At 42.1% G+C, this 72,089-nt stretch overlaps 1 protein-coding gene across 4 annotated transcripts; it reads right to left on the bottom strand.

Moving 5' to 3' along the window:
• Window positions 1-37,657: 37,657 nt before the first annotated feature.
• Window positions 37,658-70,263, bottom strand: LOC148013286 (V-type proton ATPase subunit E-like). 4 transcript variants are annotated; one of them, XM_087668572.1, is made up of 7 exons: window positions 69,879-69,893; window positions 69,602-69,702; window positions 69,178-69,418; window positions 68,906-69,049; window positions 38,812-39,008; window positions 38,369-38,492; window positions 37,658-38,104 (listed from the first exon to the last, which is right to left on the bottom strand). In XM_087668572.1, exons 3-7 carry the CDS (start codon window positions 69,268-69,270, stop codon window positions 38,054-38,056), a joined length of 609 nt encoding a protein of 202 aa, XP_087524698.1. In that variant the 5' UTR covers window positions 69,271-69,418; window positions 69,602-69,702; window positions 69,879-69,893; the 3' UTR covers window positions 37,658-38,053. The 4 variants fall into 4 exon arrangements, 3 of the variants coding, with proteins under 3 accessions (XP_087524698.1, XP_087524696.1, XP_087524697.1); XM_087668570.1 differs by lacking the exon at window positions 69,178-69,418 and having other exon boundaries at window positions 37,660-38,104; window positions 68,906-69,065; window positions 69,879-70,263; XM_087668571.1 differs by lacking the exon at window positions 69,178-69,418 and having other exon boundaries at window positions 37,662-38,104; window positions 38,393-38,492; window positions 68,906-69,065; window positions 69,879-70,263.
• Window positions 70,264-72,089: the final 1,826 nt, after the last annotated feature.

Here is a 72,089-nt window from a genome sequence, read left to right as displayed (position 1 = left end):
CTCCTTGGGTCACTCTATGCTTAGCTCCCTCCTTTTTACACACCTAAGTATGGAAATTTTGAAAGACTAATTTGTTACAAGGAAATATCTGATGACCCCCGCCTATAAGAGTCCTAGCCTAGTAGGAGTTCCTGGTCCAGTTATCCTAAGTTTTAAGGGAAAATATACGATTTTTGGGTTTTTGGTGTGCATTTGCCATTCCCATGGAATGAAACATGCTAAGAAAATCATTTTTCATATGAGCAATAAGTCTAAATCAAAAAAATATTGATTATCATTAAATTAATACAAATAAATGGGAAAAATAAAAAAATAAGAAAAAATAAGTTTTTCACATTATTAAGAAAAGGAAAAATAAGATTTATGTTTGTGGGCGTATGATAGAGCTGAAGCTTGAGGTTTAGCCTTAGTTCAGCTCTATCTCTTTGTTAGAGTGGCTTAATAAAGCAAAATACATAAAAAACCATGCCTTACATCTATCAAGGCATGCAAAATTTTAAACGGTAGGGAGTAGGGGGTTGTTACGTGGATGAAGTATGTTAAACTCTGATGTTTCATGTTGAATATTATAGAGTTCGCAGTTGTTTAAAATTAAAAAGGGACTAGTAGCACGAGGAAGCTTGGTGCTAGCCCTAAGCAACAAAGCACTATTGTAGAAAAAGAAAAGCATGAAAAGTATTGTCTTCGCACTTTCACGTTGCTGATTTTCAAAGAATAGATTTGTCTAAGCACAATGGTCATATATACACTTGCATTGATGCACCATATGGTATCATATCCTAGATTCATAGCACTTATTTGTATGAGTGATGACCAACGCTGAGAGTGTGAGGTATCCCAAGCCGTAGGGTTAGATATTCGGTTCCTTAGGAGTTATTTGGTGAGGTTTATCTATCATCTCCTAGATTTTTAAATTGAAAGAGTAGAGTTTGTTTTGAATATGTTTTATGTTCACTGCGCATTTTGGGGCCAATCCCTGAGGTGTAGAAGAGTCGTAGTGGATCCATAATGATCAACTAAGGGGTGCTCCTTGTATGTGTACTACATGGTGTATAACACCAACATATATAGGGACCCCCTTTGAGCAGTGCGGAAAGAATTATTCATTGGACTACAAATTCAGACAAATGCAGCGTTCATAGATGCTCCTATAGCCACGAGGCCATGTGGGGTGGATTTAGGTGAGTAGTAGAGGCCTGGCTAGTGCCTTAGAGCCAGTGTCGGGCCCATTTTAGGTCACGGAAATTGGAGAGGATATTTCAAATTATTAAGAAGTTTTAGAGATTGGAGAGAAGGAGAAGGTAGGAGAAATCCTTGCAAAACCTTCAGATCTTGACATTAGGAGAACATTTGTGTTGAGAAGAATTTAGTGCAAGGCATGAGTACCCAATAGAGAAGATGTTATCTTTCCTTTACAAAGATGGACATATTATAATTTCACAAAAGTAGTATTAGTTCAACACCTTTAAGGACTTGGTGGAGTCAGAAGAAATTATTGAAGATTCCAAGGTCTTCAAGCGCTACCCATATTGAGGAAGGAAGTACAATCAAAAGAGAGTTGTAAAGAAAAGGCTCCAACAACTTCTTGAAGATTGTAGGAAACATTGGATCGTCCATTCCACAAAAAGAGCTATGAGATATTTGAATTTTGTTCTAAGTTTGTGAGCCTCTTAGTTTATTAAGAATAGACAACAAACCCACAAAACTTTTACTAGACTTTTCCACCTACAATAGAATAATCAATATTGAGGATACTAACATGGACATGGAGGAGGTCCTACCCATTGAGAAAGAGGAGGCTATATCAAAGGATCTCAATATAGTCAACTTGAAAATTGGTAGTTTGTTAGAAGAGAAGGAGCATATAGACATACCAATGCCTATTGAGTCCCTTGCTTTGGCAAATCTCCCCTCCTTTCCCATACTAGGGAAGCAGTTCCTGTTCCAAAAAGTCAAAAGGCGCAAGGAGGACTTCTATATTGGAGTCAATACAGAATGTTATCATGATGAGAAAGGACATTGTGGATGATACTAACGACCACCCTAGAAATCAATACCACAAATTTTATAAAGGCCAATGAGGCTCTTGGTATTGCCTAGTATAGAAAGCTTTGGATTACTCAACGAAATTTCCCACTGAAGAGGAGTTTCTAGAGACTCAAATGAGAGTTGGTATTGAACATATAGGAAAGGAGATTGAGCTCACTATGGAGGAACCTCAATTAGGCTCCATTAATCTATGGGTCATAGACAAGGTTATAGAGGAAAAGAATCCTGAAAATTTGAGCTCTTCTTTTGTTTGTTTTCCTATTATTTCATTAGTGGCTTGAATAGACCATGCTCAATTACTTTTTTGTTTGTTTTCTACTATTTCTTTAATGGCTTGAATAGATCATTCTCAATTACTTTTTTTTCATGTATCACTATATGAAGATGATGGCTTTCTAGCTCATTTTGGTGGCAAAAGGACTACATTTGGACAAGATTCCACCCTTTCACATTACCTTTCCAAGCTTAACCTAACATTGTGTAGATTTACCACATAAAGTAGTTTGACAAACCAACAATGCCGATATATTTTCTCAAGACTTTGTCCAAATATTTAGGGTATTCCCATATAGCTATAAATAGATACATAACCATACTGATTGAAAAGTATGTTGCAAGTAAGTTTTCGGGCTATGCTCTAGGATCCAAATCTCTAAGAAAATGATACTTCTTATGCTACAATGCTTATTCCTTGGTAGCTAATCCTCAAAAGAGCCCCCCATTGCAAGGCTAGATGAGACAAAAATACCTCCTACAAAACAAGAGGAGCTGATTCTATCTTGAAGACAGAGAAAGATGCGAAAGAAAATTCTAGAGAGCAATAAAAGAAGAAGTCATTTTGATTTTCTTCTAAGAAATGAAAAATAATAAACTCATCTATATTACACTACCTTGATTATCAATACAAAAGGCTACTTGAGTGACTATTCTACAAAATAATGTGATCAAAATCCATGTCTTGTACAAACTCATCATACTAATGAGAAGCTTTATATTGAGTTAGATTAGATCCTATGTGGTTTCTTCAATTTGTTATATAATGCCAGTTGACTTTATATGCCAAAGTTGTTGTTTTTAGAGCAATTTTGATTTTCCTTTCTCGCTATCAAATCTGGTGGTTCTAAAGTAGTATGATCTTGCTTGGTAATGAAACTTCTCCATGCTTCATGTATTCCATATTGACAATGGTGCATAATTGTCAACAAAGTATATTGTGTGCCTAAATAAAATGTGATACATAGCAAAAACTAGTGAGGACCATGCAAGATGTTCTTATCAAATAAAGAGGTTAGAAAGTATACTTACCAAAGTAGAATGTGATGTGATCAAAAAGCCATTTGGGGTCTCATGGCTCTCACTAGTAACTTGCGTTGCACCTATCTACCATAAAACATTGTTGGAGTGAATGCTTGTAGCCTTGCCTTGTGTGAAGACAAATCCTTGTGTGTTGTAAAGTCTTGTTCATGAGTGCAATACTTATATGCTTCATTTCTTGGTATTTTAATATGATTTTCTCATCTAGTTTCTTTCTTCTTTGCATTCCAATTACCTCGGCAAGTTTCTTGCATCAATTGACACAAGAAGCCTCTTCCAATAGATCATGCAAATGAATATGTAAAAAGAGCAAGAGCAATAGTTAGAAAGAAAGAAAGAAAAGAGAAAGGCCTATAGCAAATGACTTCTAAAAAATCCTTAAAATCTTAAGATTACAATACCTTATAGACTTTTTTTCTTCTGATGATAAAATTGCATGTTAAGCTTTTTCCAATACAACATACAAATACATAAAAAGAATAAGTCTTTTAAAACCCTTAACAATGCATTTAAATGGAGATACCTTAAGATTCCTCTAATGGCATGAGAGTGGATTCTAAAGCTAGAATTCAAGTGCAAAAGTGGCCCAAGAGCCATGAAAGAGGCATTTTGGTGAAAAATAAAATGGTCATAGATCAACATCAAGCAGCTAGAGTTTTTCTAGATGTATTTCAACATTGGGAATCCAATGCAAGTTTTCATTTGTCAATCAGAGTCCATTTGACCCCCCATTTAATGGCTACAAGGTTTGCCATTATGAAGTAGCTACTAGATCCGAAAGCCAAAAAGCATGTGATAGAGGCTATACTAATAGATTTCGATGCCAGGAAGTTGCACGTCTAGTCGGATCACTATTCTGAGGTTGTTTGCCCCTCTGTCCAAGTTGGAACCACTTGTAGAAAAGTGTGAACATGCACATGTGAACTAGATAATTTAGAGGTTAATGGTTAATCATGGTCACATGAGAGGGGGTGGGGGGGAGGGAAGGGGGACGTGTTTTTTTCAGTGTCCCTCCTCATTAAAAAATGATATTTGATGACTATTACCATCTTCTTCCTGCTCAAGAGCATGAGATCTCTCAATTCTTTGCTGTTGAACACTTCAGTCCTCAAGAAAACTGATGTAGGGAATGAAAAGATCCAATTTCAATCTTTCTTTCTCCTATTTCTATCTCCTCTTTGTTCCTTGTTCATATAGTTGTGTCTATGAGATAGAGAGGAAGGGCTAATTCGATGAATCGAGGATGGATGATAGTTTGGAAGCATAATGTCACATAGATCGGGTAATTTGGATGCATCAGTGGTGGCTGAAAAATAGCATCAATGGATCCACTTTTTTGAAATACTAGATGTACATATGTGGATTTTAGAGTGTGACTCTTATTTAATGTTTATGATGAAAATTTAGTGCATATGATAGAAAGATAATTGAAAATAGTTGAAATACGTTTATTGATGTTTGAGATTTCAAAAATACAATCATTTTTCTATATGCATATTAAAAAAATAAAATCATAAATTCAAAATACAAGATTTAATGAAAAATTGTATTATTCTTGGGTTTTAGGGATTGAATGATGTTCATATGATGGCATGAAAATGAGTATGTTGATGAATCACTTTTTGCATAAGTTACACAAATTAGAAAACTCTAAAAAATCAATAATTTATGTTGAAATAAATTTAAAAATTATAAAAAATAGGTCAATAAAGAACAAAATTATTAAAAAATAGATTTTGTATACTAAAAATTATCGAAAATTAGGATAATGTTTTTGAGTATGTAATGAAGGTAAAGCATGAGGGTTTCCCTCTATTTGTATGTTAAAGTGTATGTTTAGAGCTTGTTTCTCTAGAAAATTATCATGAAATCTCCCTACATTTATGCAAGCAAACAAAATGTAAATGGTAGGGGGTGTGGGGTTGAAATGGAAAGATATTTGATTAAGTTGTTGATTTCTTTGCATATTTTAGCATATAGACCATGGTTTATATAAGTTTTAAAGGGTTCAATAGCATGAGTTAGCTCAATGTTTTTTCTTAGCAACACAACACGACGGTGGTAGAAAGAAATCATGAAAAGATTGTTTGTGCACTTCACATTGGTTGGTTTTTAGTTAAGCTCTTTGAGCACAAAGTGTCATACACTTTGCATATGCAATCTACATATGGTATCAGAAGATAAATTCCTAGATACATTGCAATTGTATGTCTAGGTGAGGACCAACATTAAGAGTGTAAGATTCCCCTTTGCTATAGGGTAGGGCAATATCTTGGGAAACGGATTAAGTGAGAAATATATACAATCTCTTGGATCGTTATGTTTATATTATGAGAGGATTCTATTACACTTGTGTTCTACGTTTAAGATGATGCATCTTGGGGCCAATCCCTGATGTGTAGGAGAGCCATAGGATCCATAGAACTTTGCTAGGGGGAGCTCTTTGTGTATGTGATATGAGGTGCTAGCTACTTGATGCCTGAATACTCTCTCTGTTGGAGTCAGAAAGGAAAAAAATCATTGGACTATAAATCGATACAAATGGGTGATCTATTTTGAGTATTGTATAGCCTCTAGACGCTCTAGTGGCAAGACCATGAGGGTGGTTTTGTGAGTATAGGAGGCTCTATTAGAGCCCTAGAGCCAATGTTGTTGAGATATTTGCAATCACACCTACTTTAGTCCCTTTGTGAGAAGCAGTGAGGGCTCAGGACCAGAATCCCATATGCACAGTAGGAGAAAGTACCACCACTCAATTCCTATAAAGCATTATACTTGCACTCTTTTTCTAATGCAATGATAGTACTCTTTTCTTTCTAGTAAAGTGTCAATGTCACTGTCCATACACAAGATTGTGTTTATGAGTCCAAGTCTCAATCTTGGAATGTAATTCACTTGTGTGACAATTTGTCTTTGTCAAGGTCAATGTATTCATGAGTTTCTTCTTCCTCTTTCAACCTCCATAGCTTTCGCATCTACCATGCTCTAGATCCCGCACATTTCTATCATGGTATCAGAGCCCAGTCAGGCATGGCATAGCTCCCTTCTCTGCTCTCTCAAACCCTCTTAACCTTAGGTCAGCTCAAGTCCAGCTCATGGTTCTCATTTTCCACCTCCATCTTCACTTGATCTTCTTGGCAGCCATAGCCAGCCTGTACCTACCTTGCTTGGAGCCTTCATATCTCTCAAAGCAAGCCATATCTCAGTGAGATTCCTTCTAGACATATATTCCTCTACTCAAGGCGCTTCTTTCTGGCACTTCAAACCAAGACATTGATGATCATCCAGCTCAGCATTGCGTGAATACAAGCTCGTTGTCTAGATTGTGCCTTCTGCTATTCGTATGTTGAATTCCGCTTGTACACGTCGTGATGCTGACGAGCATCATAGGGCTTAGATAGCCTACTTCCTAAGCTACATTTCCATAAAAAAACTTTTGAAAATGATCCACTATAGCTCCCAGAATCAGGAAAAAACCAGGCTGCCCCCAGAAACCCTAATGTAGAATCCATAGCCAAAGCTTCAACATTCTGACATTTTTCAATGTTTCTCTCACTGAAGTTATCAACAGTGATTTTAATCACTGAGCAATACTCTTTGAAGTTCATTAAAGTCTTGTCACTCAGATTTGAAGGTATCCGCATATCAAATCAAGAAGGGGAAGATTAGACTTGGATTTAAAAAGAGTAAAGGATTTTGCAGATTTTTAGCACTTGTGCCTCTCAACCAACACTTCTGCTGCTCAAATCTCATAATTCTAAAGTTGATTTGCTATTGTTCCTATAAGTCTAACATGGGCAAAGACTCTCCAACTGCTCACTTCAAAGGAGTCGGTTTTCACACCTGGCAAACCCACATCAAACTCATCCTGATGAAGAAGGGCCTCTGGGCCATCACCACTAGAAAAGAAAAGAAGCCTCATGATGCAAATCTTGCTGTCACTTGGCAAAAGAACGAGGATAAGGCTCAGGACATTATCAAACTAGAGCTAGATGACAGCTATATCCATCATGTGGATAACTGTGAGACCTCACAGGATATATGGAAGAGACTTGACACCTTGTTCAGTGCACAGTCTAAATCATCAAAGTATGGTCTCCTGATTGAGTTTTTCAGGCTTGAAATGAAGTCCAACACATCATTTGCCACACATCTAAATTGCATGGAAGGACTTCTAACCCAACTTGCAGGAATCAACATTAAAATGGAAAAAGATGTTTGCATCAGTGTTCTACTTAAGAGTTTGCCTCCTGAATATAATAATGTATCAACAACTCTAATTAATATGTCAAACCCTGAACTTGTTGATATCCAGGCATTACTGTTAGAGGAGGAAAAGAAGCTAAAAACTAAGGAAGAACCAAGTACCTCTAGAGATGAGCATGCATTATATGTTAGCAACAAGTACAAAGGCAAGAAGGATCAAGTCTTCTGTGATTTTTGCAGAAGGACCGGACACACCGAGAAGTTTTTCCACGCCAGAAAGAGGTCCCAAAAGGCCTATCTAGTTCCAGTCAAAGAAGAAGATGAAAATGGAGCAAAGGAAGAAGAAGAAGAAGAAGACCACTAGGAGAAGGACAAACCTCATCAGTCCTTCTATTCAGATAGACTTTTTTAGTTTTGTATTTCCTAGCCCTAATGCCTCAAACATAAACTTGTAAACTCCTCAATTATCCTTGTACTACAACCTCTGTACACTTTGTGAGGTCCCTGCTACAGCCTCTAGATGTCCATCATGTTTGTGGCACCCACACTTAGCCTTTTCTACGACAGCCTCTGGTATTTTTGGCATGTTTATGGCATGCCCACACTTTGCAAGTGTTGCTTTCACTAAAGCCTCTACACACTTTGTACTTTTGGTTGTGATTGAGGAGGGGTATTGAGATATTTGCAATCACACCTACTTTAGTCCCTTTGTGAGAAGCAGTGAGGGCTCAGGACCAGAATCCCATATGCACAGTAGGAGAAAGTACCACCACTCAATTCCTATAAAGCATTGTGCGTGCACTCTTTTTCTAATGCAATGATAGTACTCTTTTCTTTCTAGTAAAGTGTCAATGTCACTGTCCATACACAAGATTGTCCAAGTCTCAATCTTGGAACCTAATTCACTTGTGTGACAATTTGTCTTTGTCAAGGTCAATGTATTCATGAGTTTCTTCTTCCTCTTTCAACCTCCATAGCTTCCGCATCTGCCATGCTCTAGATCCCGCACATTTCTATCAAATGTTGGGCTCTTTTTAGTTCCCGATAGGTGGTGTATTTGCCAAGAGACACTAATAAGTAGCAATTTTTTAATCTTGGTTAATTAGGGGATTGGTTAGTCAATGTTTCCCAAAATGCATTGAAATAGATCCGTTATTTCCTAATATATGCCATCAACCCGAGATTCCATGACAAGAAAGAGACAAAAGTGCTAGACATCAAGCTAAAATTATTAAGAGGTATTCTCCTAAGCATAGTAGTCGAATATCCTTAAGAGAGAGATCTTGTTGACCTAGTTAATATCACACTCAATCTGTTCGGGGGGGAGGAGAAAGCTCTAGCCTTCCCCTTTTTCCAAAAAGTCAATCTACTTCAAGTGGGAGTTTAACCCCACCAATACAAACCCTAGAGAAAACCATGATGGTGCAACCTATTGCAATACCTATAGGAATGCTGGATTTTCTAGCCCTAGGTTTTCCTCTACCCATTTTTAATGGGTTAGCAGAGGAGGATGTTAAGCCTCACATCAGTGAGTTTCAGAAATTAATGTTCAATTTTCGAATTTAGGAAGAAGTTCATCTCATGATGTTTTTCAACATGACTCTGAAAGGGAGAGCTACAATGTAGTCTCATGGCTTGGAAGCCAACACCATAACCATGATCAATTTATTCTTTGCAACCTTCCAAATGGAATTTGCCCCTAAGAGAGGTGGTCAATATTGGCTACATATTTGAATGAGACACATCAAGAGTGCCATGAGAATGCTCAAGCATACGCCAAGTAATTGAAAGAGATGTTTTGTGAATTGAAAACCTCTATTCCTATTCACCTACTGCCCAACTATAATACTTTTTACATGGATTGCTTCAATATCGAAGTGCAAAGTTGAGTAGTGTTGACTTGGTATAGGCACTGATATTACACAAGCAGAGGAGATAGAATCGCCCTTACAAGCAGTTTATGCATCTATGGAAAACTTAAATTCAAGTCTAGGTCCTAGAAATAATTTGGCATTGATCAGTGAAATTCAAGGTGCGACTAGTACACCTATGACCAATTTGAATGGAAGAGGAAGCACAATGCAGAATATGCCCATGCTGCTAGCTTCTCTTAATGCTGTTATGTCAATGGCTAGCCAAATGGTCCCACTAAATAATGGAAGCCAATTGACGAGCCCTAATGTTATGCCAACTAATCAGCATTCCCTAATCAAGTGGTTAGACCAGAGCTAAAAGGCGAGCAGATGATCGCGATTATGAGTCTAGTGCGTCAAACGTTCTTGGCAAAGTCAAGAACATGATAAAGCATTATACCAATATAATAACATAATAGTATAGATAAATAGCTATAGATATTAATTTCCTAAAGAAGCAGCAAAACTTCATAGAAAGTTAATATCATGAAGAGGGTGGTCCATCAAGGTTTAGTTGTAAGTGGTGTGTGGTGATCAATACTTTCTGAGAAATTGCCCTAATGTCAAATATGAAATATGTGGGAAGTTTAACTATCTAGCTAGTACTTGTTGACCACACCTTATGACCCCCAAGTTAATGGGCAAGTAGAGAGTACTAATAAGCAACTTGTGGGATTTTATCCAAGATTGTATCTAAAGGAAAGTGTGATTAGGATAGGAAGTTGTATGTGGATGTCTGGGCTTATAATACAACATTCAAAAGAGCTATAGGCTATGTCCCTTTTAAATTAGTATATGGGAAAGAGTGTATTTTTCTTTTGGAGACTAAGATGCCTAAAATAAGATTCGCTCTAAACCATTCTTTGGGTGAAAAGAAAACATTGCAAGAAAGGTTGACTTCCCTTGCACATCTTGACAAGATTTGGTTGCAAGACTTATTACATAAGGAAGTAGGGAAGAAGTGAATGAAAATGCTTCATGACCTTTAGGCTAAGAAGTATAAATTACCAAGGGTCAATTGGTTTTATATTCTGATGCCCATCGTGAGCTTTTCATAATTAAATTGGAACCCAAATGGGATTATCCTTATAAGATTGATCCTATAGGAAAGAATGGCTCTACATCCCTTTTAGAAGATTTGCAAGGGGTAGAGTTTAAAACTAACATAAACTTCAATAAATTGAAGCCCTATTATGTATAGGGACTGATGTCAAACTTGGTGCCTTTGCAAGTCCTTTAGGATCCAGCTTAAACTTGTAGAGAGTACCAAGACTATTGGATGGGAAAAATCGTTCCTTATCTTGAGCATCCATATTTAGAGCAGCATTACCACCAAGGTAGAGTGATCTGGTGGAGTAAGGGTTATCATATTACTGAGTGGCAAGATGAATCTTTCACATGGGATAGCCATATTAGCATTGGGTTCTTACTAGTGTCCCTATTGAGTTCTGTGATATGAGGAAGGAGATATTGTACCTATTTTGCACTCTCTCTCTTGTGTAGACTTTGACTATCATAAGTATGAGTTGGTTGATTGCCAAGGTAGGTTACATCAATGAAGCCTTGGTTTACACATTATATTTTGATGGAGCTTCTTGAGAACCTGCAAAGCATGTGAGTGTTGGGGTTGTCATTAAAGATCCCCATCATCGAGTGGTTTTAAAAATGGAGTGTAGGCACTGCTTTTATGAATAACATCATAGAATACAATGCCTTTACTGATGGGACTGAATCTGGCCAAACATGGTGGTATACACCAATTATTGGTGAAAGGTGACTCACAGTTAGTGATCAACCAATTGAATGGGACCTATAGTATGAGGGAGCCCATTCTAAGGATGTACCATTATACAACCTTGGACACCCTTGAGATCTTTGAGGTAGTGACTTGCCAATTGATTCCCCAATAGTGGAACCACTTTGCAAACTCCCTGGCTAATTATATCTTTATTGAATATGTCTTTCTTAACTATGGTCCTAAGGGACTTTTACAATTTTCTTGTGATACTAGTTCTGTGAGAAATGCGGGATCTAGAGCATGGCAAAACCGGAAGCTATGGAGGATGGAAAAAGAAGTGTAGACTCATGATGGAAAGGACACTGTTTGTTACACAAGTGAATTAGGTTCCAAGATTGAGACTTGGACTCATAAACACAATCTTGTGTATGTGGACAATGACATTGACACTTTACTGAAATGAAAAGAGTACTATCATTGCATTAAGAAAGGAAGCAAGTACAATGCTTTATAGGAAAGTAGGAAACTGCAGTAGGCACCATTGTGCATATGGGATAAGTTAGCCTGCATATCCTTGACCCTGAGACTCCATACAAAGAGGCTGTTTGAGTGTGATTGCTGATTCTCAACACCCCTCCTCAATCACAACTAGAAAAGGCACAAAGTGTGTAGAGGCTGTAATGAGAACCACCTGCAAAGTGTGGGCATACCACAGACATGGCAAAACACCAGAGGCTGTCGCAGAAAAAGCTAAGTGTGGGTACCATAAACATGGTGGACATCCAGAGGCTGTAACAGGGGCCTCACAAAGTGTACAGGGACTGTAATGCCAAGTTACATAAGGAGTTTACAAAGCTTATGGCAGGAAGCATTAGGGCAAGGAAAATACAAGGCTATTAAAACAGTCTATCAGAATTATGAGAGTACAAGGACTGATGAGTCTTGTCCTTCCGATCCTGGTGGTCTTCATCTTCATCTTCTTCTTCCTTTGCTCCATTTTCTTCTTCTTCTTTGACTGCGACTAGATAGGCCTTTTGGGATCTCTTTCTTGCGTGGCAGAACTTCTCGGTGTGTCCGGTCCTTTTGCAGAAGTCACAAAAGAGCTGATCCTTCTTGCCTTTGTACCTGTTGCCAACATATAATGCATGCTCATCTCTAGAGGTACTTGGTTCTTCTTTAGTTTTTAGCTTCTTTTCTTCTTCTAACAGTGATGCCTAGATATCAACAAGTTCAGGATTTGGCATGTTGATTAAAGTTGTTGATACATTATTATATTCAGGAGGCAAGCTCTTAAGTAGAACACCGATGCAAACATCTTCATCCATTTTAATGTTGATTCCTGCAAGTTGGGTTAGGAGTCCTTCCATGTAATTGAGATGTGTGGCAAGTGATGTGCTGGACTTCATTTCAAGCCTGAAGAACTCAATCAGGAGACCATACTTTGATGATTTAGATTGTGCACCGAACAGGGTGTCAAGTCTTTTCCATGTATCCTGTGAGGTCTCACAGTTATCCACATGATGGATATAACTATCGTCTAGCTCCAGTTTGATAATGGCCTGAGCTCTGTCATCATTCTTTTGCCAAGTAGTTGCAAGGTCCGCGTCCCGAGGTTTCTTCTCTTTGCCATTTGTGATGGCCCAGAGACCCTTCTTCATCAGGATGAGCTTGATGCGGGTTTGCCAAGTGTGGAACCCGACTCCTTTGAATCGAGCATTTGGAGAGTCTTTGCCCATGTTAGATTTACGGAAACAGTAGCAAATCAACTTCAAACTTATTAGATTTGAGCAACAGAAGAATTGATTGAGAGACACAAGTGCTAAAAAGCACTAACTGAGTGTCAATGAATACCAGATCTGCAAAAGTCTTTTACTCTTTTAAAATCCAAGTGATCTTCCCCTTCTTGATTTGATGCTGATGCCTTCAAATCTGAGTGACAGTACTTTAATGAACTTCAGAGAGTATTGCTCAGTGATTAAAATCACTGTTGATAACTTCAGTGAGAGAAACAGTGAAAAATGTCAGAATTTTGAAGCTTTGGCTATGGTGGAATTAGGGTTTCTGAGACAGGGGCCTGGTTTTTTGCTGATTGCAGGAGCTACAGTGGATCATTTTCAAAAATTTTTATATGCCTAGGAAGCTGATTTCATGGGCTACAAAAGCCCTATCATAATCGTCAAAATCGTGGACAGTATGCAGCACGCAGGGGGCGCGAACAGAATCGACGCAGTCTGGGGCAGCGACGTCGAATTTGTGCAATGCCAGAGCTGTAGCTTGCCAATGTGGTTGTTTGTTGTGCCAGGATGAAGCGCCTTGAGCAGAGGAACAACTCCCTAGAAGAAATCGTGGGCTGAAATGGCCTGGTTGAAGAGTTATGGAAGCTCCAAGTGAGGTAGGTCCTGTCTGGCTATGGCAGACACAGAGCAGAGATTGAGGATTTTCACAATGCTGAGCTCCAGATGGTCCAATGTCCTGGATTGATGTGATACAGGGAAGCTTTTGAGTTGAAGAATACTTTTCCAGAAGGAAGCTCCAAGAGATTTGACCTGTGGAGTGAGATATAAGTAGCTCAATCTGACAGGGTGCTGCTGGCTATGGCTGCCATGGAAGCTTCAGTGAGAGTAGAGTTGGGAGATGAAGTCATGAGCTGACATTGAGCTAGACTGAGATTGAAAGGAATCAAGAGAGGCTAGACAAGCAATGCCATGCCCAACTGGGCTCTGATACCATGTGAGAAATGCGGGATCTAGAGCATGGCAAAACTGGAAGCTATGGAGGATGGAAAAAGAAGTGTAGACTCATGATGGAAAGGACACTGTTTGTTACACAAGTGAATTAGGTTCCAAGATTGAGACTTGGACTCATAAACACAATCTTGTGTATGTGGACAATGACATTGACACTTTACTAAAATGAAAAGAGTACTATCATTGCATTAAGAAAGGAAGCAAGTACAATGCTTTATAGGAAAGTAGGAAACTGCAGTAGGCACCATTGTGCATATGGGATAAGTTAGCCTGCATATCCTTGACCCTGAGACTCCATACAAAGAGGCTGTTTGAGTGTGATTGCTGATTCTCAACAAGTTCAAGGCTACTGTGAGGATTGCTTGGTTGACATATCCTATTTTGGCTGCCAATGATTAGTATGGGTTATGAGCCATGTTGCGATTGGCCATCTTTATATTCTATCGTGGATGCATTGGATCATTCAACAATATATTCGTCGGGTACCCCTTTCCTTTTATGCTAGAGGGTTAGCTAATAATTTGATGCATTTAGTGTAGGGCCTAAGCAACCCATCCCCTTGGTCTAGTTTTGTGTTTCAGTATGGTTTATGTGGGGGACAAAGGTTTTGTTTTCAACAATAGGTTGTTGAATGTGTGCTTTATGGTTGATTTCATTAGACCAAGATGATTATTTATTTGGTAATGACATGGTTTGATTCCATTAGGCCAAGAAGGCCATTAGTTTGTTTGGTGTGGTTACGGTTAGTAGATTTTTTATTTTAGTGTTATTGATTGGTAGGATCGCTTCATGAGGATATTGGAGTGTATGTATAACCTTCACCACTATATCAAAAGTGTCGGTGGATGTGAAGTGGAGTCTATTGCTTTATTAATGCCGATCAACTTGCCTACCTTCAAAACAACCTTAAAAGAATCAAGTGGATGGAGAACCTTAAACTAGTCAAGCTATTTATCTTCAAAGAATTGCACCTAAATTCCATCCTTGATATAAGTAGAGAATGAGTTTGCCAAAACCGTTATCTTTATGGTCAAATGCTCCATATTCTTGAAGCCAAGCATGTTGCCATTCTAGGGTGCTCGTATCACCATAATTATTGTAGAGATGGTTTCTCAAATCTTTCCTAAAAATACAAAGTCCTAAATATATTTTATGAGCCTCCAACCTACAAAACTATTGATGTATCTAAATTTCACAATTAGGACTATTGTAAGCCAAAACTTCTAGGTTGAATCCAAAATCATCTACTTGATGTAATAAAGAAATCCAGTTAGCCCTATTACAAACCATGAATAATAAAAGAGTCTCAAATTTTTGCAAGATTGTGTACATTGTACTAATCTTATGCCATAAATTTAAAATTCCTGGATTCTAGTATTGAAAATGATCTTAAAGAAGTGAATATTGTAAGCACCTAAGACATGTAACTAATCTTGCAAATGTTATCAAAACTAGGGTATTATGCTTTCCATGTCTATGCTTACCCCAGCCAAAGTGCAATAGAAGAAAGTTTTTCTCAAGTAAATCAAACCGCTCGAGTTTGATGGCAAAGGAAAGGATGTCAAGTCTAAAGTGGAGATTTGGATTGAAAGTATGGAGGATTACTTTATTATTGCAGTACTGCTCCTCCAAATCACGCAATGATAGCTAAACTGAAGTAGATAGACAAAGCATGACATTGGTGGAAGTAATGGTGCAAGGACCAAGGGTTTGTGGAAATGACCATTACTGTGCACACCAAAAATGAATTAATTCTTTAGCTTGAAGCAATCTAAGTTAAGTTTGAAAGCCTACTATTCTAGAGTTGTGTCCCTTTTTGAAGTATGTCCCACCCATGGATATCACCCGGCAAGTGTCAAAATTTTGTGATGGGCTAAACTCTCCATTAGATACCCATCTCAAAGCAATACCCCCATCTAACTTACAAGATGCATTAATTCGAGCAAGGGCCATTATATAGGAACTTCAATCAACATACAAGGGTGGTAGATTTTAGGGACAAAGTTCTCCATACAAAGGGCCACAAGGATATGTCAAGAGGATCCAGGGACAATACGAGATTGGTCAAAGGAAGAAGGCCAAGATAAGTACAATTGGAAACTTTGTACCTACAGTTGACAATAAGGAGTTTCCAAGATGTTTCCATTGCAATGAACCCAGCCACTTCAAAAGACAATGCCCGAAGTTAGGTCAATCAATCTACCAAGGGAAATTTCATAGTGAGAATCAAGTAGTTTCAACCACCAACAATGAAAAAGTTTCTGGAATAACCTTCAAAGGGAGGAACAAAGGAATAGAAAAAGGTGAAGATCCCACTTTAGAAGTGGATATGGAAAGAGAAACGATACATGTTGCTCTCAACAAGAAGGATCCCAACCACCATGTTATCATGTTTTCGACCGTGGTTCCGCAGCACAAAGGAGCGGAAAATGGAAAGAATAGAAAATAGCAAAAAGGCATAGGATAAAAGCAAAAAAAGATAAAAATAGAAAAAGGCGCCTTGACCGGCAACCAATCCCTGAAAAACTCAAATGATCGAACACGACCCGCAGGAAGCTTTGGTGTTGGGCCAAGGCAACGAAAGAGGAAAAATGTGCATCATTAAAATGAGGAAGCACCCTCGAATCAGTGTAAAAAAGTGCCAGGCTCGCTCCTGTGCAAAGTGTAGGCATTAGTTGGGAACAGGATAAATTAGAATGGTGGGAAATGGAAAAAAGGGCCTAGGCTACGGCCGGCCATGTAAAAGAGGAATGACCGCCCAAAAAGGATTTAGGGCTTTGTATATAAAGTTGAAAAAAGAGAATGGGAAGCTCATTCTTTGGTGTGTGGCAAAAAGAGTCTTCTTCTTCCTCTCTTCTTCTCTCCTCCTTGCTTGTGCGTGCTCTTGAGAGAGGGAATGTGAGAGTGTGAGGGAGTGAGTGTGTGTGAGAGTGAGGGATCAAGAGGGTGAAGCTCTTCACCATCTCCTCTCCTCTTCTTCTCTTCTCTTCTCTCTTCTTCTCTTGCGCGCGCGGCTATGGAGGATGGAGCTTGGAGATGGAGGAGGCTTGAGGATGCTTGAGCTAGCATCACGAATCGTGGAGCTACCGGAGTGCAAGAGAGAGGAGGGTACTCGATCGGGCATCAAGGTAAGCTCACAACACTCCTAGGATCGACGGCGCGTTGGCTAGGTGAGAGATAGCCATTAGAGCTCGCTTGGAACGCTTGAAACAATAAGCGGTCCGTGGGTCTTGGCAGTTGAGTGAAAGCTCCCACATTTTGGTTCCGTTGCTGGGACCAATGGATTCAAGCTTGAGCACTTGCGCACCTCATATCGAGCATCGGAGTAGGGTATTCATCCCCGAAACGGAGCTTGAGATAGGTAGGAAGTTGGGTGTTTTCGATCTTCAGAACAGGTAAGTATTTTGGGATATTCTGGTTGATTGATGATTGGAAAACATGGAGAAATTAGTTCAGTGTTTTGCTTTCGATTTATGTTGTGTTTAGGATAGGTTAACAGTAGGAAATCACACCTGAGAGGCAGAGGGTTGCTGCTGTGAAACAGGGAGAAAATCGGGGAAAACAGGGGGAAAATGGAGGAAATGCGCATGTAAATGTGTAGGAAACGCTAGGAGAGTGATCTGTAGTGTTTAGGGAATGACCAGCAGGGTATAAGTTCTGGAAGGGCAAGGGAATCCTCATTTGCAACCAGCTGAGAGTAAGAGAGAGAGAGAGAGAGAGAGAGAGAGCTTGGGCGACCGTTCAATCGACCAGGGCACGGAGTGACATTGCATTCGGCGATCCCCAGGTACATAGATCTCTCCCTCACCACTCCAAACCCATTACTGGTGAATTTCGTGGTCAATAGTAATAGATATTTGGAGATCTTTGGGCGAATCCGTGCTCGCAAGTTCGTCGGGCCGGTGGAATCGGACGCCGGACTCAGTGTCCGATTCCCAGAATCGGACACTCAGACAACCGTCCGATCGGACCACCCTGTCTGATTCGGACACTCGGACAACCCGTCCGATTCGGACACTCGGACAACCCGTCCGATCGGACCACTCCGTCCGATTCGGACGCTCGGAGACTCGAATGCTCGGACTCGGACCCACACTGTCCGATCAGACGAATTAGGACACGTCAGCACTCGGACCACTTGCCCGGTCCGAGTCTCAGAATCGGACCCGCCCATAATCGGACCACCAGAATCGGACACTCAGACCAGCCCGTCCGATTTTAGAAATCGGACCACCCTGTTCGATCGGACCATTCGGACGAATCGGACCACCCAAAATCGGCGAACCAGCCCAGAATCGGACCACCCTTGTCCGATTCATTGAACACTTGCCCGTCCGATCTTGAAAATCGGACACTCGAACTCTGAGACTACCACTCAACTCTGACACATCTGGTCCGATTCCCAGAATCGGACCACTGGTAAATCGGACGTCCGATTCCTAGAGTCGAACAAAAAAAAAACCACTGGTAAATCGGATCCCCACGAGCGACTGGAAGCGCAACCCACTCCAGATCGACATGGCGAACGCCTTGTAGGCAGTTTCCGACGTAGGAGCCAAGACCAAGGAACACACTGGAGCATTCCCCAGCGACCTACCCCCTAGTGAACAAGGAGAAGCAGTGCAGACCCTAGAACCCACTAGAACGGCCAGGACTTGAGTAACAAAGCCTATCAGGCCCGAAACAAGCGAGAGTGAGTAAGACGCCAGGAAATTGCTTACAGCACTCACGTTGAATTTCTGCACTTGAAGTACACTTAGGAAAGCTGAAAGCCTGATTGAGCACAAGTGCACAACACACTCACGAGTGGCCATAAGTTGAGAATTGTATTCAGTAATTAAAGGAACTCACTCTGATAAATTGCTCAAAAAACCCACCAATAGGAGAGGACCCAAGACGTAGACAAACACGCGAAGCGCAGGGTAGAACCAAGCAAGGAGTGCCAACGACAAGGATCTGTCACGACTAGTCAACCTGATCGACAGTGCAGCAAGGCGCAAGAATTCGACCATGACAGAAGAAGGCTCAGACCATCGCTCTACCGAGGAGCTCGATGTGAGTGTATTCCCAGACGCTATACAGCACATGGTGAGTAGTTATGATGCACACGCCCGGTATGAGCACCATGGCAGGATGGCAGATGCAATCATTGCAGACCTAGAGGAGGAGAGAAGGCTAGCCCATAAGGCATTGCAAGGCATAGCTGAGTATAATAGGGATCAACAAGCTAGGAGCCAAAGGCAAAGCATGGAGCTGCATGAGGTGCAGTGAGTGCTGAACTTGGCTGGCCGGAACCGAACAGACCATGAGAGAGCACTAGAGGGAGACCTGACGCTGAGCGAGCTCCTCATGAAACCGCTGCTCGATAACACCGCAGTAGAGCAAAGTGCCACTGCACTAGCGACATCTCTGCTTGCAGGATTAGGGGCAAACCAGGGCTCAAAGAGCCAGGCCAAAATACCGATTGTTGCCAAGCAACTCGACAAGTACCAACCGCATGATGATCCGTACAGCTTTGTTGAGCAGTTTGAGCAAGTCTGCGAAGCCAACGGCCTCAACGACCAAACTCAACGTTCGCAAGCATTCGGACTTTGCTTAAGCGATAAGGGTAGGACGTGGTACACAAGCCTGGATGCCGTGGAACGAGCCAACTTCAATAATCTCAAGGATCTCTTCGTCAAGAGGTTCGCTGAGCCCGGATACTCCGACAACCTGCTAGTACGCTTGATGAATGTCAAACAGAAGGAGAAGGAGGACATCCGCGACTACGTGACCCACGTGAGAAGTCTCTTTAAGAGAATCCATTTAGGCGAGCGACCGACTAACAGAGCAGTTTCAACTGTATTCATCAGTGGAATTAGACATGAGGAGTTATATAAGGCATTGGCAGGCAATTCAAGCTTGCAGCGGGACGTGGTGGCTAGAGTTTTTAAGGAAGCCATCAGAGTCGATGACCAGCTAAAAGAGCGAAGCTCTAGGAGCTCAACTCTGGAAGAGACTAACCCGCGAAGCTTAGAACGAACGTCAACCTCTAGTGAGCGGTCGAACCCATCATCCCAAGATAAGGGGAAGGCCACCAAGACAGACCAAGGCTTGGCTGAGGTCAAGATGGAATTAGCCAAAATACAAGACATGTTGAGACGACCAACGCGCCCGCACATCCAGTGCGTGTACTGTGGTGGAAACCACTTGCCAGCAGAGTGTCAAGACCCTAGGTCAAGACCTTGCGCTAACTACGGTAGGTTCGGCCACGATGCCGCACACTGCAAACTACCACGAAGACTTCCATACTCGCAACCCTACGGCCAGCCTTATCCAGCTAACAGGCTGCAGCCATTCTTCAGAAGGGGAGCCCCGTTAGCCCTACCTGCGCCTAACAATATGAAACCAGCTGTCCCTAGAATGGACATAAATCCTACCGGCATTCCTAGACCGCCTGGTCCTTATGTGACCCACCCACTGAGCGACGCTCCCGTACACTATGTAGAGGAGCCTAGTGATGAAGAGACCTACATATACCCTTACATCTCACATGACGACGAGGGCAACGCGGTCCTCATGGATTACCGACCCGTGTCGGTGATGGCGTTAGGACGAGGATGGGGTAGAGGCCTAGGAGGGCAGCCACAGGATCCGGTCACATGTTGGACTTGCGGACATCCAGGTCATGTCTCATCACGCTGCCCTGAAAGAGAGCAGAAAAACAGGGACAAAGCTGACCAAAGGTGCGCAGAGTGCGGAATCACCCATCTTTTCATAGATTGCCCAAAGCAGAAGTCGTCCTCCGGTTCAGCTAATTTTCCATCCATCCCATTGGGACTGTTTGGTGTTGAAAACCCCAATGGGGAGGCTACACCTATTCCCTTGTGAGTTATGGCCCGAGCCCGAACGAAGTAGCCCGACATCTCTCTGCCAGGACCTAGCAATCTTGACACGACCTCAGTAGGAAAGAAAAGCCGTAGGTGGAGAAAGAAGAGATCGGAAGCTAAGGTCGCATTAAAGACCGATAGTGCTACGACCTTACCTAATGGGAAGAAAGTCTCAGACGTAGAGGAAGAGACTTCAACCCCTAAAACAGCCCAAAAGGGAAGCGCTAAGATAGGGGAATATCCGCATCCAAAGCTGCAATTAGAGGCCATAGAAAAGGTGAAGGAATGGGTGAGGGAGACTCAGCAGCATCTCAAAGATGCTGAACCCATCATAGAGGATGAGATCAATGATCTCTCCAGCAGGAGCACGCCAATGTCGCCACCTCTACCTAAGTCGGCCGAAGCCACTGCGCCACAAGCAATGCTGCTGAGACCATGTCTAGATGCAACAGAACCGCAGAACAGCCACGGCCAATGGCCAGGACAATCTAGGCTAAGAGAAGGACGAGTGTCTGACAACCTCTTGACCACGTTAGTGACCACGCCTGTAACACTTAGCCTGGGGGACCTGCTTAAGCAGCACCCTGCCCTATGGCAGGACCTTAAGCAATGGGTCAAGGGATCGCAAGAGCAGGCCACGGCAGACCCTCAAGACCAGGATGTGGAAACACAATTGCCAACTCTGACGCTACACTCCGTGCCTAAATCCTTGTACGTCAACGCCTTTTCGGAGAGCTCTGAGATGCACGCAGTCCTGCCGGTCCTAGCCCTGGGTGACACAACAAGGAAGGGAATTGTAGACACGGGATCCGGGGTTAGTGTGCTTAGCCATGCAGTGCTGCAGACTTGGGGAAGCCCGCCTGTCGAAGCTGCTCGGTTTAATGTCACGCTAGCAAACTGTATGAGAGTACGGGGCACTCCAAGCCCCAGGAGACGATGGGAAGTTGAATGACAAAGATTCCTGCGATGAGTACAAAGACTGCCAATCCTTCAGTGATGAGAGTGAGGGTGAGGTGGATACCATAGAATACGACACTGATGGACGAGAAATTGAGCAGATACGAGCAGACGCCAAGCCACAGAAAAGGCAGGCCCTTAGACTAGAGCATGGAGTCATGCGCATGGAATGTGATCGTGCGTGGTTGGAATGTATGGGGGCCATAGACCTGGGGCAAGTAGGCCTGGCCCAGTCAGGAGCGACACCAATACTTAGAACCGAATCGCCATCCGAATTGCTGCCACCAGGGGAGACCACCTCTTCTAGCGAAGATGGAGGGTTTGACTCTGAATCGAAAGTTACTTCAGATAGCGACCCAGAGATCCCTAGGCCGCCCATGACCAAACGCACCAAGGGGGACTTACCCGTCCACCTGAGACACAGACGGTCATAGCAGGATAGGGCAAAGCACCCCAAAGATGCACGATCAGAAGGGCAGTGAAAGCCGCAGGACCTCCCTAATCGATTCACTAAATTCAAAAAAGGGGATAGGGTAGTGGTTCTGCTAGGTGCCAAGCGTCAAGGGCAGACAAGCGAACCGATCGAAGGACCAGCCAAGGTCAAGGAGGTAAACCTAGCCCTGGAAGGGGAGATACCCCGACCAGTGTTCATTGCCAATGACTTGACTAGTAAGGAAGAGCTGAGTCTTGTCGCTCTCTTGCGGGAGTACATAGATGTATTTGCCTGGTCCTTAGAAGAGCTACGGGGGGTAGATCCGAGTGTTGTGACTCACAACATACCCATGATGTCGGACGCAACGCCGGTCAAGCAGCGACCGTACCCCATGAATCCAAAACACGCCCATGCTGTCAAGGAGGAAATTGACAAGCTAACGAGAGCTGGATTCATTTACTAAATTGAGCACACAGACTGGGTATCACCCATAGTCATTGTGATGAAGAAGAACGGCAAAATCCGAGTGTGCGTCAATTACAAAAAGGTGAACGTTGCTACAAAGAGAGACAATTATCCTTTGCCGTACACCGAGCACATGCTTGAGAGGGTGGCAGGTAAGGAAGCCTACAGTTTTCTGGATGGCTTCTCAGGGTACAACCAGGTGCAAGTGCATCCTGCAGACAGGGACAAGACCGCCTTTGCCATTGAGTGGGGCGTCTTTGCGTACGTAGTCATGCCCTTCGGGTTGACCAATGCCCCCGCCACCTTTCAACGCCTCATGTGCGTCATCTTCAAGGACATGCTTCGCAAGGAGTTAGAGGTCTTTGTCGACGACCTGTGTGTCCATTCGACCTGGATCGAACACCTAGACAAACTCGCGCAGTCTTTGAACGGTGCCGCTTATATCGTCTCTCCCTGAACCCCTTGAAATGTCAGTTTTGGGTGAAGCACGGATGCATCTTAGGACACGTGGTGTCGAAGAACGGCATTGCCACGAACTTCTCAAAGGTCAAGGTTATCGTTGACCTTCCACCCCTAAGTAATTACAAGGGAGTTCAATGCTTCTTAGGTCACACTGGATACTATCAGCGGTTTGTACTGAACTACGCACTGATCGCTAGGCCATTGTATAAGCTGCTAATTGTCTTCGAGTGGACCAAGGCATGCCAACGGGCGTATGAAGAATTGAAAAAGGCTCTAACAATGGCACCAATTCTACGAGCCCCAGACTGGACCATTACCTTCCACGTATACATTGATGCCTCTAAGTTTGCCGTGGGGGCAGTGTTGTGCCAACCTGGTGAGCATAACCTAGATTACCCAGTGAGTTTTGCTAGCAGGCAACTCACTGAAACGGAGATGAATTATTCGACAACGGAAAGGGAGGGATTAGCCATGGTGTTCGCCGTGAAGAAGTTCCGGCATTACTTGTTGGCCACCCCTTTCACCTTCTTGATGGACCATCAAGCCCTGATCTATTTAGTGAACAAACCTTGTGCTACAGGACGTATAGCTCGATGGCTCCTCCTGCTCCTAGAGTATGATTTCTCCGTGGTGGTACGAAAGGGGAAACAGCATTACATGGCTGATCATATGTCCTGTATATCCACAGGACAAGGCATCATGGAGAGTTACCTAACGCCCACTTATTCCACCTGTCCAGCGAAGGAGACCTATTTAGGGCCGATCTGACACCATACTAGGCAGACGACATAGTCCAAGTGTTCGAGCAGGACTACCCGAGCGACCAATAGAACGGGCACGGCTTAGGCTCTTGATCCTGAAAATCCAGCCCTACCAGCTGATTGCAGGCCAACTCTATAGGCTGGGGCAAGACGGATTGCTGCGTAGGTGCGTGTGTGAGCATGAGATGCATGATGTGCTCTCAGAGGCGCACAGCGGCATTGCAGGAGGACACTTTAGCAGAGACACGACAGCACGGAAGGTGCTGCAGTTCCAGCTATGGTGGCCCACACTTTTTCGCGACGGTAAGCAATTCGTCAAGCATTGTGATGAGTGCCAACGGACAAAAGTCCCGATCTGTAAGGATCAAATGGAGTTAACCCCTGTTATTGCTCGCCAACCCTTCGAAAAATGGGGGATTGACTTCATAGGACCCATCAGCCCCGCGGCGCAATACTCACAAGCCAAGTACATCGTGGTGGCCACGGATTATCTCATGAAATGGGCAGAGGCGGGAGCCACACGAAAAAATGTTGCTAGGACGACTGCCAAGTTCTTATGGGAGCAAGTGATCTCGTGCTTCGGTTGCCCCATCGAACTGGTTAGCGACCAAGGAACACACTTCATCAACGAAGTGATAGCCCATCTCTTATCCGCCTTTCTTATCATCCATCGCAAATCCTCACCATACTACCCTCAGGCTAATGGCCAGGCGGAATCGACCAACAAAATTCTCATCAACGTCTTGACTAAAGTAGTCACAGCCTCACGAAGCGACTGGGATAACAAGCTGATGGCAGCCTTGTGGGCCTACCGCACAGCTTATAAAACGGCCGTCGGTCAAACCCCTTTTAGGCTGACCTATGGGACTGAAGCCATTCTCCCATTAGAATTCTTTGTCCCTAGCCTGAGAATAGCGTTCCAAGAACGATGGGAAGGGAAGGAAGCATGGACGCAACGCTTGGTCGAGCTGGAACGCCTATCAGAGACTCGTCTTCTAGCCACCCACGCACTTATCTGCGAGAAATCCCGACGCAAGAGCTGGTTTGACAAACATGTCAAGCAACGGGAGTTTGAGTAGGGTGACTTAGTGCTCCTCTACTCAGTTAAAGGACATAAGCAAAAGATGAAATTCAGAGGTCTCGGACCCTTTAAGGTTCGGGCAATCAGCCGAACTGGTAATGTCGAGCTTGAGACACTGGATGGTGAAGGAATAGGCTTCTTCAATGGCAGCCGTGTCAAGAAGTACTACCCTCCCACTCATCCTTTGCATGAGCCACCAATGGTGGAACCGCCTGTCAAAATACGAGTAGCCACAATTACTGAAATCTACGAGAATGAGGAGGAGGCTGTAGAACCCGCCTACCTCCGTGTCACGGTCACTGCCAAGCAAACGTGCTCCTTCAACGCCTTGATTGATGAGGGGATAGATTTCAATGTCTTAACGCACAAGCATTGGATCCAACTTGGCAAACCACTACTTCATCCCACAACTGCCAAATTAAGCCCATATGGGGCTCAATCTTACGTGCTTCTCGGCAATTGCAGACTCGTCGTTTCTATCGAGTCTGAGACTGTCCCAATGCTTTTCTACGTATTGCCGAATACCACGGACGCAGGCATGGAGTCACTGCTCGGGCGAACCTTTAAAAAGCAGCCTCACTGCAATGTTGATTATGAGTCACAGTGCATCCACCTGGCAATCGGCAACGTGCGCATTGTCACAGCTTTCAGCAAGGGCCTCGTAACACCGCCACCATCCGCAGGGCCACCGATAGAAACAGTCGTAGGCAAGACTGAGGAGGAGGGTAATGCATGTCTGTCGCCCCCAGATTCCCATAAACCGCAGGCCGCAGCAACCAAAGCAAAACCCCAACAACCTCGCTTCCAATGGGTGCCTAAACAGCCTCGAGAACCGCCTAGGACTAGACGCGCATGTCTGCATAAGACCTGCCACTCTAAATCTAGGAGACCAAGATGCAATCACCGGAAGCGCCGCGTGATTAAGCAAATATGGGTCCCTAAAATCCTCCTGCATGCGCAAGGCTACTATGAGGGGAATGCCTCGCTGTGGATCCCTAAGGCCCCTACTGCCAAGGGCACTAGTCCTACACCAACCTCAAGTCTGATCAGCCCATGTCCCCCGACGCCTCAAGACCATAGGCCGCAGTGCTCTCCAGAGCCCCCGCCATCCGACTCCTCTACGCGTCGGCCCAAGAGAGTCGCACAAACCTATCGGCCCAAACAATGGCCACCACCATAAGTGGCATCATGCGACCAAGTCAACCCGCCTCTCCGCAGCCTAACTGACTGCAGCAGCCCAACTGCTGTGACCGAATCTAACCCACCCATCTTGCCAACAACCAGGTTGCCGACTCAAAAGGACTCCGAGCCGCAACTCTATACAGTCAAAACCTCCAGTTCTAGCAAACCTCAACCACCCGTCGGCCTTACGCCCTTCTATGAACGAAAGTCATTTCTAACGCTGGCCGCCGCTGACCTTGCAGAGGACACCGGAGATGATGTGGTGGACTGCATCAAACAGCTCGATGCCACGTTTGTTGCACTGGCCCTCAGCTATGACCGCTTGGACTTGGGTCTATTAGCAGAACCCTTTGCAACAGACGTGCACAATATACCTTGCTCTTGGGAGACTTTTGAATTCGCCTTTGCACAGGCTTCTTGCTCTACCGCGCTGAGTTGCTCGCTAGCGAGGTCTCCAAAGAGCAAGCCATTAAGCAACGCCTCATCACATCATATGACCCACGGACAACGTCTGCCATCACCGACCAAGAGATCGCAAGGTTATTCCACCTTGCTGATACGGGATCACCCTTCTTGAGGCAGTGGTGCACTCTTAGGTTGCAATGGGAAGTCGACGGATGTCACATAATGACCAACGCCGAGCCATCAAAACGGCCGAGTATGATCCCACCTACGTCGCGCCTACCTTGTATAGAGTATTAACCACTCTTCGGGGTCGACCCATGGACGAGCATATCACAGGGCACCCCTATCTTGACCGCCTCTTAACAGAGGAAGAGCTCCACATCGCAAGTCGGGTCGACTCCGGTGATTTCCTCACAGATGTCCTCACGTACATCACACATGTAGGAATTCGACCCTTTGATCTGGACTGCGCTGCTCAACTGGAATATAACCCCAACTTCTACGCTTGGCTCCTACACAAATAAAGATGAACGCCTTGGCCTCGCAACCTCCAATCCTGGGACGGATTCTTCTTTTCCAAAGGGGGGAAGGGGTAGTAAGGTGGATAAACGAAATAAAATCTAAAAAGTAAACCAAAAGTGAAACGCTTAAATTTGAGATGCAAAAGTAAAAGGTGGTGATAGAAGTCTGAAAAGCAAAGTTAAGGCTATGTTCAATAAAATCTGCTATGCTTTTGTTCTTCCAGCAAATTAGTTGCCAAAAAATACTAAAAATGGAAATGGCTAAATGTGCAGGTGGCGACCATGGCAAGCCAGGACAAAGCAGGCAAGCTTCCCTTCTCGGAGGAGGAACAAGTAAAGTACGGCCTCACGGTAGAAACAAGAGCTTTCAACCAGTTAAAGTTCCGCCATGTCTTCAACCTTGAAGACGTAGCCATCGAAGAACCGGCAGTACATCAAATCATAGAGCAGTGTCACTTACAGAAGTACCTGGACGCAGTGGGCCGGAGGATAGATTACACCCTGTGTGCTAATTTCTTGCGTACCTTCAATAGAAACAAGGGCACTGTCATGGTGCATGACAAGGAAGCTACCAGACATGTGCAGATCGAGCTAACCCCCGAGTTGGTGGAAAGGGCACTAGGGCTGCCAAATAAGGTGGAAAGGAAGCCAAAAAGAGACATCTACGCCATGTTGGGGATAGATAAAGTGAAGGTTCACACCAATGACGGAATTAGCCTGGCGGACATCCCCAACCAAGAAATTCAGCTACAGGCAAAGATGGTGCATGCCCTGTTCTCAAGCCAGAGGTACAACAGCATTATGACCCGAATCAATGTACCTCTGATCGACAGCATTGCGGCGCAATCGCTGGATGAGGTGAACCTTAATGGGTTCGTGAGAAAGACAATTGAGGCCTCGGCGAAGGCCCTGGTGAACAGGAGGAAGAGCCGTGGCAGGAGAGTCCCCGTCGTCCCGATCGACCCGCAAGGCATCATCCTCTAAGGCCTCCACCATAGGGTTTGGAGGTGTCCTTACGGCAATCATCCAAGAAGCGATAGGGCAGGGACAAGCAGGAGAAGACAAAGAGGGAGGTGATGAGGAAAGTGGCGAGTCACCGTCACAGTCCCCGCCTCACACAGAAAAGCAGCAGAGGTCGTCTGATGAGACGGAAACGGATGTCGATGAAGAGGAAGAATCCCAGGCTACACCACAAAGGCATGCGGAACAACGAACCAAGGCCCTACATGGAAAAAGAGAGGAGGAGTGAAAGAAGAAAGAGAAGGAAGATCTGGAAAGGGCTCGAAGGGAGTCGGTGAAAGATGAGGAGGAAAGAAAAAGAAGGCCGAGGAGGAGTTGAGAAGGAAGGAAGAGGAAGAATTGGAGCTGGCAACCCGTCGCTCCATCGAGGAGCAGCACAGAAGAGACGAGGAAGGAGCAGAGGGTCCGCACCAACCTGAGTCACCCGGTCCCAGTGCCAGTGTGCCGGAAATCGCACCCCTGCCCCCTGCAGAAGGAAAAGGAAAGGACCCGATCAGGCCAACTTCCCCCCTCCTCATACCGTCCATGTCAGCCACTCCTATCATGACGACACCCCTTGCCACCGCCACCCAAGGGCCCACCCCAAAAGTCGACGAGAGCAATGTGGTCACTTGGCTACAATTTTTGGTGGAACGGGAGCTGGCAAGGGAGGTGGCCATGGCCACCCCAGCTTCAGGAGCCAAAAGGGCAGCCACGGCTAAACTGGAGCCAAGGCCGGAACTGAAAAGGCAAAAAATAGAAGATGTCGCCAGCACTACGACCATGCCCCACCCCCCACCTCCAGCAGGCCAATACGACGAGTATGTTAAGGAACTGCTCTCGCAGTTGCAAAGGGCCAGGGAAGAAAGGAGGATAGCCGTGGAGGAGCTGGCAGCGGAACGAGAATCACAAGCCGCCCTCCAGCTGGAGAGAACAAAGCAAATAACAGAATATCAAAGGGAAATCGTTGTACTCATGGAGGAAGCCAGCACTAAGGAGGCGGAAGAATTAAAAGCCCTGAAGGAACGTGACGCTGCCTAGGAGGGAAGGAGAAAAATCTTGATGGAGCGTCTCAACGAGGAGAGGGAAACGAATGCCCACCTTCGACGCAAAAATGATCAGTTATCTGCAATCAACCTGGAAGCGCAAAGCCAGCTTGACAAGATCAGACAGGAGGCTGCAGAGCTAGACCAGTTAAGGGCAGAACAAGTGCAAAGGATGCAGGTGAAGCTGGACCAGCTCAATGTGCAGATCGCAGATGAACGCCAGGACCAGTCCTGCCTGCACTATGAGCTCGAGGCCCAGTAGCAACAGCTCATGGCAATGACCCTCCATCAGGGGGAGAGCCTGGAAGATATGGAAAGAATGGCAAAAGAATGGGCCGATCACAATGAGTAGAGAGTACGGGACTTAGCATGCCGGCTAGCCAAGGCCGAAGAAGACAGGGTGCTGACTGAGAATCAGACAGAGGCGGCCCAACTCTCCACGATAGCCCAGCAATACACCTTCCTCAATACGCTGCTCCACTCCACCAGATCGGAAGGAGATGAAGCCAATGATCAGCTGCAAAGGAAACTAACCATTGCGCGTAGAGCTCTCACAGCAGGCCTGCACGTGCTGCTGCAGCTAGGAGGCCTGCTGCAGAGCCTAGAGGAGCAGAGAAGATGTCTTGCACAGGTAGGCCTGACGACACAGGAAATAGATGACCTCGATTTCACAGAGGCAAGAGCATAAGAAGACGAGCAAGCAGAAGGGGGTGAACCGGAGTTCGATCTGGGACCTCAAGAGGAGGAATACGTCCCACCACCCCCTCAGCCACAACAAGCAAAAGTGCAGCCCCCTGATACATCTGCCGAGAGAAGAGCAGCCCAAACCAATTGCAGGAAAGAGATGGTGGAGAAGGCAAGAAGAAAGCTGAATACTCTTATTGAATCAAGTCAAGGCAGAGCTGCCATTGGCATAGATCTTGGAACCTCATCGTCCAATGATCCATGCCCAATGCCCCAAGATCTACGGATTGCTTATTGATTCCATCAGCCTGAAGACCTTCAACTCAAAACTGAAGACCTTCAAATCAAAGACAAGGATCTTCAATCGAAGCCGCAGGTTTTCAAACCAGACAGCATTCGAGGGGTTTCTCCAGAATAAATCCCTCCAATACCATCATCCTAAGGCATTGCTTATTGCTTCAAGCGTTTCTCATACTCAAAAGACGAACGGCTACATAACCAGCGCCACAACCATGTGACAGACGTCGACGAGTATCTCTATCGAGCCTAAAGCATGCCGGCATCTCTCCTGGTCATCATCCCTAACCACCCACCTACCTCTTCCGCCTAACAGCCGACCTAACCGTGGGTCCGCAAACAAAGGAGCGGAAAATGGAAAGAAGAGAAAATAGCGAAAAGGCACAGGATAAAAGCAGAAAAAGATAAAAACAGAAAAATGCGCCTTGACCGGCAACCAATCCCTGAAAAACTCAAATGATCGGACACGACCCGCAGGAAGCTTCGGTGTCGGGCCAAGGCAACGAAAGAGGAAAAAGGTGCACCATTAAAATGAGGAAGCACCCTCGAATCTGTGTAAAAGAGTGCCAGGCTCGCTCCTGTGCAAAGTGTAGGCATTAGTTGGGAACAGTATAAATTAGAATGGTGGGAAATGGGAAAAAGGGCCTAGGCTACGGCCGGCCATGTAAAAGAGGAATGACCGCCCAAAAAGGATTTAGGGCTTTGTATATAAAGTTGAAAAAAGAGAATTGGAAGCTCATTCTTTGGTGTGTGGCAAAAAGAGTCTTCTTCTTCCTCTCTTCTTCTCTCCTCCTTGCTTGTGCGTGCTCTTGAGAGAGGGAGTGTGAGAGTGTGAGGGAGTGAGTGTGTGTGAGAGTGAGGGATCAAGAGGGTGAAGCTCTTCACCATCTCCTCTCCTCTTCTTGTCTTCTCTTCTCTCTTTTTCTCTTGCGCACGCGGCTATGGAGGATGGAGCTTGGAGATGGAGGAGGCTTGAGGATGCTTGAGCTAGCATCACGAATCGTGGAGCTACCGGAGTGCAAGAGAGAGGAGGGTACTCGATCGGGTATCAAGGTAAGCTCACAACACTCCTAGGATCGACAGCGCGTCGGCTAGGTGAGAGATAGCCATTAGAGCTCGCTTGGAACGCTTGAAACAATAAGCGGTCCGTGGGTCTTGGCAGTTGAGTGAAAGCTCCCACACACCAGTTCTTCATAATCCAGACCCCAGCAACCTACCAAGGTAAAACCTTTAAGATTTTGATTAATTGTGGAAGCACCCATTCATTTATCACACCGAAATGTACAAAGAGGCTAGGAATAAACATTGAGCCTACATCTAAGATGTTAGTGGAATTGGAAACTGGGAAAGAGGCAATTTCTTCTCAACAAATTAGAAGAGTGGAATTTAACTTAGGAGGAGGCAATCTCTCTAATGTGGGGTTTAGAGTCATGAATTTAGCAGCTTATGAGTGCTTACTAGGAATGGATTGGCTAATTCCCAATGATGCTCATATTCATTACAAAAAAATGTCAAATCACATTCCTAGATCAAAAAGGAGAGTTAGTAACCACTCAAGGCAAAGCTAGAAAACCTAGAATCCAAGTAGCAAAAGCTTCTCGGATCATGAAGGGACTAAGAAAAGGACTACCTATATATCTAATTAAACTTAATAAGATTAAGCAAGGAAAGGAAGATGACTAAGAACCATCTTGGCTAAAGGAATATGTAGATGTGTTCTCTAAAGAGCTGTCAGAACTTTGCCCATCAAGAGAAGTTGAAGCTAACACCAAGAGCTACACTAGTAGGCCAAATGACTCTATTTTATGTCCATTCCAAAAGCCATTGAGTTGAAAGAGTAACTCAAGCACCTTTTGGACCAAGGATATATCAAACTGAGTAATTCACTATGGGGATCCTCGGTGTTGTTCCAAAAGAAGAAGGATGGAACCCTCCATCTTTGCATCGACTACCATGGGCTAAACTACGTGACTATCAAGAACAAATATCCAATTCCAAGGATAGACAAATTACTTGTTTATATTAAGGTGCAAAGATCTCCTCAAAGATTGATCTATGATCGAGCTATTATGAGATAAGGATCAAAGAAGAAGACATTCTAAAAATTGCATTTAATACAAGGTATGGCCATTACAAATGCATTGTGATGTTATTTGGATTAACCAATGCACTCGCAACCTTTCTAATGCAAGACAGCTTTCGACCCTATCTTGATGACTTTGTTCTTGTCTTCTTCAATGACATCATGACCTACTCAAAGAGGGATGAAGATCATGAGCCGTAACTTTGAGTTGTCCTTGAAAAAATGAGGACACACAAGCTTTATGCCAAGAAGAAGAAATGTACCTTCTTTAAAAGGAAAATTAAGTACCTTGGATTTATAGTCTCTAACAATGGGATTGCAGTAGAGCCTGCCAAGGTTAAAGATGTACAAGAATGGACACCCCCAATGACAATTAAGGAAGTCCAAGGTTTTCTCAGCTTGACAAGATGGTACGAGATTCTCATCAAGGATTATGCCTTGATTTCCAAACCCTTGATCGATTTACTCAAGAAGCAAACTGCCATTGTATGGACTCCCACTGAACAATCTAGCTTTGAGAAGCTTAAACAAAGTGATCATAGATCCTATTCTAAAACTACTCAACTTGAACCAAGAATTTGAAGTTGTCACACTCAAGCTCTCTTGCATTAGATTGTGTATTCATGCAAGAAGGCCATCTAATAGCCTACTCTTCTAAGAAATTGAAGATTCATGATAAGAACTATGCTACCCACAACCTAGAGCTACTCGCTATAATTCTTGGGCTATAAACAAAGTGGCAACATGGGTTATCACCTTTGGGACCTAAAAGATAGAAAGATTGTCCATAGTAATGATGTGATCTTCAATGAGAAAAATATGCATAAGCAATCTCTTAAGGAAGTGGAAACAAGAAAGATTACTTTCCACAATGTAGTAACACCTATTATTTTTCTGCATAGGGCAACTACTAGTGCCCCAAGTGTGCAAACAGGGGATACAAGTAATGCTTTAGCTAGTGAGCAAGAAGTAGAGAGACTTATTGAGCAGCATGTTGAGAGCCCTATGGTGCCTCATGAACAAATAGTGAAGACTAAAATTCCCACTCCAAGTCAGCCCATTATGCTATGGAAATCTACTCATATCTCTCATACCCCTAAGAGATTTCACCCTAGGGTTGACTATATGATATTGGTGACAAATTGCAAGGAGCCTTCTTGTTATAAAGAGGTCATGATTCGTGATGATAAGCTTAAGTAGGAGCTAGCTATGCAATCTGAAAAATATTCCATTATGGAGAATCAAACTTGGGAGTTGGTTCCATGCCCAAGGGTAAAAATACTTTGCCATCTAAGTGAATCTATGAATTGAAGGTTACATGTGATGCTAAATCAAAGTACAAGGCAAAGGTTAGTAGCCAAAGATTTTAAGAAAAACAAAAAAAGGTATGGACTCCGATGAGATCTTTCCACCTATGGTGAAATTGACTACTCTTTGTACTATGCTTGCCTTGGTGGCTAAGGATGATATGAACCTTATACAATTGGATGTCAAGACAACGTTTATGTATGGTGATCTTTATGATGAGATCCACATGCAGCAACTAGAGGGTTTTGTGGAATATCACAAGAAAAGCTTGTCTAGAAGCTGAAAAGGACTCTCTATAAATTAAAGGAGGCCCCATGGGAATGGTACAATAAGTTTAATGTCTTTATGTAGTCTCATTGCTATTAGAGAAATGAGACATACCACTGATGATACACGAGAAAGGTTAAAGATGGTAGCTTGATGGTGTTAATCCTTTATGTGAATGGCACATTGATAGATAGGAAAAACAAGTATAAGATTGATGCTTTTAAAAAAAAGATTAATGAAAACCTCTGAAATGAAGAATTTGGGACATCCAAATTACATTCTTGGCATGCGTATAATCAAGGATGTAAAAAAAGATATTACTTTATCTATCCCAAAAGGATTATATCAGAAAATTATGGAGGGGGGAAGGTAATTAGTACTCCATTGCCTCCATATGTGAAACTTATTGCTAATTATTTTTCCAAATCTAATGCAAAGAATACTAAAATGGTCAAGATCCCATATTCATCATGTGTGGACAATCTCATGTATACTATGATTTCCACTCACTTGGATATTGTATTTGCAATGGGAGTAGTGAGTTGGTACGTGTCAAATCCTAGCGAGAAGCATTGGGAAGCAATGAAAGGCATCTTGAGGTACTTTAGTAGTCCAAGATTAGCAGTGGTATACTTGGATATATAGGTGCAAACTATGCAATGAATATTGACAATATAAAGTCACCCACATGAGATATTTTGACATTGTATAGCAATGCAATCTCATTAATGTCTCACTTGCAAAAATGTGTGGCATTATCTATCATTGAAAGGTAAGTATATTGTATCCCCGCAATGGTGTGCAAAGAAGCCATATGGCTTACTCGTCTAGTGGGAGACTTAGGCCTTCGTAAAGACATGCCATTCTTGCACCATGATAGTCAAAGTGCCATCATGTTAGCAAAGAATCATGTGTTTCATGCAAAAACCAAGCACATAGAAATGAGATATCACTTCATTTGTCAAATGCTTGAGGATAAGCCAATTGGGCTTATCAAAGTACATACTGATGATAACCCTGCAAACTTTCTCACCAAAAGTCTACCCTCCGAAAAGTGTGCACATTGTAAGGAGTTGATGGGCATTGGGTGAGGGTAATTCACATGTATTATACCTCACACATATTCTCATTCTTCTCTTACTTAAAGACACATTGGCAATTAAGTGGGAGATTGTTAAGGTAAAGGCCAATGTGGCCGGTCGCCCATCTTACTCACTAACCTTAACTATATATGTACACACTCATTCTTTGTTCTTTGAGTAATAATATAATAAGGTTCTACTCACAAGAGAGGTATTAGAGGCACCATGAACATTCTCTCTCTCTCTCTCTCTCTCTCTCTCTCTCTCTCTCTCTCTCTCTCTCTCTCCTTGCAGCTCCAACACAATCTTTCTTCCACAACATGAAACAAAAGTGTCGAGTGAGATCCTTCAAGAAAACATTGATCCAAGGCAACCATGGCACGAAGCAAGTGAGCATGGGGAGCATAATAATCTATACCACTTTAAGACGCACATGAAATGGCCAAGCTTGAGATTTTCAATAAACAAACTTGGCTTCCAATTTCTGTGACATCCATTTCGATAAGAGTCTTAGATGCTATCAACACCCGAGGGATAACCAAATGTCTTACAATGTCTCCCTATTGAACAAGCACACCTTGCTACCCTAAATAGACCAAATTCAAACCATTGTAAGCAATAAGAAAATATTTGGCAGCATTGATATAGAGCCCCGACACATGCCCAAAGAATTTTCAAACATCTAAAGCTTTGTGAAGATTACAAGCATCTGCTTTCAAAACCAAGTAATTGTCATCCGTTATTGTTGCCTGATCAACAAAATGTTGCTATGAAGGTAGAGATAAACCAACTAGCTACCCCATACCAACCAAACATGATAGCTTAGAAAGAATGGGTTGAGTAGCAAGTGCAAAAAAGAGTGGACTCAAAGGACGACTCTATCAAATCGAACACACAAGGAAAAAGGGCATAGTAACTCCACCATTTAACATAACCTAAAAAGTAGCACCCTATATTGATGGTGTAGATCAACCTGGACATACAAGGTCCAAAGCCCATGACTTGCATGAGATCTACCAAAAAAGACCATTCCAAGAAGTCAAAAGAATTTCCATATCCAATTGCACCAAAACAACCTCCTATTACGTCTATGACACACACATTTATGCATTCAAAATATTACGAAGAATATTTTTTCCCTTAATAAACCCATGTTGATGCGGATGAACAATATCAAGTGTCTATGGAGACGATTTGCCATATCCAATTGCACCAAAACAACCTCCTATTACGTGTGGCACATTTATGCATTCAAAATATTACGAAGAATATTTTTGCCCTTAATAAACCCATGTTGATGCCGGATTTGATGCCGGATGAACAATATCAAGTGTTTATGGAGACGATTTGCCAGCACTTTCACAAAAATCTTATACATAATAGCCCATCAATGAAATCAATATCCACTACATAAGTTTGGAAGGGAACTTTAGGAATCAACTTGATCACCCCCTCTTTCCTTGATAAAGGCATGCTACCCAAGGGCCAAACCTGCTAGCACATGGCAACCAAAGGTTTTCCCCAAAAACCCAAGAACATGTGATTTTACACTACCATGTCAATAAAGCCCACTTGAGAAATAATAAAACCTCAAACACATCTAGCCATTGGGCAAGTAATGAAGAGTCATCCACATGGGGGGTGACATCTACCACACAAGAGCTTGTGGTGTTGCAGCATATGATCGGTGGCAAGACCCCCTAAAAGAAGCCTCCAAATAGACATTCTCATGGTAGGAAAGTCAAGATTACCACGTTAGAAGCAATTGATCACGCTACAGATTTACCATCATTGGAAGATCAAACACAAGTTGCTTTCTCAACCACCTTCCTGTACTGATCCTGATTGGTTGATCGTTCCCAAAACAACCATCTCACTTGGAGAAAGGCCCTAGGCATGAGTCTGCTAATGCAAGCCTCTCCCTCCTCTTTTTCACAAATTTACAAGAGTAACATGACCACTAATAAGTATTAATTACAAAGAATTCTCTCTCTCTCTCTCTCTCTCTCTCTCTCTCTCTCTCCAGACGTCCTAGGCCTCGATACAGACACCGACGACACTTCATAGGCAGATACAAGGGATTATTGCTCAAGCTAGAGCTAGGCCCTCCATATCCACATGAGATTGTACCATTTTGGAGCTCATTGTTGCTAGATATAGCTCTATGTTTTACACATGGCCATAGTTAGTTTCCTTTCTTTTTCTGCTTGTGCTACATATTTTACCTAGACAGTTGTACCATCATACACATGATTGTAACTCATGGTCTCATAGGTCATTTTGGCCTTTTCTAGATATTAATATTTAGTGTAAACTAATGTATGGAAATATTTACATCAAACATTCGGGCCAACCAAGCTGAATAGCAGCAACTCAGATGAAGCCAAAAGGCTATCAGAACAACATAGTACAGTACCACCCACACACACACACACACTCTCTCTCTCTCTCTCTCTCTCTCTCTCTCTCTCTCAAAACCAAAAAACAAACAATTTAAAATTGATTAGATCTTCTTAGGCACCAAAAGGCTTTGTGACGCTGTGAAATAAAAAAGATGGCAAAGGAAACATGATATTAATGAGTCGCAAGGCTTCAGGGTAAATCATGAAATTACAATTCCTAGTGCCTGTTTATCGTTCATATGATGTATATCCAGCTTGGGACATTGCGACACTTTGCTTAACCCCTTCATTTATTTTAGTCCCACAAAAGCACAATAACCATATGGATATATACTGAAAGTTTGCAAATTACATTGAACTATCCCCACAAAAGCATAATAACCATATACACTGAAAATTTGAGTCTATATTGACAAAACTGAATTGGGTATTATTTGGATTATTGGGCATGTACAACCATCTGAAACCTGTGAACCAGAATTACAGCACTTTTATTAAGTGCACCAGCAAATAAAACATGGGTACCATTGTGTATAGACAGTTTATTTTACACCCAGTCTATCAATTCTCATGTTTGCAGAAAAAACTCCAGTTAACTAGTATTCTCGTGAGGTTAATCAATAGCCGAAAGGCCCTCATCTGCCCTAACTATTTGTCAGTGAATTCACGATGAAGAAATGGTCTTAATGGTCTGCAGTGAGATGTACATGGAGAATTGTAGTTTCTTGATAATTGTGAGTTTGAGGTGGCATCAATGGATGTCGTGTACACTTGACATTTGCCTAAGCACCTGCATCTGCTGTTCTTATATTAGCAAAAAGGCGTTTTCGGATCTGCAAAAAGAGAAAAACAAGCAGTTATACAGCAAAATGAGGATCTGGTGCACAAAGGAGGAACCCATTTGAATGGTGCCCCTTGGAAAACTTAATTTTTTTGCTGTTAGTGCCATCTCATGCTTTTGAGATAATATGCATTTCAGAAATACTTCTGCTAACATAACTTCTGTCTAAGTCTTTATCTGATTGTTAAAAAAACTCAACAGTATTCATAATGAGTTGCTATGTTCATTAGAATCAGATTAACACCATTCTGAGCACCTGAAAGCTACAAATGCATCCCACCTCTGGCAGATTGTGCTTGAAGGTAATTTCAAGCCTTGAATCTAGAGTATTGTTACAAACAATGCGTCCATTTCTTGAAGCAAGAATAACACCACCGGCACTGCAGGCCCGAAGGAAAAGGTCAGATTTCTTCCTTCTTCACAGCCTTCAAAGACGGCTATTAAAAAAGAACCAAGCATAAGCCTTGCATATAGCCTGAAATGAATGTAGTTAATCAAACTTAAATGGTTCATCTACTGTAGTGTTGAAAAAAACTGTCAGCTTTAATGAGACATTAGTTACTAGCACCACCCCCCTCTACATACTTGTGCATGCCAGGCACACGAGCAAAAGACTGGTTTGGCTCAAATAAGAGTCAAGACAACTGAGATGCATGCACATATTCTCAGGTAAAATTTTTTTTCAAGCAAGGAGAGAACCATTTGGGGCCAGACTCCATGCTTTCTTCTGCAGGTGGAGGAAGATACGTGTGCTCATCAATGATCACTTCAGGTGGATGTGCCTTCATTTTAGCAGCATACTGATCTCTTGCTACCTGCAACACTGATTTTACAAGTCGCAGGTCTAGTTGTCTGCACCTTAGTAACAACGCAGACTCTTGCAATTTCAGCGCTCCCTGCAAAAACAACATTTCTGCACTCAATTGTGATGTAGCTTGATGTATGAAAACTAGAAACTTCACAAATGCCTGGATAGAGGCTAGCTTGCTTATCTAAAGAGCAAACAAAAGAGTCTTTGCACCATTTGACTTTGGTTTTCTTAAGCTGAACAAGAATATTCTTGAACACAAAAAAGCACCATCTTTTTAGTGTGAGGTTACAGCATGTAAGCTTATCATAGTCCAATACTCAAAAGAGATGAAGATAACTCAGGGTGAGATCCTTTGATCTAACAACTCAGTGGCCTACACAGCCATCTCACACAGCACGTGCAATCCTATGGTCTAACAACTCAGTAACCTAGCAAGGCCACCTCACACAGCACTATCAGAGTGTGCACCTATTGGCTGGGCTCTGCATGTTGTATCTATTTGGGTTACCACCAGAGTACCAAAACAATGCTGAGAAACGAGGTCAGCTCATTGAAAGACATCTACAAGTTCACTGAGATCTATGACAATACTTCGGCTAAAAACGAGGAGGAAAACTTTTGGTAACCAGCAAGCCTCTTTCAAAGAGGATTTCAAGGAGAACCATTGCTTCCATTGCCACCAAACAGGACATTTGAGAGGCAACAGCAAATGTCCAAGGAAGAGATAGGAGAAGACCTTAGTACCAAAAACAATGATGGTCAATGTTTAACTCTAGCCTATAATCACATCTATGCGTCCCACCCCAAAGCAGCCAAGGTGAAGTGGTACTGAATCTCAATGTGCTTCGTCCGGGCATGAAAAACAGGGTTCCTTGCCAAGGCAATGCAACTTTCATTGTCACATCGCAGCAATGTAGGACGAGTCTGGGGGCACCCAAGCTCCTCCAACAATCTCCGAAGCCACACAACCTCGCATGTGGTGGAAGACGCGGCCCGATACTCCGCCTCAGTAGACGAAAGGGCTACAGTGGGCTGCTTCTTGCTACTCCATGAAATAACACCTGCACCCAAAGTAAAGCAGTAACCTGTAGTAGACCGCCTGTGGTCCACGTCACCAGCCCAATCCGAGTCGCTCCAACCTGCAAGTACAAGATCTGACCCATCTGTCCCTGCGGGGTAATGAATCCCTAAATCAGACGTCCCCCTTAGATACCGAAGTATCCTCTGAGCAGCCTGCCAATGCACCGTCTTAGGTTCACTCATGAACCCTGCCAAGAGCCCAACAGCAAAACATAGATCAACCCTCGTGTTGAGAAGCCAAATCAAAGACCCAATCAACTGTCGATAGCGGGACGCATCCGCCAAAGGAGAAGCGGAATGGGAAGTGGCCTTCCAGTTCGGATCCATAGGAGTAGAGAGGGCCCGACAATCTTCCATCTCAAAAGATAACAAGAGCTCCTGTACATATCTCTGTTGGGAGAGAAAGATCCCCCTCTGAGACTGATAAATCTCATGGCCTAAAAAGAAATGGAGGAGACCCAAATCCGTCATCTCGAACGTCCGATGTAAAGCTGACTTTGTCTCCTGGACCTGCTGTGCAGCATCACCTGTGACAATCAAATCATCAACATATAAGACAAACAGCACACAACCATCCTCGGAAGTGTGGACATACAGCTGCGGATCGGCCTTGGACCGCCGATATCCCAACTGAGACTGGAGGAACGAATCAATCTTCTCGTTCCAAGCGCGCGGGGCCTGCTTGAGGCCATACAAGGCCTTCTTCAACCTGTAGACTTTCCCATCTGAAGAACCAAAGCCAAGAGGCTGCTCAACATAGATCTCCTCCTTCAAATCACCATTCAGGAAGGCCGACTTCACATCCAACTGATAAACAGGCCATCTCCTATGGCCAGCCAAAGCAAGAACAGCTCTAATGGTTGCCATGCGAGCTGTGGGGGCAAAAGTGTCATGACAGTCAATCCCTGGGCGCTGGGCAAAACCTTTAGCAACAAAGCGAGCCTTGTGCTTATCCAAAGTACCATCACTGAGATATTTGGTCTTGAAGACCCACTTGACTCCAATCACCTTCTTCTTCGGGGAGCGTGGCACGAGTGACCAAGTGCCATTCCTCTCAATAGTCTCCAACTCAGCTTCCATAGCTTTCTTCCATGGGGCGGACTGTCAAGCCTCCTTCACGGAGGTGGGCTCTCGATCCTGCATAACATGGGACATCAAACAATAGTTGGAGCAAACAAGCTCCGAAGAATGCGCCTGGTGCCTCCGTGACCGCCGCGGACCATCCTGCGGTCCCCACTCCTCAGGAACCCCCTCGATCCCTGAATCACGGAGTGTGTCACGGGCCCAGCGAGGAGGAGGCCGAACCTCCCCTCGTCGTTCTCCATCAGCAGAAGACTCTGGAATATCCACCGGTGGTAACTCCTCAGAGGGGTCCGGTGGAACAGTAGACTCTGTGTCAGAAACAGAATCATAATCAAAAGGCACGGGCTCCAGTGGAACTGTAGAAGGAGCCCAACTCTCCCCTGGATCTCCAAGAACGGGATGCTCCGCACCCGTTGAAGTAGCCGGTACCTCCACAAACCGCACATCACGGCTAGTGTATACATCCCGCTTGACGGGGTCATACAGTCGGTAGCCTTGGGACTGGGAGCTGTAGCCAACAAATACCTGTTTTCGAGAAGCCGCTACAAATTTATCACGGTGAGCCTTGGGAATGTGAACATAGGCATCACACCCAAAGACCCGAAAGTAAGAAACATCTGGCTTTGTCCCAAAATAAGCCTCAAATGGAGTCATCCCTTCCACAGCCGAAGTAGGGGATCGATTAAGGATGTGGACTGCAGTAGCCACAGCCTCGGCCCACAGAACCTGAGGGGTCTGTCGGTGCTCCATCATGGTGCGCGCCATCTCGATCACACTGCGGTTCTTCCGTTCAAGAATACCATTTTCTTGTGGAGTATTGGTATTGACAAACTCCTGGTGAATTCCTCTATCTGCACAAAACCGAGCAAACTCATTAGACACAAATTCACCTCCCTTGTCGGATCACAAGGTCTTCAACTTCCGGCCTGATCGGTTCTCCTCAAAGAGAAGCCAATCCTTGAAGTGCGAGAAAGCTTCTGACTTTAATGCCAAAAAATAGGCCCATGTCATCCTGCTGTAGTCATCCATGATCAGCATGAAGTACGAGCTCCCACGCAGGGACTCATTCCTCATAGGGCCACATAGATCCGTAGATACTAGCTCCATCGGTGAAGTAGACCGCCGCGAAGCTGTGTGGGGAATGGCATCCCTATGCTGCTTCCCCCGTATGCAGGAGACACATGGCTGCTGGCTCACCACTATATCCGGCAACCCTCGAACAAGCTGTCCACGTGACGCCCTCTGAAGATAGTCATAGTTCAGGTGACCAAACCTAGCATGCCATAACTCTGACTGTGACTGTGAGGTAAGAAAAAGAGTAGAGAGGGCGGTGGAAGACTTCAGTTTGTAAATGCCGTTCTCCTCATATCCAGATGATAGAACCTTCCTCGATTCACGATCAAGGACTCGCACTGTAGATGGGTACCACCTCGTCCATCCGGAATAAGCTGCATCTTACCCCGACCTGCAACAGAAACTGAAGAGCTGTCGCCAATAAGAATCTGCCCACGCGAGGGTCGCAACTGGGCAACACCATCTGATGAAGGAGTCATGTGCCGTGAGGCACCACTATCAACAATCCACTCTCGAGCCTGGGGGGCCGTCATCGCAGCATCAGAAGCATTCGGTGAAGCGTCCTCAATGACAGCTAGATGAAGAAATGCAGCTGATGAGGGTGCAGCCACTGCTCCAGAATCCTTGGTTTCCTTCTTCTTGGTGTCCTTCGTGTCTTTGTCAGGGCAATCCTTCTTCCAATGGCCAGTCTTGCCACAAATATGGCATGTGGAGTCTTTGTCCTTGTCCTTCTCCTTGTCCTTCTTGGACTTGTTATCCCCCTTCTTCTTCTTTTGGTCCTTCCCCTTCTTCTGAGAGGCTTGACCTGTCAGTGCCTCCGTCTTGGAAGCATTATGTCCCTTTAACTGTTCCTCTTGGTCCAAGACCATAGGAACCAACTCTTCCCAACGAAGAGTAGACTCTCGCCCAGAAGCAATGAGGGCAGAGTAAAATGTACCGAATCGTGGCGGCAACTGGGACAGTAGTGTGATCGCCATGTCTTTGGAGGAAATCGGCTTCCCCGCATTCTGAACCTGCATCTGTAGCTGCCTTAGCTTGTTAATGTGTTCCCTTAGCGAAGAAGACTTATTTACGGACAAAGTCCGCATCTGTACCTCCAAAGAAACCCTCTTCATTAGGGTCATCCGATTGTACATTTGATCAAGCTCCAGCCATATCTCACGAGCCACCGTCAAGTGCTCGATGTGAGCGATCACGGCTGTGGTGCATGAGAGAAAGAGAAAGGATCGAATCCTGGCATTCAGTTTGTCCCAATGAGACTGGGCCTTGGCCAACTCCGCACGAGCTTCGGAAGAGAGTTTGGACTCATCTCTTACCGAGGGCCGGTCAATCTCCTCCTGTACCAACTCCGCCAAATCATAGGACTCAAGAATGGCCAACATCATGACGCGCCAAATGCGGTAGTTGTCGCCGTCGAGCTTCTAATCTGTAGGAAGAGCCGGTAAGACAGGCACCTTCCGGTCCATAATCGCCTGGAACTCCAAGTCAATCTCTGTAGACATCTTCACCTGCAATGCCTTCACAAACGCAAAAGCAGCCCCCTCTGACTGGGAAAACTCAGCCTGCTAAGGCTCTTCCGCGTCCTGAACCTTCTTCACCCGCCGGAGGCGATGAAAAAGCAAAACCTGCACTTATAGGCTGAAAACTCAAACTTCCTCCGCGTCAAACAGCAGTAAACAGCAGCAAATCCACCACCTGTACTCCTTTCCTGTGCGCCCACACTCGTTTCAGCCTTGTTCCAAGGCACAGCCCTCCTGTCTGCCCTTAAACGCAAAAAACGCAAATTTGTGTCGCGATGGAAACTCCTCTTCAGGTTGATTCTGCGCTCAGTCAGCCCTCAAACACTGCTCTGATACCATGTCAGAGTGCAGCGGTGCGGAAGCGTAGGACTGAGAGAGAGAGAACGCAGAGAGAGAAGGGAGAGAAAGAGACAGTGGACGATGAAGATCTGCTGTATAAAGAATGCTGAATACAAAGATATACACGGGCGCAGTGCACTGGACTGCGTGTCTCCACCTCGACGATGCGACCTGCTGTCCACCTCGAAGTCTGCTGCAGTCTGCACTGTCTGCTGTCTGAAATCTGTGAACAGAGACAGAAACTGCGCGTCACCGGTCTGTAATCTGCGTCAGAGAAGAGTGTACAGACTGCTGAAAGTGTCGACTATAAATAGTCGAAATCTGCCACGAAATGGGGCGCCAGAAATAGGGCGCAGCCTGGAAATAAGTCGGCTGCATTAAATGCAGCCGACTGGGCTGCAGACAGTCGGACTGCCACGTGGCAGTCCGACTGCACAGTCGGACTGTGCAGCTGCCCTGCTGGTCCGACTGTGCAGGCTATGATCTCTAACAAAAGGCACAACCACCAAAGTAGCACTCCACATGTCATGAAAAGTAAACAAACTAGTAGTGTAGGAAATGATAGTTAAATCATAAAAACACCTCAACTAAAAGGAAAGGAAGATGGATGCCAAGAGAAGAAGAATGCCCAAGACCGTTTGCCGTGTGTTTTGAGCATTAATCCTCAACCATCCAGTAAACCCTAATGGCTTCCTCTCAGTAAGCTGGCACCCCAGGCGGCAATTGGAAGCCATAGAAAAGGTGAAGGAATGGGTGAGGGAGGCTCAACAGCACCTCAAGGATGTCGAACCCATCACGGAGGATGAGATTGAGGACCTCTCCAACATGAGTGCGCCGTTATCGCTACCCCAACCTAAGTCTGCCGAGGCTGCTACGCCACAAGCAGTGCCGACAAGGCCAAGCCTAGACGCAATAGACCCACAAGACAGCCGTGGCCATTGGCCCGGACAGGCTGAACAAAGGGAAGGACGAGTGTTTAGCAATCTCCTAACCACACTAGTGACCACCCCTGTAACGGTTGGACTGGGAGAGCTGCTCTAAATACACTTTCGGAGCATTACAAATCATTGGGCAACTCAACGATAATTGTGGATGAGACACAACCAAGTTCCAAATGGATACTCCTCGAGATAGGTGCATCTCATATATATGGTGAGAATAAGTTGTTTAAGTTTAAAACCTCTACAACGTATATAGAAGACCAAGGCATTCTGACAGTTAGTGATACTCTTTCTGAAGACCAACATGTAAATCTGCTAGCCCTTATTCTCCCAAAAATACCAAACATCAACACAAAAAAGATTACCCTTATCTTCACTTAAGATACATAGCAATAGGCATTATCCCCCTCTTCCGTCGAGGTTTAAATGCCTCTTGTATGGCTGCTGTCTTGGATACTAGACACCTCCAACTTCATGACATGATTGTAGGTGCTGCAGTATCTCCCCTTTCCAATGGACCTATTTTCTCTAAATTACGCCCTAACTATGTAATAGCTATGGATGGCCCCTATTTAGAAGAATTGTTAATGCTTCATGTCCAAACTATGGGCTTACAAATGAAGGCCTCCTCCACCCACTTAGCTATACAATACAAAATGGTATTTAGACGTATGTCTCTAGCAATACCAAGAGTGGTAGAAGGAGTAAATTCCCCTAAAGACAAAGGCCAGACCATCATCATGAAATCGGATGAAAGCACTCAACGCTTTCTTCTTGGCTATGTCAACTGGTCTGATATAGAGCTTCCATATGAATGGTAGATGGATATATCTTCCTTGAAAAAGAAAGAATTCCTGCCTCCTAAGGTTATCAAAGGCAAAACCCTATTTCTACCTCAACATCAAGCTTCTGAACCTCCTGTTGCTGATCCAATCATCCCACGACTCTCTTTTACAGCCACAGCTGAAGGTTACTCCTTCTCAGAAAGCTAATGTCCTCAAGTTCCATACACAACCCTGTTCTCATGATCAAATTGTCCATGGTGTATGTCAACATTGTAAAAAATTAATAGAAAATGCTTCTTCCTCTTCTTTAGTTCTCAATGTTGTCCAAGAATTCGGATATGAAAATAACCAATAAAAAGCTACTCCCTACTTATGACCCCAAGAAGCTGCCTCTTGGACTACTAAATTACAAGCTGCAAACTGGACATACTTGGCTCTTACTAGCTTGATTTGAAAAAATGGATTCCCTACAACAACTTTCTAATCAAATCCTTAACTTATGTTAACAATTGGTAAAATTTTCCAGATCCAATCCTCCTCTAATATTGCCCATGAGCATTGTAACCGGATCTATGACTCACATAAAGCGGTAGTTCCTTCAATTAATACCTCATATTTTCACTCACACACACAAACAGAGACCTCACTCCCTCGCTCAACACCGAATTGGCCCCAAAGACCGGCGCCCCTCTCAGTATATCTTTATTAATTAAAAGATGGAAAGTTACAAAAACGAAATGTTCCAAAATACATAGCTGCATACGGACAATACAGCGTGACCAGAACAACATCCCTTTTAGGAAAGCATTTTTTGTAACCATAACTCAATAATTCATGTGCAAAATTGCAGTCTGCAGAACTCTGTATTTACTGTTTTTACTATCCAATATATCCAGAACAACATCCCTTTTAGGAAAGCATTTTCTGTGACCATAACTCAATGATTCATGTGCAGAATTGCAGTCCGCAACAAACAGCACTAAATCACAACTGAAAAACCCTATTCCTATGTGGCATGGTCATCGCTTCCTTTAGTTCCTGCATTGGAGAAGCCAACACCTGCTCCTAAACCTGGACAGTGAGGCTCTTGCCTCAACAGAAGTGCAAAGAAAACATAAACATGTACCTTCAATGGAATCAGCCCATCATGCAGAGCATTTCCTCTGAGAATAGAGAGAGAGTTGACCAGAGGGAGCAAGCTCTACCTCCGTACCTAAGTCAAACATGAAGAAGTACTCTCCATAGCTGATGTACTTGCAACAGTATGCCCTCAGCTCCTCAAAACTTCATTCTCAAATCTATCCCTCATCCCTATTACGTTTTTTTTTAATGATCTCTCTCTCTTTTGGGAATGTGTGCCACATGGCATACATATAACAATTTTCTCGTTTAAACCTTCCGGTCTAAAATTCTCCATGATCAGTGCAAAATTTGACCTCAGCACAAACCAAAGAATTAATCATCGTGCAAAAACGAAGATAATGATACAAACAGATTCTGGGGTTCAAAAATAGTAACTCCCTAAATTTTAGGGATGGTAACCCTTGCATTCCTCAAGTTGTTCTGAGCAACTTTTATCATTGCAGCCGCATCAAAAAGTGTAATGTCGCTCAGTTACGATGACTTTTATTCCGTGAGCATTCTCACATGTGCATCTTCTGTGTTGGCCAGGCTCATTGTTCTGCACCATCTCCAATGGCTAAGCACACAGTCCCAAACCACTAGCATTCTATTCTTCAGTACCCATTCAATATGGAACCGGTCCTAAGGCTCAAACAAACCATTTGTCCAATTTGTCCCAATGGCTACCTCTTCTGGTCATGCAAAGATCCCGGCTTAATCCAAGAGAACTCTGGGGATAAAAAGCAACAGCAACTAAAGAAAAGAAAAATAAAATATTTATATAAGTAAATAAGGAAAGCAACTGCAAAAAGTATCACCACCTGGTGACATACCCCCCTCTTAAAAGAAGTAAGCAACCTCGATTGCATGCCACACGTGCTAACGGATAACACAGGACGATAACAAGATTCTCCATGTTATTAGTGCCATCGCATGTATCACTTGCTAACAAATGACACGGAGCGATGGTAGGAGTTTTCCCACAACCATTTGTGTCATTGCAAGTTTAAGTCTCACATAGGTGGAGGTTCACATCCTGTATCCGACTATGATTACTAAGGGTCTTTCTAATATACATGTTTCTGGATGCAACACTGGGCGATAGCACGTATCTCCGAACTATTAGTGTCACAACATGTATAATCATTCAACTGAAGTGTAACAAATACAACTTCAAAGCACTGAGATTTCATTCAATGATACACATATTAATGCTAAGTGTAAGCCATACATTGTGCACTATTCAATGAGATGCAGTATTCAATTGTACAATAGAGAATGTATATTGCTTTAACAAGCATTCTAAGTCATTGTAGATTCCAATAAGAAAGGTTCTCGGTAAAGTTGCAATAACTGAGACGAATCTGCCAATTCAACCTCTTCCATCCATTTGGCATCCATTGGTGAATAGTTCTTGAACTTCACCAAAAATCTTCTTATAACTCTACCTTTCACTTTCCTATCCTTATGTGCCAAGATCTGCTTAAGAACTAGAATCTCATCTAATTCCTCTACTTCAAGTTGTTCCTCTTGAACCATATCTTCTGGCACTTCACCAATAAAAGACCTCAATAGGCTCACATGGAATGCATTATGAATTTTCCAATTCTCTGGCAATTTCAGCCTATATGCCACGTCATTGATCTTCTCTAAGACCTAAAAAGGGCCATAGTAACGCATACTCAGCTTTGGAAACAAACATTCCTTGCCCTTTTGTTTTCTCAAACGTGCCTTTTCAAAACGCAATAAGACCCAATCATCCTTTTTGAACAAGAGTTCCTGACGATGACTATCAGCAGCTCTTTTCCGTTTAGCTTGTGACTTTTCTAAGGCATACTTGACCTTTTTATATGCTTCTTCCCAATCTTTTACATAACAATCTGCTTCAAAAATGTTATCTTTTGTCTGCAAAATGGAAGATAGTTTCTTTCCACCTTCCACAGTCTCAAAAGGTGCTTTGCCAGTAGATGAATGCACTGTATTATTGTATGCATACTCAACCAATGGCAAGTAGTGTTCCCAAGAAGTCTTATGATCTGAAACATAACACTTCAATAGATCTAAAACAATCAAATTTGCTTCTTCAGACTGTCCATCAATTTGTGGATGGAAAGAAGATGAAAATTTCAGCGTAGTGCCAATGTTTTCAAACAATGCTTTCCAAAACAAGCTAGTCATTCTTGGGTCCCTACCACTAACAATTGATCGTGGCATTCCATGGTACTTGAAGATATTTTGCATAAATATATTTACCATGTATTCTAACTTAACCTTTTTCCTTACAGGAATGAAATGCGTTGAATTTGCAAATGATAGTCCAGATTCCATCATTCCCTGAAGAAGTTCTGAATGAAATTCATGGCAATATTTTCCCATGGCCTTTCTGGAATAGACATTGGTTGCAATAACCCTAGTGCCTTCTGTCTATTAAATTTGACCTTTTGGCATACGAGGCAAGATCTAACATATGCATCAACATTAGATCTCAAGGCTCGCCAATAGAAGAAAGTCCCTACCGCTTTGACTGTAACATCAATACCACGATGTCTTGCATACACTAGAGCATGACTTTCTAATAAAACTTTTGGCCTTACCAGTTTGTAACGCATAGTCTTCAATGCATCATGATAAAGCCTTCTTTGAACACATAATGATCATGATGTTGGCCATTGATCAACTATGTTTTCAGAGAAATCTTCGTCATCAGCATACTGCTCTTTCATATCATCCAATTCATGGTGATAAAAAATTGAAACAGCTGACACTTGTGGTTTGCGAGATAAAACATCTGCAACAACATTCTTCTTGCCTTCCACATACACTATCTGAAAATGAAACATAGGTAGGAAATTTGCCCAACGCATGTGTTTCTCTGACAATTTTGCCTATGTAAGAAAGTATCTAAGTGTTTGATGATCCGTTTACACTACAAAATCAGCACCAAGTAAATAGTGCTTGCAACTAGAAAGGTGCATGGATCACAGCCAATAACTCTCTCATAAATTTGATAATTCCTTTCAACAACAAAGAGTACTCTACTCTTATATGCCACAACTCGGCCATTCTGCATTAATACAGCACCAATGTTGTTTCCACATGCATCACACTGCACTACGAATAGCTTAGACACATCTAGCAAAATAAGTACTGGATCTATAGTCATTTTCCCCTTCAAACATCTAAATGTTGATTTTTCTTTGTCAGTCCATTGCCATTTGATATCCTTGTTTTCAAGTGCATGTAAAGGAGAAGCAATCTCTGCAAAGCGTCTTACAAATCTTCTGTAGTAAGAGTATAGGCCAAGAAAACTACAGACATCATGAACGGTTTTCAAGTTTGGTCAAGAGACAATTGCTTCTATCTTTGCAGGATCCATCTTCACACCATCTTTAGAAACTATGTGCCCAAGGAAATGAATCTCTTCCAAAAAGAATTCACTCTTCTTGCCATTAATGAGCAATCTGTTATGCTTAAGCTCATTAAAGACTGTAACTAAGTGTTTTCTATGCTCCTCTTCATTCTTTGAAAAGATAATCATATCATCAAAGAATGCGCCAACGAAACTTCGATAAGGGCGGAAAATTCTATCCATCATCCTGTTAAACGTAGCAAGAGCATTGGTCAATCCAAACGGCATGACAAAAATTTCATAGAGACCAAATGTCATTCTAAAAGCAATCTTATGGATATCCTCTGGTCTGATTCTAATCTGATGGTACCCACTTTTCGAATCTATCCTGCTAAACATTCTTACTCACTGTAATCGATCAAGAATGTCATCTATCCTCAGAATCGGAAACCTATTCTTAATCGTGTTCTTATTCAAGGCTCTATAGTCAATACACATTCGCCAAGAGCCGTCCTTTTTCTCAACTAGCAACACAAGTAAACAAAATGGAGAACTACTGAGCTGAATTAGTCCGTTCTCTAAAAGCTCATTAACCTGTGTCATAATCTCTTTCTATTGCACTGCACTGACTCTATACGATGGCCTATTGGGCGGACTAGTCCTCGAAATAAGATCTATGGTATGATATTCAAGCCTCTCAAGGGGTAACTCTCCTGGTAACGAATCTGAGAAACACTGAATTTATCCAAGAAAGCCCTTCTACTTTCATCTAGTACAAACACATTACTGTCAACTTCATTAACTTGCTTTGCAAAAACCAAGTACGCAGAAATATGATTTTTCATTACATAAGTAATTGCAAAAGCAGAAACAACTAGGACAGACTCTCCTTTAAGCTTCACATCTAACACATGAGTCTTGCTCCTATGTACAAGAGTAATTGTTCTGTTGTAAGTATCCAAGATAGCGTGCTTCCTGTGGCACCATGCAATACCCAATAGAACATTACAGCCCTCTAAAGACATAATATGGAACTCCTCTATGTCCACATAGCTCTGAATGTGCAAACGGAGTTTGCCAAGAATGGAGGTGACAGGTTCAATATGTCCTGGGCATGCCAAATCAACATGTCCAACTGGTCCCATTTCCTCGAGACGTATACCCAGCTTAGCTACCAATGCCGGTGAGATAAAGTTTGCATGAGCTCCAGGATCAAAGAAAATAAGCACTATGGAATCTCTGATCTTTCCCCAAGCTCTGCACAATTCTGTAGCATCATCTGCTAATTGATCTCCCACCATATCAGGCACTAAGCCAATGTTGGGCTTCTTTTTACTTGGCGCATCTTTATCCTCTGCATCTTTAGAAGATTGTTGTGGGCACTTAGAAGCAATATGGCCTTTTTGTTCACATATAAAGCATTTCTCAGCCATCATTAAAGCTTTTCTTTCTTCAAATGATTTGCCAAAAAGTGGCCTCTTCTGCCCTTTGCCCTATTTAAAAGAAGTCTAAGGTTGTTGCTGAAATCTTTTCTTCCAAAAAGACTTCTTTGTAAAGCTGGTCTTTTCTGGAAATTGCTTCTTCTTCTTGCTAGGATCCTACTTAAACTAAGAATCCTTCTTTTCAATCCCTTTAAAGTTGTCAGCTTTTCCTTTCAACAATCCACTTGCCACACCAACATTTTCAATTAATTGTACCATATTTGTAATCCTAGTCTTGGCACAATAATCCCTGATGGCTTCGGGCAAACCGCAACAGTACTTTTCAATTTGTTCTGACAGAGGCACTGTCCTGTAAGAACTCACGAACAAAAGAGCTTCCCAAAATTTCTTATTGTACTCTTCTAAATCCACACAATTTGCCACGTCCAATTTATGCCATGCAATCATGACATCTACTTCAAACGTGTTAGTTAACCATGAGGCTGCAAACAACTGTTTGAAATGGACCCAAGTGGGAGGTGCATATCCTTGCATCAACAATATATTCCACCACTGTAAAGCATAACCTTTCAAAAAAGTTACAGCCTTCCGCACCTTAGTAGTCTCAGTAAAATTCCCTCCAGTGTAAGTTGCATCAAACTACTGTATAAATGTCAAAGCTTTCAGCTTATCTTGCATACCACTGAACATTTCAAACTTTAATGCCTGACCACCCTCTTTATAGTCTTTAGGCTTTGCACTTTTTGGTATCAAGTTGTCATAGACAAGTGGCTGTAAAAAGAGGAGTCACTTAGGCGCATTATTAGCATTCATTTCACCTGTCTTAGCTGCCATTTGCCCACTAGGCTGAAAAAAACCAACCGCTACATTTTGAACTCCAGGCATCAAATAAGGACTCTGCAAAGTTTGATAATCAGACTGTAGACCAATATTAGCATAAAGTGGGTTCACTGCCTCAATAGGCATCATTCCTGGTGGCCCTCTAGGCAAGTATCCCTGATAACCCGTAGGTAATCCAACCATTGCTTGAAAAACTGACCCACCATCAAAGTAGCTAGGATAAGTAGCAAACTGAGGAGGAATAGTCTGTTGTGCCACTTGTGCATAACTGCCTTGACCATTCACTCCCTGATCCTATGCTTGAGCTTCTTGTTGCACTGGACATGTCTCCTTGTTCGGTGTCTTTTCCACATGCTCACGCACATTAGAGATTTGCCTTTTTGAGCGCTCCATGGTATGATGTGATGACTCAGCCTGAGAATCCTCATTATGTGACTTTAAAAAATTTTGCATTCGAGGATTCTTTACAAGCCGCTGCAAAGAGCCAACCATACTGAGGAGTTGTGCCATAAACAAGTCCTCCTATTCTTGCTTCTCATCCTGTGGTTCAATGTCGCTTCTAGAAGGTGTTGACACCTATGCACCAATACTCTCTCTTCGATGTCTATGAGCAGAAGAAGAACTCTCTTTTTCATAAGGGAGTTTTCCTTTGCCTTTGTCCATGTCTGCCATCTCTCTAGTCCTGTAATCTCTGTAAAACCTGTGTGTATGGCCTTTTCACCCAAAACTGTCCGAGCTTAAATTCTTATAGAAAAGAATTCAAATCCTGGGGATGGAACCATGTAACGATCCATGACTCACATAAAGCGATAGTTCCTTCAATTAATACCTAAAGCATTTTTTGTAACCATAACTCGATAATTCATGTGCAGAATTGCAGTCTGCAGAACTCTGTATTTATTGTTTTTACTGTCCAACATATCCAAAACAACATCCCTTTTAGGAAAGCATTTTCTGTGAGTATAAATCAGCAGAATTGCACTCTGCAGAACTCTGTATTTCCTATTCTTACTGTCCAGCATATCCAAAACAACATCCCTTTTAGGAAAGCATTTTCTGTGAACATAACTCAATGATTCATGTGCAGAATTGCACTCTGCAGAACTCTTTGTTTCCTATTCTTACTGTCCAGCATATCCAGAACAACATCCCTTTTAGGAAAGCATTTTCTGTGAACATAACTCAATGATTCATGTGCAGAATTGCACTCTGCAAAACTTTGTATTTCCTATTCTTACTGTCCAGCATATCCAGAACAACATCCCTTTTACCCTGGCATCATTCCAGTAGTAAAACAATCCCACAAACAACACTAAATCAGAGCTGAAAAACCTTGTTCCTGTGTGGCATGGTCATCGCTTTCTTTAGTTCCTGCATTGGAGAAGCCAACAGCTGCTCCTGAACCTGGACAGTGAGGCTCTTGTCTCAGCAGAAGAGTGAAGAAAACATACACCTGTACCTTTGATGGAATCAGCCCATCATGCAAAGCATTTCCTCTGAGAATAGAGAGAGAGTTGACCAGAGGGAGTAAACTCTACCTCTGTACCTGAGTTAGAGACGAAGAAGTACTCTCTATAGCTGATTTACTTTCAGCAATTTGCCCTCAACTCCTCAAAACTTCATTCTCAAATCTGCCCCTCATGCCTATTACATTTTTTTTTAAATGCTCTCTCTCTCTCTTTTTTTTCGTAAACTCTCTCTCTCTCTCTCTCTCTCTCTCTCTCTCTCTCTCTCCGGGAATTTGTGCCACATGGCATACATGTAACAATTTTTCCGTTTAAACCTTCCGATCTAAAATTCTCCATGATTGGTGCAAAATTCAACCTCAGCACAAACCAAAGAATTAATCCTCGTGCAAAAACGAAGATAATGACACAAACAGATTTTGGGGTCCAAAACTAGTACTCCCTAAATTTGGAGATGGTGACCCCTGCATTCCTCAAGTTGTTCTGAGCAACTTTTATCATTGCAACCACATCAAGAAGTGTAATGTGGCTCAAATACGGTGACTTTTATTCTGTGAGCATTCTCACATGTGCATCTTCTGTCCTGGCCAAGCTCATTGTTCTGCACCAGCTCTAGTGGCTAAGCACACAGTCCCAAACCACTAACATTCTATTCTTCAACGCCCATTCAATATGGAACCAATCCTAAGGCTCAAACAAACCATTAGCCCAATTTGTCCCAATGCCTCCTTCTTTTGGCTATGCAAAGATCCCGGCTTAATCCAAGAGAACTCTGGGGTAAAAAACAACATCAACTAAAGAAAAGAAAAATAAAATATTTATATAAGTAAATAAGGAAAGCAACTGCAAAAAGTATCACCACCTGGTGACAAGCACAATCTCTTCACTCGTGCAAACTACAACTGCTGTCACTGATTGGGCTAATTTCTCCGACAAAAGGTTGCAAAAGGAATAGAGCTTCCATTTTGTCTCTCCATCATCAGGAACTTTAAATGTTTATTAAGTTTCTGATCGCAAAGGAAAAGAGAAAATGATTATCCCTACAGGTGAAGATACTTCAGGTGCTGTCAAAACATCTCCAGAAAAGGATCTCTACTGTTATGAAGATCTTGATACTTCTGATTATGAGTATGTTGATGATCTATTAAAAGATATACAACATATCTATTGTCCTATGATGTATGATGTACAGAATACATCCCCTTCTAGTTCTAGATTATTTCAAAAATCTCTCCAACCAAGTCATACTGCTGAAGAATTAGCATAATATTTTGAGTTTATATTCCCAGATTGGTCAAATAAAGACTATCATGCTACTTTTGACAGCATTGAAGATTATGATCTTAGCCGAATCAAAAGACAAAGAGAAACAAATCAAGTCTTAGATCAAATGCTTTTGTGTATTGATCCAAAGAATATACATAAAGAAGATTTACAACATGATGTCAAAGCCCGCATTGACTCAAGGATGATGGGAGAAAGTATTGAGCAAAACCCCCCTAATATTCCTCCAAATGAGCTCCCAGCATGATATTTTAGAGACCAAGCCGCTTTTCAAAGACAGGTTGCTTATACACTTTCCTCCTTAGATGAAGATGGTGACAATGTGATAGATGAAGATTTTGTTTCCATAAATCCACACAGATCATAGGCTTCTCCGACTTCAATCCTTCGAGCTCAACTAAATTCTCATCATGTAAGTACAACATCTTGAAAAATGTACCCTATCAATACTTCTATTGTTCCTGTAAACGCTACTTATACCTCTTCATCAAAACCCTCTTATAATAACTTCTACAAAAATATTAGTGTGCCCCAAAAAGGTGGGTTCATTCCCTGTCTGGTTTGTAGAATGGAAATCCCCTAAAGAAATCAAACTCTTCATATACATGATGTATGCCTAAGTAGGCCAAAAAATTATAAAAAAACCCCAGACAAATAGGATTGACATTTTGAATGCATTAACACATGGATTTGTTGGTGGACTCAAACAGTGGTGGGTATCTATACACCCCCAAGTTAAAATGGCCATCGCCCAACATGCTGATCCAGTCTAACTATTCTTTGAACTTCTCCTTGGAGAATTAGTTGAAAACAAGCTGGATGATATGCTTGAAGCATGCGAAGCATTCTTCAAGTCTAAGCTGTGCAATCCCAGATTATATAAAGAATATCTCATTTACATGAGGGATTTGCTTTATGAAGGTCTTGGTGCTCATGACAACTCAACAAAGGAACATCTGGTATGCTCTTTCCCAAAGCCAATTCCTTTTTACTGCGAGGAAAGAATGAAGAATGAAAACAGAGGTTTAACGGACAGTGTAGGCAAGATCATACAGATCATTGAACACACTATTAAGGAAGTCTGTCACCACCAAAAGATGACCTAGCTAAATCAAAAATTTCCCCAGTCTGTATGCAAAACTACTTCAAAATTTGAACCTGATTTTGGTTTTTAAAATTGCAACTATGGAACTACTAGTCATAATGGCTACAATGGTCATAGACACCGCCATTCTTCCAACCGTTGCTACAAACATTCCAAGTCTTATTTCGACAAACAAGACTACAGTCATAAATCCTCCAGACATTCCAAGCATTCACATCGCCACAGGCATGGAAAATCGCATCACAAATTTGACAAGTCAAGAGATTATGACAAAGATCAAAAGAAAGAACTAAAGTGCTACATTTGTGGTAGTACTTTACATCTAGTAAACAAGTGCCCCAAAAAAGAAAAAACACAAACTAATGTTGCAAAAGTCAATATGCATCATTTCAACTCTTATTCTTCTTCTTCCAATGAATACTCTTGACTATTTTGACACTGACAGTTATTCTTCTGATAGCAAAGACAATTCTACTGACTCCAAAAATAGCAATATTTCTTGGCATACTACCAATTCAAAAACAAGTGCCTCTGCAGACTTTGAATCCGATACAGTATTAGATTCCACTGAAGATTCTGAGGATGACATTATTCATCCTGACAGATTTGAACCCATGAATGCACATGTTGTGCATTTCCCTTGAAGAAAAGACAAAATGGACAAAATGTTTATGGGTACTACTTCCACTTTAAGAGGAGAATCTTCAAGAAAATTCAAGGGAAAGCAAGTAAAGCAAAGCTCATCAGAATCTGATGATTCTGATACAACTACAACCTCTTCCTCAAAAAAGCATAAAAACAAGGTAAGACAAGAATTCTTTTCTAATCCATATGATCTTCCTAAACCAGGAACACTTGGCCCTGAAACAAAAGGACAAGCCAATATGTTTGTCCCATATAATCTTGAAAAGATGCATCAACCCCGTACTGCTTCCCAATTGATGCAATCACTCTCTTTTGTCAATAGTGGCACCCAACAAGCTAGTGCTGACATGATTACAGCCTTTATCCTCATGCAGCAAGAACTACATTCTTTGTGTAAAGTCTACCGTAGAATTTTGACAGGCCAAAAAGAATTGGCCCATGGCACTACTACTATCTTAAAGAACTAAATTCCTCTTCTATAAATATTCCTGCTACACCCGTCAACCAAATCCGGCTATCACAACTCCACGTACACAAAATTAATACTATGAATATTGACGGCCCTATTCCTATGATATGTGTACAACTGAAGAACATGCCCCAATTTTGTCTCTATGTAGATGCCTTATTAGATACGAGCTCTAGCCTAACCATTGCTCCTTTTGAACTTTTTCCTCAACAATCTATCAAATCTACCTCCCCCATCAAAGTGGAACACTCCAACAAGAAAAAGGTCACTCTTATTCATGTGACACAAGCTTATCTACAACTTAGCTCCATTAAGGTCCCCATTGAGATTCAATTAATGAAACAAATGAGATATGACTTGCTCATTGGAACCGATATCCTACAACATCTCGTTCCCTAAACCTTTTGGTCTGATGACTTTACTATCCCTTACAAAGGTAAGAAGGCCGAAATGTCTCTACTTTCCAAAATTGGTAGAACAATATATTCTATCATGGAATCTACTTCCCAACAAAAGACTGCTGCCCGAGATCAATGGATAAAAGGTGAAATGCAATTCCATGCCCCGGCTATACAGAAAATACAAGACCATCTTAAAACCTTCATGCATGAAGACCCATTGATGTACATAGAAAGGCGAGTCTCTTATGCTGTTTCTCTTCCTATACAGCCTAATGCTATCTCTGGCATGAAGTATGAAGATCTCCTATGCAAAGAAGAGATTCAAACTCTTCTTGAAAAAGGGCTCATAGAACCAATCAATTCTCTTTGGGCTTGTCAAGCATTTTATGTATAAACATTCTGAGCAAAAAAGAGGTAAAAAAAGAATGGTCATAAATTATAAATTCCTAAATAAATACTTAATTGGCCATGGACATCCTATCCCCCCTAAAAGACTTGCTACTAAAAAAACTAAAGAAAGTAAATATCTTTAACAAGTTTGATCTTAAGTCAAGATTTTCGCAACTTTCACTCAAAACCGAATATCATTACAAGACTGCTTTCCATGTCCCTCAAGGACATTGTCAATGGACTGTTCTCGCTTTTGGCATAAAGATTGCTCCTACTAAATTTCACGAATGGAAAGATTCTATTTTTGCCAAATTCCCCTTTTGTCTGGTGTATATAGATGATATCCTTGTCTTCTCAAAGACAGTTGCAAAACATATTGAGCATCTTATGCAATTTGCCAAGGCAGTTGAAGATGCTGGCATGGTCTTATCTCCAACTAAATCCGTGATGTTCCAAATCACTGTTGAATTTTTGGATTTGGAAATCCACCAAGGCACAATCACACTACAGGACCATGTCCTCACTAAAATTCTTGATATACATGATACTTTTACCATTGTGAAGCAACTACAACAATTTTTAGGGTGTCTAAATTGGAAAAATTCTTTCACATCCAATATTGCCACTTATTCTAAAGATCTTTATCCACTACTCCGAAAAGATCATTTTCATTGGAAACCAATCCACACACTGGCTATCCAAAATAACAAAAATCTCATCAAGCATCTTCCTCCACTTCGTCTTCCTACTGGTTTGCCATTAATCCTTTATACAGATGCCTTTGATTCCGACTGGGGAGCCTGTTTATGTAAAGAAGACTCTTCCACTCTTTACCCTTGTAGATATGCCTCGAGAATCTTTACCAGCACTCAACAAAATTATCCCTCTTACCAAAGAGAGATACTAGCTATGATCAAAGCTATAAAATCTTTTAGATTTTTTATTGAGTTTGTCCCTTTCACCATTCGGACAGACCTCAAACATGTACCAGGCTATCTAACAAAGAAGACCCCCTAATGGGATCGGAAACAAACACCTTTTGAGGTGGTCCCTTTTCTTTGATGCCCTTAATGTCACATTCCAACATGTCCCAAGCATCCAAAACAATATAGCTGATCTTTTGTTCCCACAACCACCTTGACAACTATAAAGGTCATGTACAAGATTTCCATAATGCTATTTGTACACTACCTTTTTTCATTTCCCGCCAAAAGGCACAATTACTCTTTCATCAACAAGCACTACCGAGATGCTTCCTCATCCTTGTATCTTCCTCTAAAGCCTATAAATACCCCCGTTGTATTGTCATTAGACAAAATGCAATCAGTGAATACAATTAGAGTGCAATTCGCCAGCAATATATGTTCTTCATATCTGCAGCTTTCAAAGTGTCTCTCACCCTAGCAACTCAAGCATCTCTCTTGAAGAGTCTCTAAGCTTTTTGTTTCACACCGCATTTCTGCTTTCAGTTTTCAATGTTCTGTGTTGAAAGCGAAAATGCCGTGTGGAACAGAAGGCATTTAAACCTCGACGGAAGAGGGGAATAATGCCTATTGCTATGTATCCTAAGTGAAGATAAGGGTAATCTTCTTTGTGTCAATGTTTTTGTATTTTTGGGAGAACAAGAGCTAGTAAACTTACATGTTGGTCTTCAGAAAGAGTATCACCAATTGTCAGAATGCCTTGGTCTTCTATATACATTGTAAAGGCTTTAAACTTAAACAACTGATTCTCACCATATATATGAGATGCACCTATCTTGAGGAGTATCCATTTGAAATTTGGTTGTGACTCATCCACAATTATCGTTGAGTTGCCCAATGATTTGTAACGCTCCGAAAGTGTCTTTAGAGCAGAGGAAAACACATTGCCAGCTTGTTGAGAGAAAGCCATTACGGTTTACTAGACAGTTGAGGACTAACGCTCAAAACAAACAGCAAAAGTGGCAACACAGCCTGATTGCCTTAACACGAGCAAAACCTCACTTGTCACTACCTACCTTACTTCTCTCAAGTGGTATGTGATATGGCTCTAATATCAAACACAACGTGAGCGCAGCTGAGACGGAAGCAACACAAAATACTATCTTTGTCTCCATGTTGATGGAGGCAATACTCACTAGGGCAAAACCTGAAAAAACAAATCTCCGACCCATGTAGAACAAGTAATATACCTACAATGTTAGTCCTAACTGAAATACAAAACCCAATATCAAAGGATCAAGATACCTACATACTAAATGTTCCATATTGCAACGCTTTGAATATTCAACTAGAGACAAAAAAGAAAGCTTTAGTGAGTATAGAATGCAATGGAGAACTTCGGAAAATATGGCTAAGCCTAAAGAAAATGTAACCTAACTAGCCTAATGTGCCCAAGGATAACCTAGGACTCCTAACACACAACACTGAAAACTAAAAGCACTTTTCTCTGTAAATGGATCTTCAATAAAGGTTTTAAGATGGTCTTGTATTTTCTATATAGCCGAGGCATGTAATTGCATTTCAACTTTTATCCATTGATCTTGGGCAGCAATCTTTTGTTGGGAAGTAGATTCCATGATTAAAAGCACTTTTCTCTGTAAATGGATCTTCATGCATAAAGGTTTTAAGATGGTCTTGTATTTTCTATATAGCCGAGGCATGTAATTGCATTTCAACTTTTATCCATTGATCTTGGGCAGCAATCTTTTGTTGGGAAGTAGATTCCATGATAGAATATATTGTTCTACCAATTTTGGGAAGTAGAGACATTTCGGCCTTCTTACCTTTGTAAGGGATAGTAAAGTCATCAAACCAAAAGGTTTAGGGAACCAGCTGTTGTAGGATATCGGTTCCAATGAGCAAGTCATATCTCATCTGTTTCATTAATTGAATCTCAATGGGAACCTTAAAGAAGCCGAGTTGTAGATAAGCCTGTGTCACATGAATAAGAGTGACCTTTTTCTTGTTGGAGAGTTTCACTATGATGGGGGAGGTAGATTTGATACATTGTCGAGGAAAAAGTTCAAAAGGAGCAATGGTTAGGCTAGAGCTTATATCTAATAAGGCATCTACATAGAGAGAAAATTGGGGCATGTTCTTCAGCTGTACACATATCATAGGAACAGGGCCGCCAGTATTCATAGCATTAATTTTGTGTACCTGGGGTTGTGATAGCCGAATTTAGTTGACGGGTGTAGCATGAATATTTATAGAAGAGGAATTTAGTTCTTTAAGATAGCAATAGTGCCATGGGCCAATTCTTTCTGGCCTGTCAGAATTCTACGGTAGACTTTACACAAAGAATGTAGTTCTTGCTGCATAAGGATAAAGGCTTGTATCATGTCAACATCAGCTTGTTGGGTTCCAATAAAATTGACAAAAGAGAGTGATTGCATCAATTGGGAAGCAGTACAGAATTGATGCATCTTTTCAAGATTATATGGGACAAACATATTGGCTTGTCCTTTTGTTTCAGGGCCAAGTATTCCTAGTTTAGAAAGATCATATGGATTAGAAAAGAATTCTTGTCTTACCTTGTTTTTATGCTTTTTTGAGGAAGAGGTGGTAGTTGTATCAGAATCATCGAATTCTAATGAGCTTTGCTTTACTTGCTTCCCCTTGAATTTGCTTCAAGATTCTCCTCTTAAAGTGGAAGTAGTACCCATAAACATTTTGTCCATGTTGTCTTTTATTCCAAGGAAATGCACAACATGTGCATTCATGGGTTCAAATCTGTCAGGATGAATAATGTCATCCTCACAATCTTCAATGGAATCTGATACTGTATCGGATTCAAAGTCTGCAGAGGCACTTGTTTTTTAATTGGCAGTGTGCCAAGAAGTATTGCTATTTTTGGAGTCAGTAGAACTGTCTTTGCTATCAGAAGAATAACTGTCAGTGTCAGAATAGTCAGAGTATTCATCGGAAGAAGAAGAATAAGAGTTGAAATGATGCATATTGACTTTTGCAGCATTAGTTTGTATTTTTCCTTTTTTGGGGCACTTGTTTGCTAGATGTAAAGTACTACCATAAATGTAACACTTTAGTTCTTTCTTTTGATCTTTGTCATAATCTCTTGACTTGTCAAATTTGTGATGCAATTTTCCATGCCTGTGGCAATGTGAATGCTTGGAATGTCTAGAGGATTTATGACTGTAGTCTTGTTGTCGAAATAAGACTTGGAATGTTTGTAGCAACGGTTGGAAGAATGGCGGTGTCTATGACCATTGTAGCCATTATGACTAGTAGTTCCAAAGTTGCAATTTTTAAAACCAAAATCAGCTTCAAATTTTGAAGCAGTTTTGCATACAGACTGGGGAAATTTCTGATTTAGCTAGGTCATCTTTTGGTGGTAACAGACCTCCTTAATAATCTGTTCAATGGTTTGATCTTGCCTACACTGTCAGTGAAACCTCTGTTTTCATTCTTCATTCTTTCCTTGCAATAAAAAGAAATTGGCTTTGGAAAAGAGCATACCAGATGTTCCTTCGTTGAGTTGTCATGAGCACCAAGCCCTTCATAAAGCAAATCCCTCATGTAAATGAGGGATTTGCTTTATATAATCTGGGATCGCACCGCTTAGACTTGAAGAATGCTTCGCATGCTTCAAGCACATCATCCAGCTTATTTTCAACTAACTCTCCAAGGAGAAGTTCAAAGAATAGTTAGACTGGATCAGCATGTTGGGCGATAGCCATTTTAACTTGGGGGTGTATAGATACCCACCACTGTTTGAGGCCACCAACAAATCCATGTGTCAATGCATTCAAAATGTCAATCCTATTTGTCTGGGGTTTTTCTACAATTTTCTAGCCTACATAGGCATAATCATGTATATGAGGAGTTTGATTTCTTCAGGGGATTTCCCGTCTACAGACCAGACGGGAAATGAACCCACCTTTTCGGGCACACCAATCTTTTTGTAGAAGTTATTATAAGAGGGTTTTGATGCAGAGATATAAGTAGCATTTACAAGAACAATAGAAGTATTGACAAGGTACATTTTTCAAGATATTATACTTACATGATGAGAATTTAGTTGAGCTCAAAGGACTGTAGTCGCAGAAGCCTGTGATCTGTGTGGATTTATGGAAACAAAATCTTCATTTATCACACTATCACCATCTTCTTCTGGGGAGGAAACGGTATAAGCAACATCTCTTTGAAAAGCAACTTGGTCTCTAATCTACCATGCTGGCAGCTCATTTGGAGGAATAATAGGGGGGTGTTGCACTCTTTCTCCCATCATCCTTGAGTCAATGAGGGCTTTGACATCGCGTTGTAAATCTTCTTTATGTCTATTCTCTGGATCAATACACAAAAGCATTTGATCTAAGACTTGATTTGCTTCTCTTTGCCTTTTGATTCGGCTAAGATCATAATCATCAATGATGTCGAAAGTGGCATGATAGTCTTTATCTGACTAATCTGACAACATAAACTCAAGATATTCTGCTAATTCTTCAGTAGTATGACCTAGTTGAAGAGGTTTCTGAGATAAACTAAAACTAGAAAGAGATGTATTCTGTACATTAGACATCATACGACAGTAGATATGTTGTATTTCTTGTAATAGATCATCAACATACTCATCATTAGAAGTATCAAGATCTTCATAGCAATAGAGATCCTTTTCTGAAGGTGTTTTGACAGTACCTGAAGTACCTTCACTTGTAGGGATAATCATTTTCCCTTTTCCTTTGCGATCAAAAACTTGATAAACATTTAAAGTTCCTGACAATGGAGAGGCAAAATGGGAGCTCCATCCCTTTTGCAACCTTTTGTTGGAGAAATTAGCCCAATCAATGACAGCAGTTGTTGGCACGAGTGAAGAGACTCTACTCACGGGCAATATTGAAGGAGGATTGGATTTGGAAGATTTTACCAATTGTTGACATAAGATAAGGATTTGATCAAAAAGTTGTTGTAGGGAATCCATTTTTTCAATCAAGCCAATAAGAGCCAAGTGTGTCCAATTTGCAACTTGTAATTCAACAATCCAAGAAGTAGCATCTTGGGGTCTTAAATAGGGAACAGCTTTGTATTGGTTATTTTTATATCCGAATTCCTGAACAACATTGAGAATTGAAGAAGAGGAAGAAGTCTTTTCTATTAATTTTTTGCAATGCTGACATACACTATGGGCAATTTGATCATGAGAATAGAATTGTGTATGGAACTTGAGGACATTAGCTTTCTGAGAATGAGTAACCTTCAGTTGTGGCTGTAAAGAGATTCGTGGGACAATTGGATTGGCAATAGGAGGTTCAGAAGCCTGATATTGAGGCCGAAATAGGGTTTTGCCTCTAATATTCTGCACTTTGATAACCTTAGAAGGCAAGAGTTCTTTCTTTTTCAAGGAAGATATATCCATCTGCCATTCATGTGGAAGCTCTATCTCAGACCAATTGACATAGCCAGGAAGAAAGCCTTGAGTGCTCTCATCCGATTTCATGATGATGGTCTGGCCTTTGTCTTTAGGGGAATTTACTCCTTCTACCACTCTTAGTATTGCTAGAGACATACATCTAAATACCATTTTGTATTGTATAGCTAAGTGGACAGAGGAGGCCTTCATTTGTAAGCCCAAAGTTCGAACATGAAGCATTAACAATTCTTCTAAATAGGGATCATCCATAGCTATTACATAGTTAGGGCATAATTCAAAGAAAATAGGTCCATTAAAAAGGGGAGATACTACAGCACCTACAATCATGTCATGAAGTTGGAGGTGTCTAGTATCCAGGACAGCACCCATACAAGAGGCATTTAAACCTCGACAGAAGAGGGGGATAATGCCTACTGCTATGTATCCTAAGTGAAGATAAGGATAATCTTTTTTGCGTTGATGTTTTTGTATTTTTGGGAGAACAAGGGCTAGCAAACTTACATGTTGGTCTTCAGAAAGAGTATCACCAACTGTCAGAATGCCTTGGTCTTCTATATACATTGTAGAGGCTTTAAACTTAAACAACTAATTCTCACCATATATATGAGATGCACCTATCTCGGGGAGTATCCATTTGGAACTTGGTTGTGACTCATCCACAGTTATCATTAAGTTGCCCAATGATTTATAACGCTCCGAAAGTCTCTTTAGAGCAAAGGAAAACACATTGTCAGCTTGCTAAGAGAAAGCCATTAGGGTTTACTGGATGGTTGAGGATTAATGCTCAAAACACACGGTAAAAGTGGCGACACAACCTAACTGCCTTAACACAAGCAAAACCTCACTTGTCACTCACTAACTACGTCGCTTCTCTCAAGTGGTATGTGATATGGCTCTAATACCAAACATAGCGTGAGCGCAACGGAGACAGAAGCAATATGGAACACTATCTTTGTCTCCATGTTGATGGAGGCAATACTCACCAAGGCAAAACCTGAAAAAACAAATCTCCGACCCATGTAGAATAGGTAATATACCTACAATGTTAGTCCTAACCGAAATACAAAACCCAATATCAAAGGATCAAGATACCTACATACTAAATGTTCCATATTGCGACGCTTTGGATATTCACCTAGAGATGAAAAAGAAAGCTTAAGTGAGTATAGAATGCAATGGAAGACTTGGGAAAATATGGCTAAGCCTAAAGAAAATGTAACCTAACTAGCCTAATGTGCCGAAGGATAACCTAGGACTCCTAAGAGACGAGTCTAGGGGAAGGTAGTGACCGAGGTAAACAAAAGCTAAAACTCACGAAGCTAGGCACTCATAGAAGTTATGAGGCATTGACTGAGGGAAACCCGGATACCAGGGGGTGGAGAAATTGTGGCTACCTCCTTGGGGAAAACCCCCTCTTAACCTCCTTCGTGTGGTACTACCACCATCGAAAGGGGCTAATGTCACAAGGATATGAATTTTTAATGCTTTGCTTAGCATTAATTAAAGAGGTAATCAAATGTGCAAATGTGACTTGCACATGCGAGATTTAGGTTAGTTATTTCACAATGTGAAACTTGGGACCCGAAGATATTAGTTAGTGTCAAAGGAAAAATTTGCACCAAGTTATATTGGATAAGTACTAGCCGGTACCTAGTGTCAAATTTTGGCCTAGACTATTTAATTAGTCCTTAGTGTTGACAGTGACACTATAAAATTGGAATTAATGTCAGTTCCGAGCTAATGAGCTAATGAGTGTCAAGATCACTTGGGTAATAAATTGGCCTAGTTAATTTAATTGTTGACCAATAAAATTATTTTTCTAAGCCATTAAAATTTAGTAAAATGATTTTCAGAATTAAAATATTCTAAAGATTTATTTAATAAAGTTGGCTACTAGATAATGCTAAAAATTGTTTTTGTAAGATTGCCACTTGACAAAACTTATCCATGCAAGTGAAAAAAAGTTTTTGAAGGATAGGGGAGGGGAAGAGAGAGAGAGAGAGAGAGAGAGAGAGAGAGAGAGAGAGAGAGAGAGAGAGAATTGTTCCTGCAGTGCACTAACTAGAGAGAGGCTGTCTGATCATATAACCTATCGTTGGAGACCATTTGCAACCATCAAGAGAGGCTTCTGACCTAGGAGACTAGAGCCCAAGGCCCTATGGATGCGAGCAACAGCATATGGCTCTAGGTGACAGCAATTTTTGGAGGTTTTGGTAATCTATGACAGCTTTCATGGCTGTCTAGCCAAGGTAGCGACTAATCTTTTTTAGTTTCTTGCGACAAAAACCAAAATTTCCTCTCTCCTCAGTATTCTTTCTCATCCTCCACCCTATTCACATTCTCCCTCTGCAATTTCCAACAAAATCAGCCATTGAAGGTGGAGATTTAAACTAATCTCTTCTATAAATCCAAATTCATAGTAGAAATTAGGGTTTAATAGCCAACGTTCAATTACCTGGAGGACAAATTATGTCATTACCATCTTTATTATCTGATCAAGATTGGAATGTGTTTAAGCCTGCAAACATGTATTTTGCTGCCCTAGAGTCTTCACTAAAATCCAATGCCCAAATGACTATGTTTCTTATTGCACTTGAGATCCATGCCTCAACCAGCTCCCATGAGAGATCATGAGCTCCTCCATTGTATTTCATTCATCATTATTCATTCTTTCTCTACATTCTTGACATTGTGATTGCTAGACATTGTCATACACATTTGTGTTTTCTCTATGCAAAATAGCAATTCCTCATATGGTATCAAAGCAATGGTGATCTTGAGCTAAAAATCCTGGATCTTTCATGAGAGAGTAGGGCTTTGCAAGAGCGACACAATCTAACTTATAACATCTCAGTTTTCTACTCTCTCTTCTATTGCTACAATATTCTCATTTGGGAGGGAACTTCGTAATCTCCCACCATCCCTCCCATTTCTATCTCTAGCTATTGCAACATGAATCTCTGTTATGGCTTCCTCAGAACTTCAGTATATTCAAACAAGTTTATGAGACAGCCATGTTAATCTTGTGAAATTTGAAGAGATGCAGCTGAGTAGAGGTCTGATAGCAGCCTACCAAGATGCATGCACAGACCTGAGATTGGCAGCCATTCAATCACATCAAGGGCACCCAATTTGAACATACAAGGGCCTATAGGGGATTGCTAGATGGAACTATGTCTGACCCAAATGGATCTCAGATATTGCAGGGCCAAGATTTGCCAGATTTGAGAAGTGCAGGCCCAGGGGCAGCCAGAGATGTGGCAGCACCTTGCTTAAAAGGGGAGCCAGTTCAGCTGCATCACCAAGAATGTGGCATGTCATGGGATCATACAATTGGGTAACCCTATACTTGCAAACAACCACAAATGCACATAGCAACAAAAGCACTCAAGTGGTGCAGGCCTGACTCCCCTCCCTATCCCCACCAAGCCACAAGGTAGACTACTAGGCACATCCGTTCAATCGTTCAAAGACCTCTAGCATTCCATACCACTTGAAGGTGCTGTGCAAAGACCGAAGATGGCAATCTAGCTTGTACTATAGCAGATGCATATCCACACTAATCCTAGGAATCTAATTGCATAACATTAATAGACTTGTGACATTGTGCAACATTAATAAGACTCACGACTTTTAAATGACCACAACTGACTATATGCCATGCTCAAAACTCCAATGTTCCTCCCTACGTGGCCACACCACCTGGTTCGAGAAAGAGGATGGAGCCATAAGAAAGCAAGCCTGTCACATTGGGTCCATCTCAGCAAGCCATGGCTCTAATACAGCTGCAGATAAAGCACTAACATGATAGCAAACAAACACAAAGTTCAAAACAAAGGACTCATATTTCACTCATACCCAAACTATAGAGCCATTGCAGCTCAAACCCAAGCCTAGGGCTAGCAATGATGAGTAGACGTCAACTTCCAACCTGGAAAGCCTACTCTACTCATGGTGTCACTTTAGCATGTAAGCATTTTAACCAGAATCTAGGGGTGCAGACTTTACCAACAAAAAAAGGCCAAATGTGCAATGTTAACAGGCTCTATAACAATTCCAATATCCTCTCAGCCCCTGACAGTAACTACAGCTTTTTAACACCAATACTAATGAAGTGAACCTTTCTAAAATACCCAATTCCACACAACTCCCTCACTGCTCATGGTTAAACGTGCACATAAAGGGCCACCCACCTTGTTCCCATCAGATTGTTCTAGGCCTTGTTTAAAAGAAGGTAAAGATATGCAGGAAAATAGCACAAGAAGTAAAGAGTACCTGCACAATGAGATCTTTCATCAACTGCTTGTATGCATAATGGTCTGTCATGCTGAATGAATAAATTCGCTTTTCTGCACCTTTCTTGATATCATTAACCAGGTGATCTTGCAGTTGAAGCACCCGCAAGCGAGAAGCATTGAGCTGCATTGAGTATTCACTAAAATATAAGAGGAAAAAGCAGCAATGTTAGGCTTGAATCAAATTAAGTCGTAGTTAACACTTTCATCCCATGGCCTTTACAAGTCGGCCTTCCTCCCACATTATCCTACCAAGACATCCAGTCCAGTACCATCTAAGCCACCCGTTACCCTATGCCAAGGATCGTTCATCCTGAGGTGTATGATTGCTGGCAGGCAGTGCATGTCACTCCTTAACTCGTAGCATGGCCCATTGCAAGGATCCAATAAAGCCTATTTGGTCTGCAGAACATAACGTATCACCTCTTAAGAGTGAGGTGTGCATCTTTCCTGTGGATTGGCAATCCAGGCCACCAGATACAAGCAGTGGATTCTGGAAGGATGAGTAAACATTATTGGTTTGGCCAATGCAGAGTTCTGGCCCACAGGTAAAGGCCATGCCACGGTGTTACAAACGTGCATCCTTAGATAGATCTAAGGAATGAAGAGGACACCAGTTATTTCAACAATGGCGACAAGAATGATGTCTGCGACCAAAATTGCGTTAATGACTCACATTTTCCTGCGAATCTCCAGTTGCTTCTCCTTCCTCTCGTATTCCTGGTTGATTTTACGCTTCTCGTCTTCCACATACTGTAGCTTCAGGAGCTGGAACTCCTGCAAAGGTAAGCGGATCTAAGAGTTCCATTTGTTTTTCCGTCATTTTTACTTTTCCTCCCGTGAGGAAAATCGCAGTACATGGAGAGTTCCGCCATTGCCAGTGTTCAAAAACCACGCAGGCCGATATGGAAGAGATGGTCTGAAAACAAAAAAAGGAGTTCGGAAAATCAAACCTCTTCGGCAGAAATGGCAATCTCCCGAGCTTTCTCTTCCGCGTCGTATTTGATGAAGGCCACCAAGCGCCGTATTTCAGAAGAGACGTCATCATCGTTCATTTGCCTGAAAGGGGAGGCAAGGCGTGCGGTAAAATGTGTCTGCGAGGCTCTCTGATAAGGGAGCTCTGCGGGGCGTAAGATCCTGCGGGTTGTATGATCCAGACACAGACAGACACAGAGAGAGAGAGAGAGAGAGAGAGAGAGAGAACACAGATTTGCTATGGAGGCTGCAGGAAAGTGGAAGGTTAGGGCGAGAATGTACAATGCAGCTCAATATGCCTGCCTCTCTCTCTCGCGCGCGCTCGCGCGCTTTTTGTCAGGCCAGGCCTTCTTCAACTGATCTCTTCTGTTTCTCTTTTGTCCCCCACGATCCTCTCATTTCATTTAAAAACAATAAAATAATTCAATTACAAGCAATAAACAATTATTTAGATACACTCACAGCCTTATTTAACACAATAATTAACTAATTTCTTGCTTTCCGTCAATCAATATGTTACAAATTTCACATACCCCTAGGTTTTTTTTTAATACTGTGAAGATAAAAAGTAATAATTTAGCTACAAATAATCCTTTTTATTAAGTCTTATTTCCTGCACTGAAATTTTCTTTCAAAAATTCCAAGTGATATACATAGTTCTTTTAAAAGTCTTATTTCTTGCATTGAAAAAGCATTCTAGTGAGAAGCCATTGTTTCAATGCAAAAAGAACTTAATGAATTAGTTTCCCAAATGAGCTACATAAGTTTTTTTTTAAATTCAAAAGGTTTGTACATCACGTCACACTCAAATTACCATTTTGATATTTTTATAAAGTAGATCTAGGGGTACATGAGGGGTTCACAAAAGAGTGATGATGCTTGCAAGGTCAATAGAGTGACAATGAGGGACTAAGGGAAGTGCAAGCTCTCCGTGACTAGGAAAAGAGTCCCTTGTCTTCCCATGAGCAAGAAATTTGTGGCCATAGTTAAAGAGGAATGGGGCAAGCTTTTTCTCGAGTCACTCTTTGCTAGTGTGGAAGCACACAAGTAGGACAGTATGGAAGGCCACACCATCCCATAGGCTCAATGTGCTTCTATGGAAGCTACTGTTTCATAAACTCGCAACAAAGACAGGATTGCAAAGTTTTGCAACTACAACCCTGTTTACACCTTTTCTGGGCAAAAGGAGAAGGATGCTTTTCACCATTTCCGGGGGGACTATTCATATCTTAGAAGCATATGGACGAAGTTCAAGGAAATCATGTTTCAAGTGGGCTTCCACTTTATCTCAGAGGATGTAAGGAAGCACTTTTAGGCAATATTGGAGGCATGCCTAAAGATGCTTTTGGGTGGTGTGAAGAGTATTAAGGAGGTGTGGTGGATTAAGAACAAAAGAACATGTGGGGTCCTTATATATTCTCAAGATGGCATATAGACAATGCTCTTGAGAAATGTCTAGAAGAGGCTAAAGCTTTGTTTAGGTTCGTCAAAGGCTCTTTCTGGATCTATAAGGTAGCTAACGAAGGTTTTGTTATGGCTTAATTAGTATTTTACGAAAATCCAAAACATTGAATTTATACAATACATAAGGATTTGTATCATAGCTTTACATGGCTAAAAAATATGCATCTTTTGTGCAAAGTGGTCACTAAATTGGGATAGTGGCATCACTCTGTTAGGCCCTTCACCCTTCTCAAGAGTTGGGTAGTTAAGTAATAAATCCCCATAAGTAGTATATTAAGTCTCTAACATCTAATAGGATTACCCTTACAAAACTGAAGCCTAAGTTCTATAAGGTATATATTTTATATAAATCTCAATTGTCAAATGGATTGCCTTACAATAAAGGGCTAAGGATTACGTTTTTCTCAAGCACTCAAAAGTCCAAGTTATTAGTTATTTATTAAATAGCTTTCTTTCCAAAGATTGTTAATTAATTCATATGTCCTTTGTTGAAAATTTAAAGCAAAAAGGAGTTTTCCAACCTTAGCATAAGGTTAGCAAGACAATCAATGGAAGCTCCCATGTCCAACGTTAGGTTCTTTGGGGGGGGCAAAAAAATTTCACATGCCTAATGTTAATTAAAAACTAAGGGCTTACTATAAGGCAAAAAGCGAAAAATGAAAAACCAAAACTTCAGATTTTTCAATGAGGGTGTTTATACCAAAAAGGTTCATCTAAAATGGTTT

This window comes from Lygodium microphyllum, chromosome 26 (genome assembly GCF_053477565.2).
Source record: "Lygodium microphyllum isolate KBCC chromosome 26, Lygodium_microphyllum_v1.1.10, whole genome shotgun sequence".
Taxonomy (NCBI): Eukaryota; Viridiplantae; Streptophyta; class Polypodiopsida; order Schizaeales; family Lygodiaceae; genus Lygodium; species Lygodium microphyllum.
This window is presented reverse-complemented; position numbering and strand designations above follow the sequence as displayed.

Bases quoted from the DNA above. Each gene is read 5' to 3' on its own strand.
- LOC148013286 (XM_087668570.1), bottom strand. From the start codon at position 69,980: ATGAACGATGATGACGTCTCTTCTGAAATACGGCGCTTGGTGGCCTTC. The intron at 39,009-68,905 runs GTACTCTTTACT...TTGTTTTTGCAG, and splicing joins TGAAAGATCTCATTGTGCAG to GGAGCGCTGAAATTGCAAGA. The intron at 38,105-38,368 runs GTGCTCAGAATG...CTCTTTTTGCAG, and splicing joins GATGCATTTGTAGCTTTCAG to ATCCGAAAACGCCTTTTTGC.